Genomic DNA, 72,089 nt, shown 5'->3' on the forward strand with positions numbered 1-72,089 from the left:
ATAAGAATAAACAAACTTATTTCTTGTTGTCAGAAATGTACTGATTGTAATGGTTCCTATTTTGATTATGACAGATGTATTTGAGTCTAGTTATAATGATTTAAAATTCATGGTCCAAAGCTACAATTACGTTTTCTCTAACCCAATAGAATGTTTATATTGTCACAGAAAGTCCTCTGGCTCTTTCCAGAGGACTCTCAAGAAATGACTCTCTTATTCTCTCTCTCAAGAAATGACTTTATTATTTCTGATATCTATCTCTGTAGATAATTTTGCTCCTTCTTGGAGTTTATATCAATACAGTATGGGACTTTCAAATTTTTCTTTTGCATGTAAATAAAGGTATATCTTGGAGAAGGAGATGGCAACCCACTCCAGTATTCTTGCCTGGGAAATCCCATGGACAGAGGAGCCTGGAAGGCTACAGTCTATGGGGTCACAAGAGACAGACACAACTTGGTGACTAAATCACCACCACCAAAGATATATCTGGATACTTTTGCTTAACATAATGTGTTGGAGAATCATTTGTCTTATCATGTGAATCAGTAACTGATTATTTTCTAATCCCAGATATATCACATTCTCCAGTTGGTGGATATTTGCTTCTTTCTAGCTTTTAACTCGAATGGATAAGGTTGCTATGAACCTTATCCAAATCTATTATGTGGATATATGGTTCATTTCATTTCATATTATCTCTTGGATAAAACCTTTAGGAGTGACACTTGTAGACCCACACATATACAGTGAATTGATAATTCACCTTTATTGTGGTATAATTGAAGTATACCAAACTTCACTAGTTTGGGCATATATATACACTCCTGATCATGATAAATATTCCCATCATTTTCCTGTGTATCCTGTGTCAAGTATCTGTAATCCATTTATATTTAAACACCCCATCATAGGAACACATGATTTGCTTTCTGACATTATAGTTTGCATTTTGTAGACTTTCATATAAATGAAATAACACAATATGTGTTCTATTTTTCCTGGCATAGTTCTTTCACTCAGCATAAAGATTTTGAGGAATAGTCCACATTATTGTGCATTTCTGTAATTCTTTCTTTTCATTGCTGAGTAGTATTTCATTGATATACCACTATTTGCTTATCTATTCAACTGTTGATGAATATTTGGATTTTCCCAATAGTTTTTGGCTATTACAAATAAAGCTGCAATGAATATTTACATATATAAGTCTTTGTGTGGACATTTTCTTTCTTTTCTGTTAGGGAAATAGCTAGTTGTAAAATGATGGAAACTAGTTGCAAAATGATGGATGATAGGAATGTATTGGGTTTTTTTTAAGAAACTACCAAACATATCCCAAAGTAGTTATAGCATTTCCATTCAAAGAGTATGAGTTGCAGTTGTTTCACGTCCTCATTAGGACTTAAAATGGCTAGATTTTATTTCTTGTGGTGGTAGTGGTGGTTTTTAAGTTTTAACTTATCTAATGGGTATATAGAGTATATCTCCTTGCTCTTGATTTTTATTTCACCAATGCCTAATGATACTCAGCATCATTTCATATGCCACTGGCCATTCATATCTTTTCAAATCTTGTATCTATATTCTCGAGTTATTAGCCCTCTTATAATTAAGTTCAAAAAGTTCTATATATATTCCAGATTCAAGCTCTTAGTCTGATCAGTGTGAAAACATTCTACCAGTCTGTGGCTTGTCTTTTTGATTAGTTAATGGTGTCTTTCAAAGAAATTAAGAATTTTTTAATGTTGATGAAGTTCAATTTATCATTTTTTTTCTTTCCTGTATGACTTATCCTATCATATTGTAAGAAATCTTACTTATGCCACAATCACAAAGATTTTATCCTAGGAGTTTTACAGTTTTAGGTTTTACATTTAGGACTATAATCCAGTTTGAGTTAATTTCTATGTGTGTTATAAGGTAATGGAAGATGTTTACATGTTTTTTTCATACAAGAATTTATTTATTGAAAAAATCTTCCTTTCTCTTTGGATTTCCTCGGCATCTTTCTCAAAAACTCAATTCAGATATATATTTGTCTATTTCTCAAATCTCTTTTCTGTTCCATTGATCTATGTTTATCTTTTTGCAAATATCCAGACTATCTTGATTATTACAGTTTTAACAGTAAGTCTTGAAATCAGGTCAAATAAATCTTCTAACTTTGTTCTTCTTTCTTTTAATTGCTTTATCTATTCTAGAGCCTTTGCATTCCTGTAAATATTTTTAAGTCAACTTGTCAATTTCTATTAAAAAAAAAACCCTGCTACAAAATGGTCCCACAAGGACATTTACTACTTAGTGATAATGGGTAATCATGCATTAATTTAGTATTTCCTTCATTCTGCATTAATTGTGGGTGTGACATAAGCAGAGACTTACTGGAAATAGAAATATACATATAACTCTAAGTTGTAAATGTACCTTCTTTTAAAGATGGCCCTTCAAATGCAGGAGAATAGTAGAAAATATTACACTTTGTCATATGTGCTATGAAGAAAATATGAAAAGACTGTTGTAGGGCCTGAGACTTGGTTCTCTGGGAATGAGGGAAAGTATTTGACAGAGTGATTAATATATTGTGTTCTATGTGTTTATCTTAGGATTTTTGTAGCTTAGATCATTCAATTTCATTATTATATAGTTCACACATGTTGTTTTTATTATGTATTTATGTTTTGCTCCTATTCAGTGGTTTTATCTGTCATGTTAAAAAAATGCTTTTTAAATTTGATTATCTTTACTACAGACTTTATATCCAATAAGAAAATTCTTTAAGACAAATAAACTTAATTTAATTTTAAAAATAAAGCCTGCTAGAATTTTGATTGGAAGTACATTGAATCCTTAAATCAGTTGAGAATCAGTTTGGGAATAATTTCCATATTAATATTGAGCTTGCTCAATCGATTTTCGACAAGGGCACTGTGTTAATTAAATGAGAGAAGGCATTTTAACTAATGATTCTGGAATAACTGGATGCTCACAATAGGAAAAAAAATGACTCCTATATCTACTTTATCCCATGTTCCAAAATTAATTTAAATTGATCATACATTTAAAACTATAGCTATAAAGCTCTTGAAGAAAATATGAGAATATTTTTAACCTTATAGATGGCAAAGATTTCTTAGAATCCAAAATGTACAAGCCATAATAGAGAATAAAAATCCTATTAAGTTTGAGGTCATCAAAATTAAAAACATCTGCTCATCAAAAGGCATCATCATTAGGAAAATGAATAGGCAAGAAAAAAACCTAGAAGAAAATACTCAAAATGCATTTCTCACAAATAAATTGTATCAAGAAATAGAAAGCACTCCTAAAAATCAATAATAAAAAGACAAACAATCTAATTAAAAATGAGCAAAAGTATTGAACAGACAATTTACAAAGGAAGATATATGAATGACCAGTAAGAAAGTGAGTAGGTGCTTAACATCATTAGTCATCCTGGAAATGCAAATTGAAAACTCAATGAGGAATGCAAACTGAAACTTCAATGAGATACCATTTCACACTAGCTAGAATGGCTAAAATTAAAGAAAAATAAGACAATATAAAAAGATCTTGAGAATGTGGGAAGAAACTATAGTTTCATATGTGCTAGAAACATGTACAGCTTCCCCTGTGGTTCAGGGGTAAAGAATCTGCCTGCCAATGCAAAAGACATGGATGGGTTCAGTCCCTGGGTTGGGAAGATCCACTGGAGAAGGAAATGGCAACCCACTCTAGTATTCTTGCCTGAAATGGACAGAAAAGCTTGGCTGGCTACAGTCCATAGGGCCACAAAGAGTCAGACACAACTGCTCACAAAGCTAACTAACTAGAAATATGAATATGTAAAGTGTCACAAGCATGTTTTGAAACTATCTGGCTGTTTCTTAGAAAGTAAAATATATCTTGATCCTTGAGTGTAACTGTAATTCTTATTTCAGCCTCCTGTTGGTAAGAGAGGCAGCCCAATGTCTTGACATTGTTTAGAGCCACAGATAAACCTGGCTGTATTGTTTGTCACCAGGGGCTGATTAATGTGCCTCTCTTTTCACACAATTCCAGACCTTGCTTAAGACGGGGGAAGGGGGGGGGGGGGTGGGAAACATTAGTACCCACCTGGAAAACCATGCCACAGTATGCTCACTTTCTACCTCATTGAGCCTCTGGGAACATAGAAGATTCTTAACCTGTGAAACAGACTGACTCCCAGGTCATTTTAGTTGTAGTTCAGTATAACTCTTGTTCTTTCTTTCTCACTTTCACCATTAGTGTCAAGACTAACCAGCTGACTGATTAGGCAGAATAAAGCTTAAAGAAAGTTAAAAAAGACAAGGATGAAGAAAGTAAGGAATAAAAGGGTAAAAAGAGGGAAGACTAAGTTGGCCTGGTGGACAAGGATTAATGCATTCTAGTGCTATATTTAAGGAAGAAAGTAAAAGGGGGAAAATTAGACTTAATTAGTTCTTGTCCTACTTTATTCTAATAGTGTAATCAGTTGAGTTGAGTATAGGGCATTTTCCTGTAGAATTCCCATATCTGCAACATGTCACTTTCTCTCTCTTTCTTTTTATCATGATTTCCACTGGTCCCTGTTAAACTTCATTTTGTTGATTTCTAATTACTTCTCCAATTTAACAATGTAATTTTGAATTCAGATGCCGTCCTCCAGAGTGCTGCCCTCCCTGAACCTTCCTGGGTTTCATTTGTAAGTTTGGGAATAACTCTATTACCATTTCATGGTTGGAAATATTAAATATGCAGTTTGAAATGCATAATAAAATTCCCTAAACTATTTCAAGGTTTCACAAACATTAAGAATGATCAAACCCATAGTGTCCTCATGATTTAAGGTTTAGAATTTTCATTTTGTGCTAAAACATCAGACTCTGATATGGTACAAATTGTTATTTACACACAGCTAGGAGTTCTGATGACCAGACTGAAAGCAAAAACTTGGTATCACTCCAGTGTGAGGTTGGCAATAAGGAGCCAGAACCACTTGATAATTAGGGAATATGAGTAGAGCTGCACCTATAAGCCTAACTGATGCGGAGATATTTGTTAAATAACAAATCAAAGCTGCCAAGCTCAGATTTTGTTTTATTGCAACATGTAAACAGTTTTTTTTTAATGAATTACACTCTGTTTGAAATATATGAAACATTTGAATTTACATCTGATGTTTAAAGTATTTTCTCAATGAGGAACAGGTGTCCATTGTACTTAAGCAAGCAGCTTTGTTTGTTGAATCTGACAACAGTTTTCAATGAAAGGGGAGACTGTCTCATTCACCTCAGATTTTATAATAATATGTTGAGAGTCTTCTCCCAGTCTCTCTTGCTTCATCTGCTGTTAAGGTATGTGATACTTTCCTAGTCTCCCTTCCAGTGTAATTCGCAGCATTTCCCAGAGCTGCATGTTGTCAACACAAGGCTCCAGAGTCTCCCAGTGGAAGAAGTGAGTCATGAGATACAAGGATTCCTGGTTGCTATTTCTAGTTGGCCCCAAACTGAATGTATAACTTGTTCAGGTTGACACTCTCTGCTGTGCTGTGCTGTGCTGAGTCATTCAGTAGTGTCCAACTCTCTGGCCCCATGGATTGTAGCCCATTGGCTCCTATGTCCATGGAATTTTCCCAGCAAGAATACTGGAGCAGGTTGCCATGTCCTACTCCAGGGGATCTTCCCAATCTAGGGATCCAACCCGTGTCTCTTCTGTCTCCTGCAGGTGATGCAGGAGACACAGGTTTGATCCCTGTGAAGATCTTTACCACTAGCACCACATGGGAAGCCCTGAAATCTCTGAACATCTTTAAATAAGTTGTTTGTGCTAAACAATTTCTGAATTCTCTTCCACTCATGAAGTATGTTCCTATTTGTTCCTTCCACTCATGAAATATGTTCCAATTCATAATTGTTATCATCCTGCTTTTGAAAAATGCAATGATGTATTATCCCTCAATACACAAAATAGTATCCAAATGTTACTCAATGACAATAAAGAAGGTACATAGAGGTTCTGATGCTCTTTCTAACATAATGATAATAATATTAATAGCAGCTGACATTTATTGAATGTTATGTGCCAAGCAGTACTGTAAGCCATGAACATATTCATGTAATCTTCAGAGTGAACCTGATTGACACAAGAGTAAACTGAGCAGAGAGGACTTAAATCTCTTTCTGAGCAAGTAGGTAACTGAACTGATGTGACAGGTGGTGGAACCTCACCATCTGAATCTGAAGTTCATGAACTTGACCACTTCATACCCTGTCATTCAATGTTATGGGCTAGGTAGAAGAAGGTACTGTTTCTGGTATTTTAAAGTTGAGAGACCAAGGAGCCTAAGTTAACCAAAATATCTTCAACATCACTTCAGTCTAAAGGGTAGACACCAGTTCTACATTTATGAAGAAAGGTGAGTGGATTAGAAGACAGGCAGACTGGAAGTACCTAGGGAGGGCTATTTATACTCAATTTCTTATGAAGCATATAATTATCAGGTGGCAAATGGGATTTAATGTTTTAGGAATATTATTATTAAATTTATAAAAATACTTTGAAAGTTGAATTTCATGCTTCCAGTAAGTTCTCCCTGAATTTTATAAGCATCTATCTAATCTTTTAGCTATAGTTGAAAAGTGCATAAAATTAGAAAAAGTTAAAGAAAAGTACATGCTCCTTATGAAAGATAACATTTGCTCTTGTGTTATTTTTGCTAAATAGAATTTAAATTACCTTACTATATTCTACTGAATAAGTATACCATAATTAGCCATTCCTTTTCAAGAGGGCATTTAGGTCCTTCTGATTTTTCACCATTATTGGTCATGGGGATAATGGACATCTTTATATATGGATCTTAATCCATGGATACTTTGGCTGAATTTGTGGAAATGGATTTACTTGATCAAAGTTGACAATAAGTTCTCTTGTTTTTAATACATTTTGTAGAATGCACTTTTTGAGCACTTTTTTTCATTCTTTATTTTTTTTTCCTGCTGGAAATGGGATTGTGCCAATGAGTATAGTATAAGCAGCAGGTTAGGTTCAGGGGTCCTGTGATGACTTTCAGATGTTATTTGGCATAAGAAAGTTAATCTCCCACTGTCTCTCCAGAGTGAGATTCAATGACCAAGCTACTCTTGTTTTTACCAGGAAAGATGGGGAAATCCAATACAGAACTTGAAACAAACATCTGGGAAATCTATTATTCCTGACTAACCATTGACTTTGTAACTTCTCATAGATTGTCAGATACAGTAATTACTTACACTCTTTCTTTAGACATGCACTTGAAATTTGACCAAGAATTTCACACTTTCTGGGTAAATATAGAAAGTAATTTGTGTCAATACTGCTCAAACGTCTTTTTGACCCTTATAATAAGTTTCAGTTATAGAAAATATCATATATATGATGTCAGCATTTACAATGAGATAAAGTTATATGACTATTTTATAGGTTACAAATGAAATAAAGAGTTAAGTTAATGTTTACATGCTAAGTTGCTTCAGTCATGTCTGATTCTATGAAACCCTATGGACTGTAGCCCACCAGGCTCCTCTGTCCATGGGATTCTCCCAGCAAGAATACTGGAGTGGATTACCATGCCCTCCTCCAGGGGGATCTTCCTGACCCAGGGATCGAACCCATGTCTCTTATGTCTCCTGCATTGGCAGGCAGGTTCTTTACCACTAGCACCACCCTAGGTTAATGCTTATGTCATCTTAAAATATTTTATTATGAAGACAATAGATTTTCAAAGTGCTTTTCAAATTTAATAATGATATAATATCCCTAAAAAGTTTGATTGTTTTGTATCATTCCTTGTGCAAGTATATAGAACTGAGCTCTCTATAATGAAGCACTTGCCATAAGTGCACCAAGTTCTGCCAGACCTCAGTATTTGGTTTCTGTGGCTGATTTCCAAACCTACTTATTTGCCTCAGAATCTTCTCCATTTCATTACTACATGTGACTAGTTAAAATATATTTCATGTCTAAAGGGAAATGCAATGTTCTTTGAAACTAAGAAACCCTTTTAAATGGGGAGAGAGCCTGGTTTCTTTGAGCCGTCTTTGTGTTGTTGCAAAGCAGGACATTTACTGGGCCCCCAAAGTCAAAACAACTCTTCCAGATTTAAATGCAGCACTAATATAAAAATGAGTCCAGATATACTAGAGAGAAGGTCCATTATTAGCTATAGACATGAACTTTCAGATTTGCAAAATCACCTTAGTTTTATGGAACTTGAAAATAGAAATATATGGAAAATTTAGATTGAAGAATATTGGCAAAACTGGACCTATTGGCTGTCTTAAATAGGGAAGGATGTCCTGATTACTCACACCTTTGTGTATGTGCTAAGTCACTTCAGTTGTTTCCAACTCTTTGCAATCCTGTGGACTGAAGTCTCCCAGGCTCCTCTGTCCTTGGAATTTTCCAGGCACGAATACTGGAGTGGGTTGTCATGCCGTCCTCCAGGAGATCTTCCCAACCCAGGGATCGAACCCGAGTCTGTTGTGTCTCCTGCATTAGCAGATGGGTTCTTTGCCACTAGCACCACCTGGGAAGCCCTAAAAAGCCCTTACTCACACCTTAAAAGTGTTTATAGGAGGTGTTATGGACTGAATGTTTGTGTCACCCCAAAATTCATATGCTGAAGCTCTAACTCTGGTGTGGCTATATTTAGAGATTATGCCTTTAGGAAAGTTATTAAGGATAAATGAGGTCATAAATTTGGGACCCTGATTCAATAGAATCAGTGTCTTTATAAGAAGAGATACCAGAGAGCTTGTTGTCTCTTTCACCCTCTGTACACACACACCTAGAAAAAGCCATATAAAGATAAAGCAGGATGGCCATCTACAAGCAAGGAAGAGAGCTCTTATGAGAAACTGAATTGGCTGCACCTTGATCATTAACTCCCAGTCTCCAGAACTCTGAGGAAATATATTTCTTTGTTTCAGCCACCAAGTCTATAGCATTTTATTATGGCAACACAAACAGACAAATACAGGTGGTTCCAAAGCAGAGCGAAGAGTCTGTAGATTGGGTTAGAATTGTGGGATACTTAAAGTAGGCAATTATGTTCTATTAGCACTCCCTGGAATCATTGTATATGGTTTATGCTGCTACTGCTGCTGCTAAGTCGCTTCAGTCGTGTCCAACTCTGTGCGACCCCATAGACAGCAGCCCACCAGGCTTCGACGTCCCTGGGATTCTCCAGGCAAGAACCCTGGAGTGGGTTGCCATTTCCTTCTCCGATGCATGAATGTGAAAAGTGAAAGTGAAGTCGTTCAGTCATTTGTGTCTGACTCTTCGCAACCCCATGGACTGCAGCCCACCAGGCTCCTCTGTCCATAGGATTTTCCAGGCAAGAGTACTGGAATGGGTTGCCATTGCCTTCTCTGATATGGTTTATGGTTTGTTATTTTATAATTATACTTATATTTTTTTCTTCCTGTGTAGTCCATGGGAATAAAAGGAAAGAAATTAACATTTATTAGACACTTAACATGTGCCACATGTATTTTCTCATTGAATCATTAGAAACATCTTGTAACTTAAGTATTATTATTCAAATAATTATAGTTAAAGAGATGAAATAACTTTCCCCTATATCACTTGATTAGTTAGTAGGTAGATTTGGGGTAGAGACCCATCATATTTTTCTACAAAGCCATTATCTTTTTTCATATTCTTTTCCATTATATTATATTATAAGATATTGAATAGTTCCCTATGCTATGTGGTAGGACCTTGTATTTTATTTTATGTGTAGTAGTGTATATATGTTAATCCCAAACTCCTGATTTATCCCTCCCCCTTTCTCCTTTGGTAACTATAAATTTGTTTTCTATATCTGTGATTCTGTTCCTGTGTTGTGAATAAGTTAATTTGTAATTTATTTTAGATTCCACATATAAGTGATATCATACGGTATTTGTCCTCTGTCTGATTTAGTTCACTTAGTATGATAATCCCTAAGTCCATCCATGTATCTGCAAATGGCGTTACTTTGTTCTAGAGAGTAGTATTCCATTGTGTGTGTGTGTGTGTGTGTGTACACCACGTCTATAGCCTTTTCATTACATAATATTAAGGATCCAGTCAGAAAATGGATCTGGAAGGGAATTGATTGTACTGGGAGTTAAAAAAAAAAATGTAAATGCCAGAAAGAAGATGCAGAAGCAGCCCAGCGAGTACCACAGGCAAGACATAGGTTCTATTTATTACCCTTGAGCTTGAGAATCTAAGGGAGTAAATAGTATCACCAGAGCCCAGAAGCATCCTGGTAAACATTTCTTGCCTGTTCTGTGTCAGATGATACTGTGGAGGAGAGCCCAACACCGGGCTACAGACCTGCACCTTCTGTCAGATCAGCAGCTGCATAAAATTAGAAATAAAAAGTATGTTAGTCACTCAATCATGTCTGACTTTTTACAACCCCATGGACTGTGGCCCATCATGCTCCTCTGTCAATGAAATTCACCAGACAAGAATACTAGAGTGGGTAGCCATTCCCTTCTCCAGGGGATTTTCCCAACCCAGGGGTCAAACCCTGGTCTGCATTGCAGGCAGATTCTTTATCATCTGAGCCACCAAGGAAGGCCTCCCTCAGTCATAACCAACTTTATGTGATGCTACAGACTGTTGCCCACCAGGCTCCTCTGTCCATGGGATTCTCCAGGCAAGAAGACTGGAGTGGGTTGCCTTGCCCCCTCCAGGGGATCTTCCTGACCCAGGGATCAAACCCGTATCTCTTACGGCTACTGCATTGGTAGGAAGGTTCTTTACCAATAGTCACCTGGAAAATCCAAATTAGAAATAAAGTGCATAGTAAATGTAATGAGCTTAAATCATCCTGAAACCATCCCCCAAACCCCAGTCCATGGAAAAATTATCTTCCAAGAAACTGATCCCTGGTGCTAAAAAGATAGGGGATCACTGATCTAGCAAGAGCCAGAACTACTGCTCTAGACACTATCCAGGCAGAGAAAAAGAAGAAAAAAAATCATTCTGGCTTTTTTCTCTTCACATTTTCCAGTCTTATAGCAGTGTCTGTCATTAGTCAAACTTCAGGAAGAAGCAAAAGCCTCAGGAAATGTGGAACAAGACAGAGAAGGAGCAAGTAATATTCATATTAATAGATCTGAGAGCAAATTAGCAAACAACTGGGGCTGGCTGTTCGCATTGTCATCTAAGTGACAGAGAGTCTCAGATCATGTAACTTGTTTACGTTCCTCTTAAATCCCAGGAAAGTGTTATCTTCATACTCACATCTTGATACCCGAAAGGGCCCTCCTACTTGTGTCGACTTGCATTTTACACATTGCAAACACATGGTGTAAAAAGGTAAATTATTTAGTAAAAGTCAAATAGCAGGTAAATAGCAGAGCCAGAACCAAATCCAGGAAATCTGAAATCAAGTCCAGTTTCTTTCCATTTCACCTTAAAATGCTCAATAAATTCTTGTCAAATTGAATTGAACTGAGCTGATCAGCCGAGGTGATTATGGTGAATAGAAAATTGAAAGCTTCCCAAAGCACAGTAATATGTTGTCATACAGTACCACAATGATACTGTGCAGATAAAGAAAATTCCTGGTCAAACCATCATCATAAGCCTTTCTTATCATTAATTATTGCTCATCTTTTTGTTATTTTTTTCTATATATACTTTAGATTTTGTCTTGCAGTCAGTGGAAACAGAACAATTTTTAATTTATTTTGGATTACTGCCTGGTTTGTTTAAACAGTCTATTATAAAGCTGATGACTATCAAAACTATTAATATAAACTGGGAGTCAATCCATATACCAGTCACATGTAAGGAACATTTAGTTTTTATTCTGTTTTTTTCTTAAATAAATATGATTTGAGCATTTTCCTTGGCTGATCACATCTAAGATTAATCCCCCCTTGTCTTTAGTTCCTCATAACTTCAGGGTAGTAACTAAAAAAGATTCCTTCACCCCCCCCAAAAAAAAAATCTATGTTTATTTCATGTCATAAAAATTCATTGTAATTTCTTCTCAGAATTCTTTTTTATATTTCTCAGTAAAGTCAGAAGAGAGGTGAGGTTATATTTCTGTTTTCATAAAACTTGCCTTGGCAAAGGAAAAGAAAAGTGAAACTTTATTTCATATTCTTTCTTTGTGTTCTCCGAGGCCACCAGACTACAATATCCCAAATCATAGAAGTTAGTTACCTTAGCTATGGAATTAAAAATAGTTTTTTTGTGGACTAAAACTTATATATTAAAATAAGCTCCCATCTAAAACTGACTGTCCCCCCCCACCTCTTCCTCCTTCTAGTTGATCACCTCTCCTCATCCCTTCTTCTCTCTTGCCCTCCCCCGCTCTCTCTCCCCCTCTCCCCCCTCTGAGAGAGCACCCATATGTTACTATAAGTTCTGTCCTCAAATGACAGTTTGCAGTTTAGATAATCCTGAGAAACAGTCAAGCTAGGTTCATTACGTGACCCTACTGTACATTGCCAGTGTCCTCTCCCTTCCTCCAGATTCTTCTCTAACCCATAATGTGGGGTTTTCATTTATTTGTAGCAGCACAGCCTCATCCCAGTTGTCATTCACAGAGAGTTAGTCGCTCTGTCTGTTGTTCATGGATTTAGGAATATCACTGTCCCGACTCACTCCCCACCATCATATATATATATACACACCCCCAATTCTCTATAGCTTTCTCAAGTGAATAGTGGCCTCCGTCCATTTACATACAGAGGCAGAAATATTTGACTAGTAAGAGTGAGTCTGCTGGTCTCCATACTGCACATCCCAGGAGTCACCTGTCACAGAATGGTCTCTGTGAACTGCATCCCCACAGCGTTGTGCAGTACACAACCATTGATGTAGACTCCCAGGAGTTATGCAAAAGGACATCTTAGCAGTCGTATAAACAATGTGGTCTCAGGCAATTAAATGGGATACAGACAAAATCAGTGAAGCTTTGTTAAGATTATAAGATAGTTCTGAACACAATTCCTTAGTCTATATGCCAGTGTCTAACTTCCAAGTCCCTTTTGCCAAGCATCTTGAAAGTTTACATGTTCTCATGGCATCTAGGGAGAAGGCAATGGCAACCCACTCCAATACTCTTGCCTGGGAAATTCCATGGACGGAGGAGCATGGTAGGCTACAGTCCATGGGGTCGCGAAGAATCGGACACGACTGAGCAACTTCACTTTCACTTTTCACTTTCATGCACTAGAGAAGGAAATGGCAACCCACTCCAGTATTCTTGCCTGGAGAATCCCAAGGATGGGAGCCTGGTGGGCTGCCGTTTATGGGGTCGCACAGAGTCAGACATGACTGACGTGACTTGGCAGCAGCAGCAGCAAGCTTCTTCTAGACTCCTCCTCATTCTCTTAACAGTCCTCTACCTCCTACTAGACTATCTGTGTTCACTTTCCATTCATTATTTCCACCACGTAGAACTATTTATGTTATGTCCAGAAAGAGACAAAGGTCTCTCTCGTTTATCAGCTATCTATTAACCTTTGCTCATATAAATAATTACATGACAGTAAACTGATTACTTCCAATATATATGCATAAGAAAATCAGACACTATCATTCACCAAAGCTTATTTTTCATGAGAACCTGCAGGAGCAATTTTTATTAATCAGACTTACAAGGTATCTATCCTTTAAATTATTAATGGAACCTAAGAATGCATTAATAAGGTCCCAAAAGCACCTGCTTATGCTAAAAACATTTATAATTATTTTCTTTTCAGGAAAAAGGACAGCAGTAACTAGCATTCATCTTTGCAGAGATTCATTCAGAACTATTCACAGTGTTAGGCAATATCCTGTCCTATCACTGTGTTTTTTCCAAATGATCATTTATTCACCATAAGGGACTACCCTGGTCTACAAAAATTTAAAAACAGTTCTAGATCCAGAGTGGTTAACTATAACCCATAGTCACTTGACTAGTTAGTTAATCACAGAGTGAGGTCTTGAGCTCAGACATTCTGAATATCCATAGCATTGTATTATTTATCTTTTTAAAAGAGTGTAAACTAAGCAATGTCCCTTTTGTTTTCTCAACCTGAAAAAAAAAATCTAATTAAAGAACTGTGTTAAAATAGCACATTTTCTTTTCTGTTTTGGATTTTTCATCAACTGGTACCTTTTAGGTGGATCAACTTGTGAAATCAGAAACAAGTCTGCTTAGTAAGCCTTTTCACCATTACTGCAATCTCCCCAATAATAATAAAAGTCTATTAAAATGTCCCACCCGTGAGTGGGCAAAGGATTCACCTGCAGTGCAGGAGCACACGAGACATGGGTTCGATCCCTGGGTTGGGAAGATCTGCTGGAGAAGGGAAATAGCAATCCACGCCAGTATTCTTGCCTAAAAAATCCCACGGACAAGAGACTGGCAGGCTACAGTCCAAAGGTTGCAAAGAGTTGGACATGAGTGAGCGACTAAGCACACCAGTGATATGACTTCTCCAGTTCTTCAGAAACCATGATAACTCTGATACACCTTTGAAATTTATGGGCAACACCTAGAGTTCTGTATGGATCTCCATACATATTAGGATTTATCCTATAATTCTTTTATTTTCTGATTGGACACTATATGCTCCCCTTTCCTTTCATCATCTTCATGAGAAGTTTTTGTTGTTGTTACTGTCATTTTAAAGGGAATGGGGAGGGGTAGAGATTCCTAATGAAGCAGTTTATTTTTTAGTACTTCAATAGAGAACAACTAACGTGGACTACAGTCAAGATGCTGGGTGATCAGCTAGGCTCACTCACTGGTCAAGCAACTTGCTACCTTTAAGGAGTTTATGTCACATATATTTTTAAATAATTATGCTTGTTATTTATTTGTCATTTTGGGCTGTACTGGGTCTTGGCTGCATCACACAGGCTCTTCGTTGCTGCACACAGGCTTTCTCTAGTTGTGGCAAGCAGGGGCTACTCTCCAGTTGCAGTGTGCGGGCTTCTCCTTAGGGTGGCTTCTCTTATGGCACTCGGGTTTAGTAGTGGCAGCATGCGGGCGCTGGAGTGCGTGAGCTCAGTAGTTGAAGTGTGAGTTTAGTTGTCCTAGGGCACCTGGGATCTTAGTTTCTGGACCAGGGTTTGAACCCGTGTCCCCTGCATTGGCAAGTGGATTCCTGGGAGGTTCCTGTGTCACAAATTTGTACCTCAGTAATGTTAAAATATTTTATACATCTGAGAATTTTTATTTCTTATTAAAGTATAGTTGATTTAGAATGTTGTATTAGTTTCTGGTATACAGCAAAGTGATTCAGCTATATAGACATAATATATCTGTGTATATATGTATATATACACACATTCTTTTTCATATTCTTTCCTATTATGGTTAAGATATTGAATATAGTTCCTTGTGCTATATAGTAGGACCTTGTCATTTATGTATTTTATACATAGTAACTTGTATTTGCTAATTTCAAACTCCTAATTTATTCCTCCCCCACCTTCTTTCTCCTTTGGTAACCTTGAATTTATTTTCTATATACATCAGAGAATTTTATGTTGATTTGTGAATTGCCAAAACTGTAAATGTTGAATTCATAAACATTGAGTAGCAAATATATCTGGCACTCATTCACCTGAAATGACCACATCTAGCCTTTTTCCCGTTACCTTCTTTAGTGTCTCTGGGAAATAATTCTTAACTCCAGGCTCATGTTCTGGTTGTGCCATCTGTGACCTGAAGCAGCAGGAGGGAAATTCTCCCTTCCCAGCCTTCACTTTTTTGCCTGGTTCTGGGGTCCATATATATGTATATATATACGGGAAGGAAAAAAAAATTAAAAGAAACCTATCATGGGGAAGCCTGAAGCTGCAACACAAATAATGATTATTCCTGTCAAGGTTTAGCTGTGGTTGCTAAGTTACTGGCTTGTTCTGAAAAACCTTGAAGTATGGGACACATTAGGAGCTCATTAGGTCCTGGTGACTTGCGGTAAATGTACCATTTGTCTCTGTGCTAAACACACTTCAAACATAACAATAAAAAAATCCCATATGGCTTAAAATTGTGACCTTTCTCTTTCTTGTTTCATTTCTCCTCCCCCACCACAACATCTAGTCTGGTGTTATTACAAAAGCAGCATTATTGAAAAAATAAGTAGAAACATTTTGTGAGGGATGGAAACAAGATATATTAGCTTAGAGCCTTTGGCATTTGATGAAGGTATTTACAGAGAAAACCTCATGAAGGGTGGAGTAAAACAAAGAGAATATTCCATAATAATTGTTTACAATGCAAGTTGCAGGTCTATCAGCTCGCTTTCAGAGTGTACCTGTAGTGTGTGTACACCAGGCTGCAAAACCTTTGGGAACTTAAAGCACTTGATTGTTTTATCTTATATTTGTATCCATTTTCTGTTTATCCCACTAACATTGTTTGTCCAATTCATAGATCTTGAGTTAACCTAAAGACTTGTATCTGCAATTCAAAATTATGTTATGTGGGGAATACCACATTCTTTCAGCCCAAACTCAATTATAGTTTCAGTTTACTAAACTATTTCCATGGGTAATTGGGTTTCCTTTTTCTCCTTTCAGTTACTGCAGCCCTATTTCCACTCACACTGTTAATGTCCTTTGCTGCGGAGTTGCAGCTTTCTAAAGTTTTGACATGATAGTATTAGAACAAACTAATGGAGAGAAAGCAGTTGGGGGGAAAGAATAGGACAGACAGGGTGAGCAGAGATAGAGTGGGTGTCAGAAAAGGTGGGGAGGAAGAAAAGAGGAGGTGCTAGAAACTACTCTGGGGCAGCCTCTAACTGTGGCAGAGCTGGCAAATGGCAAAGACAGGAAGTAGCTACAGTGGATTCTTTATAAATATGCAAACAATTCAAATAAGGTTCTACGATCATTTGGGAAGTGGACTCCAGAGAATCACTTGCATTTCCTGTGTCAAGCTCATAAATCTACCTTAGTTTTTAGCTGTGTTGGCCTAAGATAAAGGATACTGTTTGTCTCTCAGAGAACTTCCAAAAATGCTTAGATCTGAACTGCTTCAGAAGCAAAATCTTTTCTGTTCTTGTGCCAGTGATCAATGGGAAATCAAATGACATTCAAAGGAAACTAAATAAAAAATAATGCTCTAGATGAAATTCTTTCCTCATTTCTTATGTACATATTTTCATGCATATCCAAAACTGTGTGTGTATATGCCTTTCTGTATATTTTCCTTTCTTAATAAATGTGCATAGTACATTTATTCAGGTACTGCCACACATGACTGTTCTCTTCTCTTCTTGGCCCCAATGCAACAGTCTGGATTCTCTCAAAGTCTTCATGCTATTCTCTTCAGATAGTTACATTCCAAAATATCTCTCCCTTTGCCCCATAGTTCTTTGAAAACCACTCCTTCATCTATGATATGTTCTTGTATGAAATATTTTCCAATTAAACAAAAATCTCCACATCAACTCCTATTCCCCTTAGTGAGGAAAATAGAACAAGAAAGAATATGTACTTTGGAAGGTGAAAGATATCTGCACCATCAACAGCAGACACTGATTCCTTTCTCAGTTTTCCCAGGTACATCTGTTATTACAATAAAATATTTTTGTAAGTAGTAGGGGTTTTATTTGTTTTAAAAATTATATTCAGTGATTGTAGTGGATTGGGTTAATTTATTATATTTTTCTGCTCAGCACACAATATATTCTGTTAATAGATACCATTGCCTAGCAACAGGTGTAGACATGCAACTTAAGTTTAGTCATCAATTACTACTATTCAAATAGAAACAGAGTTCTCTCTGGACTTGATATACAAAAATTGAGAGAAGAAAGTTATCTTTCTATTAGGAAAAAGACCTTCTATTAAATTCTATTAGGTTTGCTAAATTGGGGAGGATATGAATCTGTAGCTTCGAGTTATCATCTTGGAGAAAGCTTTTTGCTACAGAGGAAAGCAATAATGAAGGACAGGGAGGGTGACTCCTGACAGCACAGGATCAGGATTCTGGTGCCTGAAGCCCAGATTCCACAAGCTTTCTCCGCCTGCTTCCTCTGTTCCTCCCCTTGCCCCCCTTTGACATTCCCAGCAGTGTAGAGGCATAATTTAATACATTTTTTCTTAAAAACCAAGGCAAAAAGACTTTAATTTTATAACATCTTCAACCACTAGCCCATTTCCCTACAAACTTTTCAGAAGAATAGTCTGCGGCAACTGATTCCAATTCTACCCATACCTTTCTTCATGTTAAGTTTCAATAATGTTATTTTTGGTTCATTCAGAAGATTACATATGCTACCGAGTCCAAGCTCACTCTGCTCACTGCACAACAGGCCATGAATCAGAGATGAGGTATTGAGGCAAGGAATATAACTTTATTACGAAAGCTATAGAGTAAGAAGATGGCAGACTAATATCTCAAAATAACCATCTTATGGGGTCACGTTCTTTTATAGAGCAGAGGTAGGAGGAGGTGAGGAAATAAAGTAAAAAGGCAGAATGGAGAGGGAGCGGCATTGAGGAAGTAAAGTAAAAAGAGCCTTCAGTCTTGAAAGACGTCTCTGGGAATGGACACCATATGGAAGAGATGTGTAAATCTCTTCTTTCCTGCAGCCATTCACAGATGGGCAGGGTCAGATTATCTCCCTATGAACTGATCAAAGACACTTTAGTCAAACTGTCAGACAGAGGGGCATAGTTCTCTGTGGCAGAGTATATGTATGATTATAATAATACTTGTAATGAAAAGCAAATCAAAGAAAGTTCCAACATGGAGTGATAATTGGTTCTTCCCTGCAACGTATATAACACATTTTATATTATAAAGCAGAATAACCCAATTTAAGAATTATAACATTACCAATTTTGTTTTATGTGCCTCTGTGTTCCTTTATATCCCATTTCATTGTTTTCCCTAGGGAAAAGGTTACCACTGTCTTAAATGTTGTGTATATGTTTCCTTGCCTTTAACAGCTTTATCCATATAGTTTTCAAACAACATAATATCTTCCCTAGTTACCTCCACATTGTCAAGTCCAAGACAAAACCCTCTGTCACTACTTTGACCTGCCAAGAGCACTTGCCGTGCTCCATTATTGCCTCTCTTTTGAATATCTTTCTTGGTCTCTGGGGAACAACTCTGTGTTGGTTTCCTACTTATCTCATTGAGTGATCCTTCTCAAGCCCCTTCCTGAGGTTCCCCATTTTTTTAACCTTACTACTTAACTACTGGATAGTATAGGGCTCAGACTTTTTCTCTTATTTATTTATTCTCACTTCTTGGGTGATCTAGGCCACAGCTATGAAGTCAATGATTTTGAAATGCTGATCTTCAGTTGTAAACTCTTTTCTAAATTCCAGGTTTATTAATCCAACTGACAATTCAGTCTCATTTGGACATTCAGTACAGTTCAGTCACTCAGTTGTGTCTGACTCTTTGCAACGCCATGGACTGCAGCATGCCAGGCCTCTTATCCAATACCAACTCCTGGAGTTTACTCAAACTCATGTCCATTGAGTCAGTGATGCCATCCAACCATCTCAGCTTCTGTTGTCCCTTTCTCTCCCCACCTTCAATTTTTCCCAGCATCAGGGGCTTTTCAAATGAGTCAGCTCTTTGCATCAGGTGGCCAAAGTTTCAGCTTCAGCATCAGCATCAGCTTCAGCTTCAGCTTCCAATGATTTCCTTTAGGGTGGACTGGTTGGATCTCCTTGTATCCAAGGGACTTTCAAGAGCCTTCTCCAACACCACAGTTCAAAAGCATCAATTCTTCAGCACTCAGCTTTCTTTATAGTCCAGCTCTCACATCCATACATGACTACTGGAAAAACCATAGCTTTGATATATGGGCCTTTGTTGGCAAAATGATGTCTCTGCTTTTTAATATGCTGTCTAGGTTGGTCATAACTTTTCTTCCAAAGAGTAAGTGTCTTTTAATTTCATGGCTGCAGTCACCATCTGCAGTGATTTTAGAGCCCCCCAAAATAAAGTCTCTACTGGTTCCCCATCTATTTGCCATGAAGTAATGAGACCAGATGCCATGACCTTAATTTTCTGAATGTCGAGTTTTAAGCTAAGCATATCACTCTCATCTTTTACTTTCATCAAGAGGCTCTTTAGTTCCTCTTCGCTTTCTGCCATAAGGTTGGTGTCATCTGCATATTTGAGGTTATTGATATTTCTCCCGGCAATCTTGATCCCAGTGTGTGCTTCATCCAGCCCAGCATTTCTCATATGTACTCTGCATATAAGTTAAATTATCAGAGTGACAGTATACATCCTTGTCATACTCCTTTCCAGATTTGGAACCAGTCTGTTATTCGATATCCAGTTCTAACTGTTGCTTCTTGACCTGGACACAGATTTCTCAGGAGGCAAGTCAGGTGGCCTGGTATTCCCATCTCTTTAAGAATTTTCCACAGTTTGTTGTGATCCACACAGTCAAAGGATTTGGTTGCAAAGTAAAGTAGAAGTAGAAGTTTTTCTGGAACTCTTGTTTTTTTGATGATCCAATGGATGTTGACAATTTGGCCTCCTCAGACAACCATTTTGCTTTTTTGCATTTATTTTTCTTGGGGATGGTCTTGATCACTGCCTCCTGTACAATGTCATGAACCTCTGTCCACAGTTTTTCAGGCATTCTGTCTATCAGATCTAATCCCTTGATTCTATTAGTCACTTCCACTATGTATAGTCCTAAGAGATTTGATTTAGGTCATACCTGAATGGATAGTGGTTTTCCCTACTTTCTTCAATTTAAGTCTGAATTTGTCAATAAGGACTTCATGATCTGAGCCAGTCAGTTCCTGGTCTTGTTTGTGCTGACTGTATAGAGCTTCTCCATCTTTGGCTGCAAAGAATATAATTGATCTGATTTCAGTGTTGGCCATCTGGATGTCCATGTGTAGAGTCTTCTCTTCTGTTGTTGGAAGAGGGTGTTTGCTATGACCAGTGTGTTCTCTTGACAAAACTATTAGTCTTTGCTCTGCTTCATTCTGTACTCCAAGGCCAAATTTGCCCATTACTTCAGGTATTTCTTGACTTCCTATTTTTGCATTCCAGTCCCCTACAATGAAAAGGACGTCTTTTTTGGGGGGTGTTAGTTCTAGGAGGTCTTGTAGGTCTTCATAGAACTGTTCAACTTCAGCTTCTTCAGTGTTACTGGTTGGGGAATAGGCTTGGATTACCGTGATATTGAATGGTGCCCTGGAAACGAACAGAGATCATTCTGTCATTTTTGAGATTGCATCCAAGTCCTGCATTTTGGACTCTTTTGTTGACTATGATGGCTACTCCATTTCTTCTTAGGGATTCTTGCCTACAGTAGTAGATATAATGGTCATCTGAATTAAATTCACCCATTCCAGTCCATTTTAGTGCACTGATTCCTAAAATGTCGACGTTCACTCTTGCCACCTCTTGTTTGACCACTTCCAATTTACCTTGATACATGGACCTAACAATCCAGGTTCCTTTGCAATATTGCTCTTACAGCATTGCAGTTTACTTCCATCACTAGTCACACCCACAACTAGGTGTTGTTTTGCTTTGGCTCCATCTCTTCATCCTTTCTGGATTTTTCTCCACTGATCTCCAGTAGCATATTGGGCACCTACCGACCTGGGGAGTTCATCTTTCAGTGTCCTATCTTTTTGCCTTTTCATACTGTTCATGGGGTTCTCAAGGCAAGAATACTGAACTGGTTTGCCATTCCTTTCTCCAAGGGACCACATTTTGTCAGAACTCTTCACCATGACCCATCCATCTTGAGTCACACAGAATGACTCATAGTTTCATTGAGTTGGACAAGGCTGTGGTCCATGTGATCAGATTGGCTAGGTTTCTGTGACTGTGGTTTTCAGGCTGTCTGTCCTCTGATGGATAAGGATAAGAGGCTTATGGAAGCTTCCTGATGGGAGGGACTGACTGAGGGGGAAATTGGGTCTTGTTCTGATGGGTGGGGCTATGATCAATAAATCTTTAATCCAATTTTCTCTTGAAGGGCCAGGCTGTGTTCCCTCCCTGTTATTTGAGAGTGAAGTTGCTCAGTCCTGTCTGACTTTTTGTGATCCCATGGCCTGTAGCCCACCAGGCTCCTCTGTCCATGGAATTTTCTAGGCAAGAGTACTGGAGTGGGTTGCCATTTTCTTCTCCATGGGATCTTCCCAACCCAGGAATTGCACCCAGGTCTCCTGCATTGCAGACAAACGCTTTACCTCTGAGTCACCGGAGACCAAACTATGGTGGAGGTAATGAAGATATTGGTGATGTCCTTCAAAAGGTCCCATGCATGCACTGCTACACTCAGTGCCCCCAACCCTGCAGCAGGTCACCACTGACCCACGCCTCCACCAGAGACTCCTGGACATTCACAGGCAAGTCTGGGTCAGTCTCTTGTGGGGTCACTGCTCATTTCTCCTGGGTCCTGGTGTGCACAAGGTTCTGTCTGTGCCCTCCAAGAGTCTGTTTCCCCAGTCTTGTGTAAGTTCTAGTGGCTCTATGGTGGGTTAATAGTGACCTCCTCCAAGAGGGCTTCTGCCATACCCAGGTCTACTGCACCCAGAGCCCCTGCCCCCAGAGCAGTCCACTGCTGACCCGTACCTCCTCAGGAGACACCCAAACACAGTTCTGTCTCAGTCTCTGTGGGGACTCTGGGTCCTGGTACATACAAGGTATGTTTGAGCCCTCTGAGCATCTCTGGTGGGTATGATTCTAAACACGATTTTGCCCCTTCTACAATCTTGCTAGGGCTTCTCCTTTGCCATTGGATGTCGGATATCTCCTCAAAGTCACTCCAGCACTACACAGCTGCTGCACCAGTGCCAAGCAGCAGACAGTAGCATGTTAAGTTTAGTATGTGCAAAACCAAGCTCTTTATAGCCTCATTATTCCTCAATATTTCCACCTCAGTAAATGGCAACTTGGAAAAGACCTTGATGCTGGGAAAGAGTGAAGGCAAGAAGTGAAGGGGGTGCCAGAGGAGATAGTGGAGGACAGAGAAGCCTGGTGTCCTACAGTCCATGGGGTCACAAATAGTTGGACATGACTGAGTGACTGAACAGCAACAGAAAGGTAACTTTATTCTTTCAGTTGCTCCATACAAAATTTCTGAATCAAACTTGACTTATCTCTTTGATTCACATTCATACCCACATTCTGTTGGTGGTTTAGTTGATAAGTCGTATGCGACCGTTGTGACCCCATGAAATGTAGCCCACCAGGCTCCTCTGTCCATGGGATTTTCCAGGCAAGAATACTGGAGTGGGTTGCCATTTCCTTCTTCAGGGGATCTTCCCGACCCAGGAATCAAACCCTGGTCTCCTGCATTGTTGCGAGATTCTTTCTTTCTTTCTTTTAAGATTATTTTCTTATTCTTCTTATTATATTACTTATTTTTACTTTTTTGCTGTGCCATGAAGCCTGTAGGAACTTAGTTCCCTGACCAGGGATCAAACCCAGGCCCCCTGCATTGGAAGCACAGAATCTTAAACACTGGACCACCAGGGAAGTCCCAGATTCTTAACCGACTGAGCTATGAGGGAAGCCCTTACCTACATTCTAATCATTAACAATTTTTTTTTCTGCCTCAAGATATATCTAGAATCCAACCTCTTTCTACCACTCTTTTGTTACCATTTAGTGCACATAACCATCCTCTCCTGTATTAGTCAGGATTCTCCATAGAATCAGAACCAACAAAATGAAGATATAAATGCAGGTGTCAGTTCAGTTCAGTTCAGTTGCTCAGTTGTGTCTGACTCTATGATCCCATGGAGTGCAGCACACCAGGCCTCCCTGTCCATCACCAACTCCGAGTTTACTCAAACTCATGTCCATTGAGTTGGTGATGACATCCAACCATCTCATCCTTTGTCACCCCCTTCTCCTCCTGCCTTCAATCCTTCCCAGCATCAGGGTCTTTTCCAATGAGTCAGTTATTCGCATCAGGTGGCCAAAGTATTGGAGTTTCAGCTTCAGCATGTCATTCCAATGAATATTCAGGACTGATTTCCTTTAAGATGGACTGGTTGGATCTCCTTGCTCTCCAAGGGACTCCCAGATGTAAGAGGTATCAAAAATTACAGATGTAAGAAGTGTCCAAAATTCAAATGAATAAATTTGAAGATTGAATTTGCTTTATGAGACAATTCATGAATCAGGCAGCATCCCATCAAGTTACTCTGAGTGGTTATACAAAGCGAAAGGTTTTTATTGGAAGAAGGATGGAGTGGTTATACAAAGCGAAAGGTTTTTATTGGAAGAAGGATGGAGCAAGGGAGCTATTTACAATGAAAAGAAAGAATTATTTTGGGCCAGGGCTTCTTTTGAGCATTGAGGGAATGGCAATAGTTTTCTAATATCATTGCCTCTTCTTCCTCTGAGGGCTAGGGAGGACCCATGTAACAGATTACTTCATTGGTTCTGACCAGAGATATTATAAACTGGCTGATTAAGATTACATTTCTGAGGAAGGTTGAAACTGCAGTTAGGTTAGGTATTAAATCTAAGTTAGTTATAATGGGCATTAGCACAAGTGACACCATTTTGGGCCTGTGGTTTTCCTCTTTAACAATTTTCTCCTTTTGATCAGACTCTCAGTCTGTCTGAGGGATGTGGTAATATTTTAAGGCATTAGCAGCACTCAACTATTGCTCTGCAGCTTTGTTGATCTTTGGTGGGATCAAACTCGTGTAATATTACAGGACATGACTTCAGTGTCATAATTTTTAAGTTGGTCATTTTCTTCATTCTTTTTGTGACACTTCAGCCTGAGGGACTTCATTTGCTTGGAAGTTATTGGCTGCAAACTTGCATTTAAAGCTTTTGAGAGAATGTAGGAGAGTTATGATAATCTCTGGGATTATAAATCTAGGGAGATTATTACAATAGCTATAATCAGGTTAATTCCCAAAGTCTGGAGTGCAATTAGGAGTCATGGTTCCCAAGCTTCAAATCAAAGAAGTATCCCTTAGAGAAGTCACCTTTTTAAGCCAAATGACTTACTCAATGATCTTATATAACTGAGTTTCAGCTTCCCCAGAAGTGTCGATCTAAGTGTAGTAGGTGGTGGTGGCCATAGCACAGGCACCTCCTCGCTCAGTTAGAATATCATCAACAGCTATTCTGTTGTCAAAACTTTGGCCAGAAAGTCTAAGGATTTTTCTTGGGAAGCTGGTTTCTTAGCAATGGACTGTTTCCGAGAGTTAAGGAAAGGTTCCCAATCATAGCTTCATTTGCATTTACCCCTAATCATGGTAATAGGGCTCTGCCAAAGAAAGTGAACCCTGAATTATGAAAGGCTTCCTGGTAGGTTTTTTCTAGAATAGTTAGGGATACAGTTAAATAACTTAAGAGGCATGGTCCAGTTATATGCCAGTCATTAGGCATTTATAGTCCCAATGAGAATAATAATCACCACAGACAAGGACAAATTTCATCATAGCATAAACTACTCCTGCTAAGGTGGCACTATTAATAGATTCTTTCTCAAGAGTTACTGAATTTGCCCTTTCAAGCCAAGGGTCAGTGTGGTTTTCAGCACATGTGAGAAAAGAATCTCCTATCTTGAAATAGTCATCCTCAATGCCTTGGAAAAATGGGTGCTGCTGGTGAGAATCCAGTGGGCGCAAATCTGATCTAGATAATTATTCATAGATTGAAACCTTTGGTAGAAAAGTGCTTCCTAAAAGATTTAACCCCCTCCCCTTAGGAGTATCTTAGGAATTGCAGATGATGTTATTAGCTTTCTAGATCAATGTCAGAGTAAGAAAAGAATGAAAAAAGTACAGGGTTTCATGGATAGCTAAAGTAGGAAATCTTGATCCAGTGTCTTGGGGAGGTGTAGTTTTCATCAATGTCAATTATTTTTTTCCTCATCAATTTGACTCAGAACTTTCCAATGCTTGTGCAGTACCAGGTGTCAAGTGGGAATTTTTTTAGCTCTGAAATACACACCAAGTCCCTGAAGTTTGACTGCCATGTGGGTACTGAGAAGGACCTGGTACAGACCCTTTTAAGGAGATTTCATCACTTTCTGTTCTTACTGATTCAAAACCAGAAGGGTGGAAAAGAAACTGGAAATGTTAGTTTCGTGAATTACAGCCAGATATTTGAGGAAACTAGAAGAATTCAGGATCCAGTTCAATTTACAGTTATATCAAAATAATCCCAAAGACTAGAATCTAACATCTACAAAAGTGTAAACATAATTTTACTCTCTACAATTAGCTCTATTTTTTAACCAAATAGAATTATAGTAAAAATAACTTTTTGTATAAAAATTTACCCTTATTATTTATTTAAGTACAGCAAGAAAAGTCATTGACCATTTAAGTTCTTTTTAAGACTGCTTTGTGGGCCCAGTTTATAGAGAGTTTCAGATTTTATGTGGAATATCATTTCAGTCAAAGTTTTGGTCATATAGCCAATGTTTCCAATTGTGTCCTGTCATAAGCAGCATGAAAATAAGAATACTCACTGACAGTGTCTGAATTCTAAAAGTACCAGGTAGAGAGAAAAAGTAAATGTTTCATATTTGTTCACAAAAGTATATCTGATCAAGTTGTAGGTAACTTAAGTCAAAAGTTTGTTTTAAATCTGGAAAAAAAGGCCATTGAAGAACCAGGAATATTTTAAACACAAATTTATAAAATTATAATTATTCTCAACAGTACATTCATTCCTATGTTAATAAGTTCTGTTCTGCTTGAATCTAGAGTTCCCATTAGTTTTCTTGACTAATAAAGGGTGATAGAAACAGTTATAATTCCAAGAATTTTGTGAGGTTTTTTGTTTATTTGTTTTAAGGCTCATGTGATTTGCCCAGTGAAGTTGGTGCCTCAGTTACTAGAGCTTTTAGGTAAATTCTATAGGAATAATTATGTTTTAGAAATGCCTATTTGAGGGTGATCTCTCCTAATATTTGGTAACACAAAATTTTAGAGCTGTGTTAAGTTAAATTATGGAAGTTTATTGAATAGCTGGGTCATTCTCAAATAAAGTAAAATTCTAAGACATCAATCACTAAAGAGAAAAAAGGTAGACCTATAAATAAATATGTTTGGTGCCACCCTGAGGTGCTCTCAATAAGAAAGCAAATGTTTTAGAAATTATCTCTGGAATTTATGTTCACCAGTCTATCTACATAATGCTAACTAATGTAAAAATGGTTCATAATTACTTCTTCAGTTCAGTTCAGTTCAGTCGTTCAGTTGTGTCTGACTCTTTGTGACCCCATGGACTGCAGCATGCCAGGTTTCCCTGTCCATCACCAACTCCTGGAGCCTACTCAAACTCATCTCTTAGTTTTCACTAAAAATTAAGGTTTTTAAGAGTTGACGATTCTAATTTAAACAGGTAATTAAAGCTAATAAAATAATAAAAGAAACTTTTCAGTATACAGTAGTAAAATAGGATGCATGTTTGCAGTATAGGTGTGAGGAATGGAATTGCATTTTATTAAGGAAAAGAAAGTAAGTTTGTCTTAGAGTTCGTTATTTCTGGATGGAAAAAGAAATAAAGGATGAACTAATACTGATATAGAAAGTGACAGAGGATTTGTGGATGGCCAAGGTTGGCTAGATTTAGATTGAAATCAACTAAACAAGTGAATGTTATTGTTAAAAGCAAGCTTGTGCAAGACTAGATTAGATCTTCTCTCTCTATTAAGAGGACAAAATATCCTTGGAATGCTGCTTTTGATAATAGATTATGTGACTATCTGTGCTTTCAAATGATCTGTATTTGCTTTTGAGATCTCTTGTAACTTTGGTTAGGTTAGTATATGGTGCAGAATACACAAAAGGAAGAATGTCCAGCCAGAAGTCTACCACAATCTTATAAGGAAGGAATATTTATAAAAAATCTAAATAAACCAGGAGCAATGGGGATTGAGAGGTGAGCATAGACTTGAGTAATGTTTATTTGAGTGAATCCACTGGTCTAGGTGATTAATTAGAATGTGTGAGAGAGAAAGAGTAATTGGGACTGAAGATATTGTGGTAATGATCTCATGGAGGAAGAGAAAGACAATCTGCTTATGAAATCCCTTCATCAGTGTTTGATGTTCAGATATTTTCTGGTTGCTATAAATATTGATCACTATTATTCAGATGGGAAAATTCAGATTGAGATGGAAAAAATATTAAACATTTGGGGAAATCTCTCTACCAGTGTTATGTTTTTAAAAGACAGTATGGCTTTGAAATCTTGATGCTGAAATCACAAGGCAGACTCTTAAAATATCAACTGTCTCTGGCTGAGCCTTTTTAAAGAAATGACTCCCAGCTTTCCATGTTTATGAACTCCTCCATGGACCGTCACGGTAACTTATTTTCCTGGCTTCAGCCCATCTCTATGAGTTCTCCACTTTTATGTGTGTCTCACTCGAGCTAAATTATCTGTGTGACTTGGCAAGTCTTAGGTATGTGCCTGTTAGTGAGTTAACACTGCCACCTAGCATCAGAAGGGGATCTCTGTTGTCTTCTAACAGTAGACTCCCAGCGTCTCCTACACCAGACATCATTGCCAGGATTTCTACCTTGAAAAGAGCTTGTTTACAAATAATTAGCAATGCAATTGAAGAGCTTCTCATTTTTGCTTCATTATTTTGGCATGCTGTGCTAAATGTTTGGAGTGTCCGTCATTGGAGAGTGCTAGAGAGAAGTCGGGACAGCTGTGTATTTGGGTGTCTGGTGTGCTTACATCGACGTTCTACTTCAGGAGGCAGAGGTGGAGAGGGAGGGTGGGAGGGAGCCTGCAGAGCATGAAAAACAAACAAACAAACAAACAAACTCACAGGTGGACTAGTGTAGGAGGAAGCAACAGATTTGAAATCAAAGAATTGAATAGTTTGTCAGGAGCTGGGGTGGTGGGGGCAGGAAGGATGTAGGGAAATGAAGGAAAAGGACAGGGGAGGGAATGGCATAAGCAGGAACAAAGAAGGAAAATGTGAAGATTTGAATCATCCAAGGAGGAGGAACGGTTCAGGGTCTCTCTCTCCTCCTCTGCCCCGGCCCCCTCCTCTTTTTCTGCTCTCCGTCCCCCTCCTCATCCTCTTCCTCCTCACTCTTTGTCTTCCTCCCTCCACCCTGTCTCTCACATCTCATCATGCTTTTGGCTGAATGCAAAGGTCTCTTGCAAACTTCCCTGCCGTACTGCCTAGAACCAGCATTTCTTGGTCAGGCCTGATTTTTTTTTTCCCCAATGTGTATTTCTTGGGTTTGAGTACAGTGTTTTGTGTGCCTGGTTAGTTTTGATGTGTGTGATGCGTGAATGGAAGATCGACAGATGTTCAGGTTCAGTTATTATTGAACTGGTCTAAAGGGACCTGTAGGTTCTGAGCTCCTGGAAAATACTTGTTCTCAAGAATTTACAGAGATCACAGAAATATGCCCCTTGTGCATCTAGGTTTCTGGCAAAGACCTTTCAAAAAGCCGTTCTTACGTGCTGCTTTGAGCTGGGTTTGAGAACACTATTTCTCCCTGCTGCCCTCTGCTGTGACAGTTTGATGTTTCAAGTCTTCAAAGGTTTGCTTTAGGGAAATGTTTATACACCTGAAAGAAATTGTCCGGGTCCTGATACCTATAGTGTTTTCTTACCAATAGCAATCCCACACCAAAACCCCAATTTGTCACCATCTGACTTCCTTCCTGAGTGGCTGCCTTTTTTTCTTTTCTTACTTTTCTCCTTCCTACATTTTCTCCAGGATAAACCACCTCTCACTTTAATCACTAACATTCATATTTCCTGCTTCTCATAATATATGTTTGCGAGTGTATCTGTGTCTTGGGCCACCACGAAGGAAGAATTGGTTCTACTCCAAAGACATGGCAAAGTCCCATAGTAAGATTACAGTCAGGGACAGAATTCAGGTAAAATAGAGTCACGTGGCTATTGCTGTTTCCTACACTGACTTTTTTCTCTCCTTCTCCTTCCGTAACTGTCCTTGTATCTTTTAACCTATCCCCATGGGATAATATATTTGCCGTTTAGCATTTGACTCTCCTAATGCTTGAAAAAGCCATTAGTAAAATCAAGTCCAGAACAGTCCTTTCATCAAGCTATGCCACTAGTCTATATACTGGTTTGTTTTTAAATAGGCTCATGTATGTATGTTGCCGCTTACATATTGCATTTCATTAGGCCTAGGTAGATTGTAGGTGACACTAGCGGTAAAGAAGCTGTCTGCCAACACAGGAGACATAAGAGACACAGGTTAGATCTCTGGGTCAGGAAGATCCCCTGGAGAAGGAGATGGCAACCCACTCCAGTATTCTTGCCTGGAGAGTCCCACGAAGAGAGAAGCCTGGCAGGCTACAGAACAGCACACGTTAGGCCTCTCTCTTGGGCTGGCATCGCCCCTCTATCACTTGGGACTGTGGAAAACTCAGAAGTAGAACTGTATGCGCCACGCTTGCTGTCCTACTGTGCTACCTTAATCTTACTCCATGAGCAGCAAGACCTTCTCCACACTGGTCTTCCCTCCTTCACCCCTGTAATGTGTGTGTGAAAATTTCACATGAACCCAAGCTCCTATGAGCAGGGCTGCAGCAGGACCAGCTGGCAGCAGAGTTGCATTGGACAGCAGACAGCGCAGAAATAAGAATTAAAATCATTTCTCTTCTTTCTTTCCATTGGCAGCCAGCAGAAAGCTGGTGGGAAAGGTTATGAATCCTAGCATTTCCAAGGTGACCACAGAGAAAAGGAAGAAGGTCGGGGCTTTGGGGAAATAGTGACACAGGTTAAGATATGGGTTGGGGTCTCTACCTTTTTTGCATGGCTATTCTGTACATGTGTAGTTTATATTTCATTCAGATAAAGGTATTCCATGCTTTCAATGTGGAAATAGAGCAACACAGTCTGCTTTCTGAACAGTGCTACAGAAATTTAACCCTTTGAAAAACCACTTGGGTTTCTCTTTGTTTTAATTGAATCTGGTGATATATCGGCAAATTTAAGAAGCAGATTTTTTTTTTTTTTTTCTGGTGGCCACATCTTCACTGATTTGGTTTTTTTTTTTTTTTTTATTAGTTGGAGGCTAATTACTCCACAACATTTCAGTGGGTTTTGTCATACATTGATATGAATCAGCCATAGATTTACACGTATTCCCCATCCCAATCCCCCCTCCCACCTCCCTCTCCACCCGATTCCTCTGGGTCTTCCCAGTGCACCAGGCCCGAGCACTTGTCTCATGCATCCCACCTGGGCTGGTGCAGATCTTTTTTTTTATGATTTGGGAGAAAATCCATTGATTTAAATTACAGTTTTGTATTTTTGAATACTTTTTTTAGCATTGTGGATTTGGGGGTGGGGTGATGGGGTGGAAACCAATGACAGACATCAACTAGTCCTCTTTTTTATTTCCTTTTCCTCATCTTTAATACTCAGAATTCTAAACACTATGTGTTTCAGACAATAACATGTTTATAGTTGAGTTCCACTCAGTGAAGTGTGTATCTGTTACAGAAAAAAATTGCTTATTGGAGCTGGAAATTTACAATAGACACAAGCAGGCATCTTGGTGCAAATCACAGTAGAACATGGAGCCTTCAAACTGAATTACTCCAAGGAGCCATTTAGAATGACCAGGTCTTAAAGACAATACAGAATTCATAGAGAAAGCCTTCAAATATTATTTTGTACATGATATTAAAGCCAAGCATTAATTTTTCTCTTCAACCTCATCTAGATGTTAGGGTCTATCCTGAAGTAAAAAAATGGAGAGGCCTTGTAATGTTTATTTTATAATGTCTTTTTTTTTTCTTATATATTTGTTAGACACTCTTAAAAAGGAGAGCTGTAAGCACTGAACATAAAATTAAGTATAATTTGAATATCAGGGGTTAATATTGGTTCTGTCTTTATTTAAGCTTCTTAATGCTCCTGAATTTCCTTTTCCTAATCTACAAAATGGAATGAGGGTGCTTTCAGATTCTTCGTTATAAATCAAATTATAGATATGTATGCTCTCTTCTGCAGTTTACTTACATTTCTCACATCACCCTTCTTCTCTATAACATGCATATATAGCACTTTTTAAATGCAGATGGCACAGTTTTTAGAGCTATAGAATGAAGGTAGTATTTATCTCAGAATTTCTATAGCTCTGATTACCTAAATATGCTAATAGAAAAATTAGGCTAAGAAAAAGAGTAACTAAGCAAGATATTTTCATAGTTATGTTGGGTATTAAAACTTCAGAAAATCTATTAACCAACCTACAATTATTTGGGGCAAAGGTGAAAGGAAACTGGGTGTAGAAGATTCTTTTTTGTTTTTTTACATATTTTAGTCCTTTGCCATGATATTTGCAAACAGTAAATATATGAAAAGAGGACGATGTACTAGGCTCAGTTCATAAGCCACCCCAGATTCACATTTCCCTTGGTTTCTGGTTGAACAGTATTGTAAGATTATCATCTGTGCGTCTCTTACAATTTGGCAAGTCTTATGAGCAGAGACACTGACTGCCTTTGTTCCAGAGATGAAGACAGTATCTTCCTGCAGAAGAAAAGGCTGGTTTGCTTAGTAGTGTCTATTATAAGTAAGAATATATCTTTTCCAGGGCAAGGGTCAGACAAGCTTGTTGTTACCGTTCAGTCACCCAGTCATGTCCTACTGTTTGCAACCCCATGGACTGCAGCACGCCAGGCCTCCCTGTCCCTCACCATCTCCCGAAGTTTGTCCAAGTTCATGTTCATTACATCAGTGATGCTATCCAGCCATCTCATCCTCTGATGCCCTTTTCTCCTTCTGCCCTCAATCTTTCCCAGCATCAGGGACTTTTCCAATGAGTCCTCTTTTCGCATCATGTGACCAAAATACTGGAGCTTCAGCTTCAACATCAATCTTTCCAGTGTATATTTAGGGTTGATCTCCCTTAAGATTGACTGGTTTGATCCTCTTGCTGTCCAAGGGACTCTCGGGAGTCTTCTCCAGCACCACAGTTCGAAGGCATCGATTCTTTGGTGTTCTGCCTTCTTTACGGTCCAGATCTCTCAACCCTATGTGACCACTGGAAAGAACATAGCTTTGACTGTATGAACCTTTGTCGGCAGAGTAATGTCACTGCTTTTCAACACACTATCTATATTTGTCATAGCCTTCCTGCCAAAAAGCAGTCATCTTCTGATTTCATGGCTCCAGTCACCATCCACAGTGATTTTGGAGACCAAGAAGAGGAAATCTGCCACTACTTCCATATTTTCTCCTTTTATTTGCATAATGTAATGGGGGCAGACCAAAGCCTTCGACTGTGTGGATCACAATAAACTGTGGAAAATTCTGAAAGAGATGAGAATACCAGACCACCTGACCTGCCTCTTGAGAAACCTGTATGCAGGTCAGGAAGCAACAGTTAGAACTGGACATGAACAACAGACTGGTTCCAAATAGGAAAAGGAGTACATCAAGGCTGTATATTGTCACCCTGCTTATTTAACTTATATGCAGAGTACACCATGAGAAACGCTGGGCTGGAAGAAGCACAAGCTGGAATCAAGATTGCCAGGAGAAATATCAACAACCTCAGATATGCAGGTGACACCACCCTTATGGCAGAAAGTGAAGAGGAACTAAAAAGCCTCTTGATGAAAGTGAAAGAGGAGAGTGAAAAAGTTGGCTTAGAGCTTAACATTCACAAAACTAAGATCATGGCATCTGGTCCCATCACCTCATGGGAAATAGATGGGGAAACAGTGGAAACAGTGTCAGACTTTATTTTTGGGGGCTCCAAAATCACTGCAGATGGTGACTGCAGCCATGAAATTAAAAGACGCTTACTCCATGGAAGGAAAGTTATGACCAACCTAACAGCATATTAAAAAGCAGAGACATTACTTTGCCAACAAAGGTCCGTCTAGTCAAGGCTATGGTTTTTCCAGTGGTCATGTATGGATGTGAGAGTTGGACTGTGAAGAAAGCTGAGCGCCGAAAAATTGATGCTTTTGAACTGTGGTGTTGGAGAAGACTCTTGAGAGTCCCTTGGACTGCAAGGAGATCCAACCAGTCCATCCTAAAGGAGATAAGTCCTGGGTGTTCATTGGAAGGACTGATGCTGATGCTGAAACTCCAGTACTTTGGCCACCTCATGTGAAGAGTTGACTCATTGGAAAAGACCCTGATGCTGGGAGGGATTGGGGGCAGGAGGCGGAGGGGACGACAGAGGATGAGATGGCTGGATGACATCACTGACTCGATGGGCATGAGTTTGAGTTAACTCCGGGAGTTGGTGATGGACAGGGAGGCCTGGCGTTCTGCAATTCATGGGGTCGCAAAGAGTCAGACACGACTGAGTGACTGAACTGAACTGAATGGGGGCAGATGCCATGTTCTTAGTTTTTTTAATATTTACTTTTAAGCTGGCTCTTTTCACTCTTCTCCTTCACCCTTATCAAGAGGCTCTTTAGTTCCTCTTTGCTTTCTACCTTTGGAGTAGTATCATCCGCATATCTGAGACTGTTGATGTTTCTCCTAGCTATCTTGATTCCAGCTTGTAACTTACCCAGCCTAGCATTTCTCATGATGTGCTCAGCGTATAGATTAAACAAACAGGGTGACAGAAGACTGTCATACTCCTTTCTCAATCTTGAACCAATCAGTTCTTCCATACAGGGTCCTGTTTCTTCTTGACCTGCATACAGGTTTCTCAGGAGACAGACGATCTGGTACTTCCATCTCTTTAAGAGCTTTCCACAGTCTGTCGTGATCCACACAGTCAAAAGTTTTAGTGTAGTTGATTAACAGAGATAGATATTTTTCTGAAATTCCCTAGCTTTTCTATAATCCAGTAAGTGTTATCAGTTTGATCTCTAGATCCTCTTCCTTTTCTAAACCCATCTTGGACATCTGGAATTTCTTGATTTGTATAATGCTGAAGCCTAGCATGCAAGATTTTAAGCATGACCCTACTAGCATGGGAGATGAGTGCAATGGTTAGCACTCATCCAATGGTTAGCACATTCTTTGGTACTACACTTCTTAGGAACTGGGATGTGGATTGACCTTTCCAGCCCTGTAGCCACTGATGCATTTTCCAGATTTGCTGACATAATGAATGCAAAACCTTAATGGCATCACCCTTTAGGGATTTGAATAGTTCTGGTGGAATTTCTTCACATCCACTAGCTTTATTAATAGCAGTGCTTCTTAAGGCCCACTTGACTTTGCACTCCAGAATGTCTGGCTCTGGGTGACTAACCATACCATCATAGTAATGTGGTTCATTAAGATCTTTTTTATATACTTCTTCCATGTATCCTTTCCATCTCTTGTTGATCTGTTCACCATATATTAGGTCTCTACCATTTTTATCCTTTATTGTACCCATCTTTGGGTAGAATGCTCCCTTGATGTTTCCAGTTTTCCTGAAGAGATCTCTAGTTTTTCCCCTTTTGTTGTTTTCTTCTATTATTAAACACTGTTGATTGAAGAAGGCCTTCTTGTTTCTTCTAGTTATTCTTTGAAACTCTGCATTTAATTAGATGTATCTTTCCCTTTCTTCTTTGCTTTTCACTTCTCTTCATTCTTCCACTATCTTTAAGGCCAGATAACCACTCTGCGTTCTTGCTTTTTAATTTGAGATGGCTTTGTTTGCCACCTCCTATACAATATTACAGACCTCTGCCCATAGTTCTTCAGGCACACTGTTAACTAGATCTAGTCCCTTGAATTCATTTGTTACCTCTACTGCGAATTCTGGGATTTGATTTGGTTAGTAGTGTCTATCGTAAGTAAGAATGTATCTTCTCCAGGGCAAAGGTCAGGCAAGGTTACAGCCTGTGAGTTTCCTAACCTCTGAGTTATTCTTCTAAAGGACAACCTACCACATTATCAAGGGCAACCTGATCCTGTTCAAGTCACCTGGTGGGAACTGGGGCTCAGGAAATGCCCAGATGCTGGCACTCCGGTTAATGTTACCACTGCCCAGCAGTCTCATGTCTTTTGCCAACATCCAGGAGGCAGATAACTGGTGAACTGAGTAAAATCTCAGACCCTGCACAGTTCTTAATAAGCAGCAGCTTGTCCTTTTTCCTTGGTTCTAGGTCCAGATCTCTATGATTGTTAACCTCACCGTTATAAACTATTGAGCTCTAGGCAGTGCTGGCTAAGAGCTGAAACCATGTCAGCTCACTCACTAGACTGGTCCTCCAGAGGCAGCTACATGGAGAGACCAGGTGACACAAGGCGCATGTGTAGGAAAGCTGATGCTACATCGGATGAATTTGTCGGCAGGGAGAGAGGGCTCAGGGAGCGAGCCTACAAAAAATGTGTCTCACACTCTTCTCCTGGAGAGCCTCCTCTGAGATGCGTCTTCTCTTACTCCTCTAACTCTAGTCCAGGTGTCTCACTGGTGTCCCTCTCTTCATCCTTTCTCTTCCTTCCTTCCCTTGCTTCTTTTCCTCTCATTTTGGCTTCTCTGAGATCCAATTCTTCAACAAATAGTAGTGTAGAAGCTTTTGCCACAGGATTTGTTTTCTAGAAAACCTGGACTAAGAGAGGAGTTTAGAATACTTGCACCTCAATCCTAAATTTTTGGAATTAAAGCAAGTATATGGGAATATTGGTCAGCTGTCCATGTGAGCTCTTTAAACATGAACAATCTGGCAGAGGTCAATCTATGCAGTAGCCTTTTCTCAGGCACAGCAGCAAGCCAGCCATCTTAAAGCTGTTACATTCATCTTCCTATAATTGAAAACACTGTCAAATAATAATATTCATAGTTAATAACTCCTTGCAGCTTTAGAAATCAAAATTTTACATAGTACACTAGGACTGTTACTATCATTATCATTGTTTTTTACAATGGTTATAACAAATATAATATATAAAGCTTATGAACTAATGAATTATTTAGAGGAAACCTTTGATTCTGAGTTCCAGGCAGATCAAGGTATCATAGTTTTGGTACTGTATTCCAATTCTGTTTGATATGGATGAAGTCTGAGAATTCATGCCCAAGATGCAAAATCATCAGAAGAGGGAAAAGATGACCTGTACAGATCAGGGGTTAAAAGATGGTCTTGAAGTTTGATGAATAGACATGGTTTCAAATGCTACTTTCACCACTTCCTAGCTTTCAATATTTATCAAACACCTTCATGTGCTGTAACATGTTGAATTGTATCCCCCAACAGCAAAATTTATATGTTGATATTCTAACTCCAGGGGCTTCCCTGGTGGCTTAGACGGCTAAGAATCTGCCTGCAATGCAGGAACCCCAGGTTTGATCCTTGGTTTGAGAAGATCCCATGGCGAAGGGAATAGCAACCCACTCCAGTATTCTTGCCTGGAGAATTCCATGGACAGAGGAGCCTGGTGGGGGTTACAGTCCCTGGATTTACAAAGAGTCAGACATGATTAAACAACTTATACTTTCCCTTTTCATTCTAACTCCTTATATCTCAAAATGTGACCTTATTTGGATATAGGGTCATTGCAGATGTAATTAGTTAAATTAAGATGAAGTCATTAAGATGGACCCTGATCAATTATGACTGGTATCTTTATAAAAAGAGATCATTTGAACACAGACATATAGGCACAGAGAGAATGCCATGTGCAGATGAAGGCAAGATCAGGGTGATATTTCTACAAGCCAAAAAAATGCCAAATTTTTAGAAAACCAGTTAGGGCAAAGGCTTAGAATAGATTCTTCCTCATGACCCTCAGAAGAAACCAACCCTGCCAATACCTTGATCTTAGACTTTAAGCATCCAGATCTGTGAGACAATACGTTTCTGGTGTTTAAGTCACCCAGTTTGTGGTACTTCATTACTAAATTCCTAAACAACTCACACATGTGCTCTGCTTCATGCTGAAAACTCCACACAGAGAAGTGAACAAAATACAGACATAGCACCAGCTTTCATGGAACTTACAATCTAATATAAGATAATAAGCAAGTAAAATATAGCTATAAACTGTAATGTCTTAGGAAAGAAGCAAAGAAGATGGTATGAGAGTAAATTAGTGATAGAGACCAGTGGTTACCTTAGATAGTAACATTGGGAAAATTTTCTCAGTTAGGATGCAATATCTAAACTGAGAACTTCCATTCAGAGAGTTCTGGGGTTGGGAGGTTGAAGTGAGAGAATTAGCACCCGTGTTCACCCAGAGGCCAGGGAGTACTTAGAATACAACAGGAACTTTAAAAATGAAGCATCTCTATCCTGGTAAGTCAGGGAAGATGGGTAAAAGATAAATTGGACACTGAGGCTACGTCATATGGTTATCCAGATGGAAACCATTTGGAGACTTTAACCAAAGAAGTGACAATCCGTTTTACTTGAAAGGCCCTCATTCTGGCTTTTGTGTAGAGAAAAGATGGGGAAATATAAGAAAGAAAATGAGTAGATTAGTTGAAAGTTCATGCCAGCAGTTTAAATAAGAAATTAGGAAATGGCAACCCACTCCAGTATTCTTGCCTGGAGAATTCCATGGACAGAGGAGCCTGGCAGACTTACAGTTCATGGGGTCACACAAAGTCAGACACAACTGAGCAACTAACACTTTTGTTAACATGAAGGCATGAGAAATGGTGCAGAATGAACAGTTGAGGGATTTAGTGTGAAGAAAGAATTAATAGAACTGGATAATTATCGGAGTTAGAGGAGTGAAGGAAAAGAAAAAAATCAAGATGGTTTCTGCTGTTGGCTTGAGCAAACAAATGGGCAAATAGTGGTGTCATTTGCTTAGAAAGAAAATGGAGAAAGAAACAAGTTTGCATTCCTATGTGTGAAAAAAGAGAAGATGAGACAGAGGGGAAGAATAAAGGATTTAGTATTATAGAGCTGAGATCCTTTGAGGAATGAAACAGAAATGTCAACTGGGCAAATGGTATGTAAGCTCTGTCTTTAACACAGATCTGGTCTAGTGATAATAATTTGTTTAAGCAGTGTGTAAATTGTACTTAACACTGTGTGGGAATGACCAGGAAGAGAGTGGAGATCGAAGAGAGTGGAGATTGAAGAGAGAATATACACCAAGCCCCAAGGGAGATGTTAAGCAAATTATTTAACCCCTTTAAAACTTAATTCTATCACCTGTAAATGGAAATAATATTACACACTCTTAAAGTCATGTGTAGACTAAATGAACTCATATTTATGTGTAAAATGTAATTCAAATCATAAAAACTGAATACATGGTGGTTACTACTATAATCATATGAGTTTTTCTTTTTGGTACTGAAGCAACAGAAAAGATGGAACTGGAAGACTGAAAAACAGAAAAAAAAATGCCATTTTTTAAATTCCATGGAACACTTCACTAAGTACGGGTAGTTAGCTCTTTAAAATGCACACCCGAAGCAAGTGAAGAATGAGCACTGAGAGTGTCCTCTGTATTCATAAGGAGATTTCAGAGAACTGCCTTGCTAGGACAGCAGGAATCAAACTCATGTGTAAAAAGGAGGGTGTAAAAAGGATAAAATCTGAGTAGTTTTAAAGGGCAGGGGCAGTTCAAGTGAATACTTTTTCCAGGGAGAGGATTATGTGTGAATTACCAAAGATAAAAACATAATTATTGAAGATATTAAATGATGTACCTGAAGCCTGATTTAAGTGCTGGGCAAGATATCACTGACAACAGAGCCAGAGGTCCTCCACTTGGGGCTAAACATGGGCTTGATTTCTGGGAGGCAAGTGGTCTTCAGCTTTGATAGTGTGGGTGGCCACAGTGAGGAGAAGGCTATTTGAGATGGATAGCTGGGTTCCATATATGTGTGGGAAGAAAATCACTTCCAGGATGGTGGGCAGGAGAGAACAAATGTCAGAAACCATGAAGTAGATGGTAAGAAGGGAACACTTCGTGACCAGGAAGATCTTGAATATTGAGTACAGTGTATGAGACTGACAATTGAGAAAGGGTTAAGCTGTAGTGAGAGATGTGGCAGGTAAGGAAGGGAACAGACTGAGGGCCCCCAAATCTTAAATTGATGATGTGCAAACCTCTTGGTGAGTGAGGTCAGCACATATCAGTGAGAACAGGGGAAACCATGAGATAATATTGCTATACTGATCAACCACATGAGACAATATTGCTATACTGATCAACCACATTGGTGTTGACAGTTTCTGTAAGTATAGTTGAAGTAAGAATAGAAGACTTTGTAGTTATTCAGATAAAATTAGCATGTCTGATGAAACTTGTACTTACTATAATACATGCTAGAGCTTAAAGCATAGTTTAGGCAGATAGAAGGCTTTTGTTATTTAACTGTATGCTGAATTAGAAAGAAAGAATAAGATCACTCCTAATATTTGAATTGTATTGATGTGAATTTCAAATCACATGAAACTGAAGGAAGTGTTTGAGTCATTTTTCATTGTTTACATGGAAAGAGAAGCCAAGTGACCCTATTCAAAGAACATATTTTCTCCTTGTTTTGTATTCCTATAGTCTCACATTAATGTTAGATATGTGGCAAAGGATGAGTCTAGTATGAATGAATGTATACATGTATGTACCAGTGTCCTATCTCTGGATGAGTTTCAGTGTAAACTGGTCAATGTTGGGTCAGATACTGTGGAGGAAGTTTAAATTTCAGATGAAAGAAAGAATGGTGTAGCCTATAAATCCACTAAGCAGTACATCTTAAAATTCTGAGAGAGTCTGCATTTAAGAATTAGTAGATCAAGTCCAGCCCACAAGTATATTCTGAGACAAAGCATATATATATATATAAATGTCCAAGTCCTAAATGATTGTGTGCTTTCAGTTCAGTTCAGTTCAGTCGCTCAGTCGTGTCCGACTCTTTGCGACCCCATGAATCGCAGCACGCCAGGCCTCCCTGTCCATCACCAACTCCCGGAGTTTACTCAAACTCATGCCCATAGTTCTCCCTAAAACTTACCTAGGAAAGCAATAATTTCCTGTCTTAAAGTTTTTACTAGAAAAAGCTTTGCTTTCTTAGGAAATATCTTTTTTCAACTTAAAAAGATTATCTTGTTTCTATCAGAAAATGCTAGAATGGAGTATTGGAAAGAAACAAAGCTAAAATGCTATTTACATTTGAGGTGTTTTCTTGAAACAGTCTTTAAAGAATATATATTTCTTTAGAAAGGAGCTGGAAACCCAGGTATAAAAATGTAATTACATTCATTCTTCTCTAGTTATAGAGCATTTCATAAATAATATATATTTTTTAAAGAGACCGTAGCAGTACTGAACATTATGACACTGTATCAGACCCAGGAAGTTAGTGATATTTTCCTGGTGAAACGTGAAATTTGCCACCTCAATTTGTTTTATGGAAAAACAAATTAATTATATTATTTAAGTTGTTAATGAAATGAGTAGAATCTTATTTTCTTCTATAGCAATGCTTTCTTTGTTACCTCTCCTTTCTTCGGTCTCCATGACACTTTCATGCCTAGCCATAAGACAAATGTTATATTAACAAAATGGTGCTGAAATTAAAATAGCTGTATCTAATATTTGTATTAAACTTTACTATCAAATTATACTATCACAACTCACTTCTTAACCATCTTATGAGCAAATATTATTATTTTCATTTTCATTTTACAGCATAGAAATTTAAAACTGAAGTATGTAGATGTTCAGAAAATTTTCAGAGGTATATAGTAAGTAAAGAAATTGGGACTATCAACTTTTCTTGCTACCATTCCATGAGTTGTCCACCCCCCCATCTCCTCTATAGCTGTTCAAATTATACCTCTAAATTGGATATCTTTGGTACTTTCTTTAGACTGCCTGGGCCGAAAACAATTTCTCCTTATCTGAGCTATAAACTATCACCAGAAGAAAAAGTTAGAAGATAAGTCCTTGACTCTGGTAATGCAGTAACCTTTTGCTTTCAGGATATTTGCAGTATATAGAGGACTAGACAGTTGTTTCTTTTTTTTATCCCTTCAAAACCTTTAAGCATTGGAAAGAGATTACCACGAGGCATCAAACATATTCACTTGTCAATCTGACAATGCCCTCTGTTTCCGGGAAACAGAGCTGGTTGATTCCTTCCTTTCTGTGAATAGTGAAATGAGGACAAGCTTAGGAAACAAACAGAATCAAGTTCATATCCTGTTTCCTCCATTTATAAGCTTTGTGGTCTGAGAAGAATCGGTCATTGAATCTCAACTTTGCATTCATATAATGGATGACAGAATGTCCTTGAATTAGAGATTCCTTTCTTCTTAGATTGTAGGAAAGTTATGTATAAAGACTATCATAGATAATTGCTGGAATCCCCAGCAGTACCTAGTTACTACTGGTATTTCTGCACCAGGTCTTGTAAATCATCTTGTTGCTGCTACCAGCCTTTTAAGAGACTGCCCTAAAAATGGGTGGGAATTAGCATTAGAGACAGTATTACATAGTCTCCAAGAAGGTTATGTGCATTCCCCCAGTCGTCTACCCAATGCCTGTTCCTCCCACAACAATAACACAGCAGACTAAGGCCCACATAAAGAAACTATCCTATTTTATAATCCTTGCATGTATTGGTATAAGTGCTTTTATGTGATCTGGTAATTCCTTATTACCGTAAGAGCATCCCCCAGAAATTTTAGGACCATCAGCTGGCTCACGTGGTGCTATAAATGCTTTTCCCATGTCTTATGAGCCCAGTGATCAGAAGATTTTCCTGATGTACTGAAATCAAATGAATATAACATGGGACTACATGAACCAAAAAGTAAATAAATTTTTTGCATGCTTTGTTTGCAGCACCATGGTGTCATAAAGCAGAAAGAAAAGAAATGAGGCTTGTGATCATTTGCATTGTTGTTGGGTCTTTTCCATTCATGAGGTACCTGTGATCATCAGCTATGGCTGATAGACACGGGCAGTCTCGGAGCACAGCGCTTGGGCACTGCGCTGCATATTAAAAAAGGGGATCCTAGCAACGGCATCAAAGTGGATGTTTTTGATTTCCTTTTGAAAATGTTTTTACTATAGTTTTGTGTGTATTTTTTTATAAAGATGAAAGCTAACAGATTGGCTGTTTTCAAAAATATGTATATTAATGGGACTAATCAGGCACCTTGAATTTTAAAATAGTTTGTACATTGATTTTGTTATAATAATAGCTTTTAGATATCACAAAGGCAACAAGTCTAAAGTGGGCCCAGAGCTGCAGTTTATTCATTGTGGGAAGGGGGAGCTGAGTAGATCAGAGTCTGGGCTTGGGAGTCAGATTGCTTGGACTCCAATCCCAGATCTGCACTTTCCTGGCTGTGTAACCATGGCTCTCACACCCCACCCCCCTTGGTCTCAGTTTCTACATGTGCAGAATGGGGATAATTATGTAGTTGTTGTCTGAATTCAGAGATTAATGTATGTAAATAGCTTAACATAGAGAGCGGCATCATCACAGGAGCTCAATTAGCAAATGTCAGCTGCTGTTGTTTTAGTAATTTATTTCCTCAAAAGGTATTTATTGGATTCTGAACATGAACAAAATTCTGAACAAACATAAATAAGACAGTAAAACAGCCCCAGACCTCTAGGAGCTCACCCTCATGTATGAGACACAGAAATGGATATGCTTATGTTCTAAATGCTCAGATAGAGGCAGGCATATCCTGAGTATTGAGGCAAAATGAATAGTATTCTCTTAGTGGGAAGAGAGATGGGGTGCAAGGATTGGCAAACTGTCTCAGTGAAGGGCCAGAGAGTAAATATTTTCAGTTCTGTAGATCAGTGTCTCTGTTTCCGTTCTTCAACTACACCATCATAGTGAGAAAGTAGCTATATAGACCCTACATGGATAAATAGATACGGCTATCTTCCATTATCATTCTATTTGCAAAATCAGACCTTTATTATCCAAGACTCTCCAGAGAAAAAGAACCACTAGGATGTGTCCATATACAGAAAGCAATGTTAAAGAATTGGCAAATGCAATTATGGAGAGGTGCAAGTCCAAAATCTGCAGAGTAGATCAGCGGGCCGGAGCCCCAGGGACGAGTTGAAACTGCAGTTCAGGTCCTTGGGCTGTCAGGCTGGAGACCCTGGGGAAAGAGCCAGTGGGCAGCTCAAGCCTGAAGGCCATATGCTGCAAAACTTCCCTCCTGTCTTTTGTTCTGTTCAGAGCAATATATGTGACCCACCCACATGGTGGAGGGTGGTCTGCTTTACTCAGCATCCACTGATTTTAATGTAAATTTCCCTAGAACATCCTCCAAGTGGAGACATAAGACCAACCATTACAAGGCCTCAGCCAGATTTGGCCCACTATAGTTTGCCTACCTCTGAACTAGAAAGAGAATTCTTTCTGCTCAGCCTGAAGTGGTGGAGACCTGTTTTCCAAAAGCAGTGGTACTCTGATTCCAAGCTACTAAAAACTAGTCATAGAGTACTCTGCCAAATCCCAAGGCTTACAGACCAGAACAAGGTGCCTGAAAGGATGTGAGATCAGGTTTGGTTATCCCCAGACCTCTTTCTCCCTTCCCTGAGAATGGGAGGGCCACTTGGCCTGAGCTTCACATCCAAATAGGACACAGTGGGGAGAAAGGAGAAGCCAGAACTCATAGCGGGACACTGCTTTCTTCCCTAGAAAATGGGACTGTGGGCAGAAGAGGGAGTTTAGCAGAAGAAAAGGATTACGTAGGTACCTTCCCAAATGGAGTAAACAAAGTTATGTGGAAAAGGAGCCCCTCTCCTAATCCCACATTCATTCAGTGTTCTGTTCAGATTCATGCACAAAGATCCCCATCATGTTTGGGGGAAGGTCTGAGAATATGAGTCTGTTGGTAGAATAGGAAAATAAAAAGATAATGGAGGAAGCAGAGGAAGGAGGAACATGGGGAAAGAGAGGAGGGGTATAGAGAGCAAGGGGGGCATAACTCAGAAAAGCAAGGGAGAGGGAGGAAAGGTGATTTTTTTTTTTTTAAGTTTTCAATTTCAATAGTCACACTCTTTCCAAATATAAAAAGCAGGCACAATTAAACTCAACACTGAAGCTTGTGTGCAAAGTTAAGGAAAACTGAGACCTTGAACAAAAGGTTAAAGATGACTCTGTAGTTTTGTTTTGTGTGTTTTGTTTTGGTGGCATGGCTCTTCCTCAGTCATCTGAACCCAGCAAAGAAATGGTTGTCCTGATGAAACATCAACAGCCAACCCACAGTAAAACTGACAAATGCTAGATTTTTTTTAAAAGGCATAATTGTCAAAAAAAAAAAAAAAATCTGTCATCATCATGTCTGCCCTCTGCATTTTGCTTTTTAAAACTTGCATATGTATTTTTTTCTTTTTAAATTCTGAAAAGTAGACAGTAAAACAGCTTCTGGAAGAATTTACCACCAACTGCCCACGAGTCTGGGAAGCTGAGGGACTGGAGCAGGGCTGGGTCTAGAGAACAGGGAGGGGTCATCCCCTCACCTTTGTAGCTTTACTGTTCAACCAAGTGAGGGGATGGTCAGGGAAAGGTGATTTTTTTTTTAATTTTACTTTTAAACCGTAAAACTAATTCTGTATCTCTCTTCCTTAGATTTTCTATTTCAAAAACAAGTCTTCTCTAGCTCAAAGGATCTTAGAAGACCTAGTTCATTTAAATTGCAAAGTATTTCAAGACTCTTACGTGAAAAGTATTATTGAAGTACAGAGCTTAGGCTCATTATTAATAAAATCAATCCTTAACAGCAGTCTTTTTCAAATTCACTGGCTCCTTGAGAATGCCTAAGGTTAGTAGTAGATGGCTCTCATCTAATAAAAGCATCAGACAAACGGAGGAATACATGTATCACTACCCCTTTAAGAGAGATTTGTAAGAACAGTGTCCAACATTAACTTGAAGGAAATGTCTTGGTACCGGGGTAGCTGACCTGAAAACCTGCATGAGAGTGTAAAGTAAGGCAGATCTTAAATGCCTCAGAAAATTTTATATTGTTCAGTCCTAAGCCAATCAAAAAGCTACGGAAGCTCTGTTTTCTGATATTTTTCTAAGTAAATGTAGTAAGAAGGCATAGAAGGGAAACTCGCGGTCATTGTGTTTTCAAAAGCAAGGAAGGTTTATATCACTGCCCTTTCATTCATTTTTAACAAATTTACTGAAGTAAGTTCGAAGTTAAACTATATAACCTCTCTGTTGACTTACAAAGTATTTTTTTTTATTTTCCCATGTACTGATTTTCTTTATTTTCTACCCATTTACATGTTATAAATATCATTTATGCAGAATATTTGTATGAGTTATTTGTGTGGCAGACTTTGTGGAATAATATGAGATGTAAATAAACATAATATGAATCATATTTGTGTAAAAATAAGACAAAACCAGCAGTCGCCAATTCATAAGCATAAACTGTGATGAATATTTGTGGCTGTGTCAAAAACCCATGTTTTTCATCTTTCTGGAAAATGTTTAGAGTTTCTTTTTTTTTTTTTTTCCATAATATGTTTTTTCCTGTAGCACATTTTTCCCATTTCATAGATTCATGGCCTCACTTACGTCTGTGACGATATTAAGCGTCTTTTTTCCTTTTACTTCCTGCCTTGTCTGTGTATCCTTCATTTCTTTTTCTTGCTTTGGTTTATTTTGTTTTTGTTTCTTTCTTTCTTCCTCTGTTTTGGTCTATATCTTTCAGATCATAACTCTTCTCAGTATCTGCTGATGCTTTGCTGTCCATTTATATTTGAGCTCAAGGTGTCACAACTCTGACTGAAGATGGCAGGCTTTACCTTAAAGTGGTCAGCTGTTGAAATACACAGGTCTTTTCTCCTAGATAGTGTTTCCCCAAGGAAGGAAGCCTCTGATTTCCTGTCTGGAGGTCACAAAGCACATTGTCAGGCTTTTTAGAGCTGATCTAGGTGAGTAAAGGGGGTAAAAGAGACTCAAAATTCAGGACATAGTACTTATCATTTAGTGTATAGATACACATTTAATTCTTCTGATTTTCATATTTGATCCCAACCTCAACTTTTTCTGATATTCAGAGCAAGCTTTCTCAACCTCTGCATTATTGATGCTTAGGACTGAATAATTCTTTGTTGTTTGGATCATCCTATAATTGCAGCATCTTTGACCTCTACTTCACCGCCACCCCCAAATTTAGAACCAAAACATCTTCCATGGGAGACAAATTGAACCTGATTGACAACCACTGTTCTTATGGAAGCCCTCTTATTAAGTATAAGCCCTCTTATTAATAAGTGCCTTATTTTTTTTCCCACTGTGTATCTCTGTATGCATATGAAAGATTAGGAGGGGAGTGTATTTGTCATGGTATACAGATCTAGGAATTTAACTACATACAAGCTTTCAACCAATCTTTGCATTTTTATCCCTGTCAGAAAACATTTAACAAGAGGCTTCCTGTGTGCTGTTTTGGATCTGTCAGGAACCCTCTGGCCCTTATTAATTCCTGAATATTCAGGAATTAAGAGGAGAGGCACGCCTTTCCCAGGGCAAGAATCCAGGCATTTCTCATTACGGTGATAAGTACCCTCTTCTTTTTTATGAACCATACGGTAAAAGGTGATTGCAATTCTCTCTTTGATAGGGATCACGTTATGTTTTGTAAATCTGGAATTTTAATCTTTATCTTTGCTGAGAATAACTACCTGATATATGCCCATGCCTTGTTGATTAAAATACCTTTGCTCCATCAGAACTTGGGTCCCCGTGTCTTTCTTTCTTTCTTTCTTTCTTTCTCTCTCTCTCTCTCTATTTCTGGCTAATTCCTTGGAGCACGGAGGCCCACTGAGCTCACTTTCTTGCCCGGGCTTCTAAGACCCTCTCGAGAAGGTGCACTGTGCCTTCACCCACTCGAGAGGGCGCCCGATGCCTACGTGCAGCAGAGTAAGCTCTAAGAACAGGGCTTTTTTGGCTTTCCGCGTAAACCAGGGGATATCATCAGCCTCTTTCTCTCTCTTACTTTCTTTTCGTCGACTCCGGACCACCAGGTTCCAGTCCAATTAAAGGACCAACATATCTCTGTTGAATCTTTAGAGTTATCTGCTACCAATAATTCTAGGAACTTTCCTGGGCTCCATAACAGTAAGCCACTCGTTTCTTGGCTTCCATTATAAAGATTCTTATTCTTCTTTCATCTGTGAAGTCATAATTGTCCATCTGATTTCAGCTTCAAAAAATTTCTTGATTTGTCTTAACTATAGCTATTTCCACTCCTAGCCTCTATGATAGTTGAGAGGGTTGTTTTAACTCCTTTAATTCTTGTAAATTTGAAGAAGGACAATTTATACATGTGTGTTCTCAGTTGTATTTTTGCATGATTTTTCAATATTAAATGCAAACCTTCAGATAATGTCTGTATTTATGGCAGACCAACTTAAAATAATGTCTGTATTTGTGGTTGTGTATAGAACTTGGAGAGACGTTACTTTGCCAACAAAGGTCCATCTGGTCAAGGCTATGGTTTTTCCAGTGGTCATGTATCGATGTGAGAGTTGGACTGTGAAGAAAGCTGAACACCAAAAAATTGATGCTTTTGAACTGTGGTGTTGGAGAAGACTCTTGAGAGTCCCTTGGACTGCAAGGAGATCCAACCAGTCCATCCTAAAGGAGATCAGTCCTGGGTGTTCATTGGAAGGACTGATGCTGAAGCTGAAATTCCAACACTTTGGCCACCTGATGCGAAGAGTTGACTCTTTGGAAAGGACCCTGATGCTTGGAGGGATTGGGGGCAGGAGGAGAAGGGGACGACAGAGGATGAGATGGCTGGATGGCATCACCGACTCGATGGGCATGAGTTTGAGTAAACTCCAGGAGCTGGTGATGGACAAGGAGGCCAGGCATGCTGTGATTCATGGGGTCGCAAAGAGTCGGACACAACTGAGCAACTGAACTGAACTGAATAGAACTTGGAAGGTTAATTTTATTTTTTCTAGGGCATTATTAATATAGTAATAGGTGCTATAGATTGAACACTGATGTCTTTCTAAGATTCATAGATTAAAACCTAACTCCCCTCTGTGATAGTATTTGGAGGGGGAAGATTTTGGGGGGTGATTAGGTCATGAAGACTGAGCCCTCTGTGAGTGGGGTTGGTACCTTTATAAAAACAACCCCTGAGAGATCCTTCACCCCATCTACCATGTGAGGACACAGCAAAAATATAGATATCTATAAACTAGGAAGTGAGCCCCTACCAGACACTGAATCTGACTGCACCTTGATCTTGGACTTCATAGCCTCAAGAACTGTGAGAAATAAATTTGTGTTGTTTCTAAACCACCCAGTCCATTGTATGCTGTTAGGGCAGCTCTAGTGGACTAAGACAAAGAGTACAGTGTATAAATGATGGCCAAAGCCATCATTACTGCTCAGTTTGTCTGTTCGATTGATTAACTGTTTCAACTGATCCTTACGATTGCTCTAATCTTTACAATTGCTCAAATAAATATTAGAACCTAGGGAAAGTGAGGCACAGAGAGGTTAAGTGTCTTGTTTAAAATTACAAAGCCAGTTTACAGTAGATCTGAGACTAGAAGCTTGGTTCGCTTCTTTGTCAACTCTTCTAGTCTTTGTAGAAATAATGTTTCACAGAGAAAGCTTTCACAGCAAAGATGAAATAAGAAGACTGTCTGTTGGTTATAGAAAGTAAAGTCATTCCTAAGGTTTACTCAGTAGAAGTAACCTATGGTTTCCTGGGTGATGGTGAGCCCTTAATGGTGTGCAATCCCTGTGAAGAGATGGTAATAAAAATAGACAACACTCACTGGGTATTTTACCAAATATTTGACTTTATTTTGGGTTTTTATGTACTGTACCTCACCGTGTCTTCACAGCAACTTCTCAAGGGAAGGCTTATTGTTGGAAGACAGAAGCTGAAACTAAAATCTCTACTGAGAACTGCTTTCTTCTAAAAGTATTAGACTTATCTTCTTAAAAAAGAGAAATTATAGTAAAGTATTTTGGGAAAGGAGAGTCTCAAAGTCCCAAACTCTTCCCATTGAGTGGTGACCATGGTGCTACTATTAATAATATGAGCTCATAGTATGGGAATTAAGTTTGTGCATTTTGCTTGTTGGTTTAAATTCAGATAGTTGACCTTAAATTTCCAGCTCAAGTCAAGATCCATAATTTTACTGGGCAGTTTGGCCACCTGGATGAACCTATAGGTTCCTCATACAAAAATTTTGCAAAGTGATTTTTTTTTTTTTTTTTTTCACCCATTGAACATAGCAAACCACTTCAAAATGTAGAAGCCTAAAATAGTTGTCTGGGACTAATTGGTCTAGAATGGCCCTTGCTGTTTTCATAGACTGTATAATGACCCCAAGACCAAGATGCTAACTTCTTGGTCCCTGGAACTTGTGAATATATTATTTTATATAGCAAAAAGGATTTTTCAGATGTGATTAAGTTAAAGATCTAGAGATGGGGGAGGGTACTAGATTATTCAGGTGGGCCCATGATACCACTGCAAGTATCATTATAAGAAGGAGGTAAAGGGAGATTCTTCTACAGATGAGAAGAAGGTGATGTGATGACAGAAGCATAGACTGCAGTGATGAACTTTGGAGAGAGGAAGAATCCATAAGCCAAGCGACATATAGCCAGACACTAGGCGCTGAAAAAGTCTCCCCTTGGAGCCTCAAGAAGGAACCAGAACCTTGATTTTTAACTTAGCAAATCTGATTTTAAACATAACCTTCAGAATTATAAGAGAATTTTTTTGTTGTTTTAAGGCACTAAAATTGTGGTAATTTGTTATAGCAGCAAAAGGAAACCATACAGCAGAGTTTATAGCTGGAATGACTGGGACTCTCTTAAAATGCATATTCTTTCCTGCCTTCCCTCCTCAGTGTACATCTGCTAGCCATACTGAACTACAGTAGATCCTATAGCATTACCATAAAGTCTGGAAACATAGATAAGAGTAGTTTTGTTTTTTTTCTTTTTGGATTTACTTCTGAATACCCAGGCTTACTTTTTTTAACATTTAATTTTTTATTGGGGTAAAGCCAATTAACAAAGTTGTGATAGTTTCAGGTGAACAGCAAAGGGATTCAGTCATGTATACATGTATCCATTTTCCCCCAAACTCCCCTCTGATCCAGGCAGCCACATAACATTGAACGAGTTCCCTGTGCTATACAATAGGACCTTGTCAGTTATTCATTTTAAATGTAGCAGAGTGTACATGTCCATCCCAAACTCCCTAACTATCCCTTCCCCCCAGCAACCATAATTTTGTTCTCTAAGTCTGTGAGTCTTTTTCTGTTTTGTAAGTTCATTTGTACCTAGGCTTACTTTTTAATGGGCTATGTTAAATGTAAAGATTTATTCAGTGAAAATTAGAGGTGTAATTCTTTTAAAGCAATGAATCATAGATTCATCAAAGATTGATGGAAAGACGTCATTACTGCACTGTATTCATTGCAGTTTCTACAGCCCATTTAATGGCACCATTAATAAGGGGTATCATATCAAACATGCCATGTGATATTTTTGAGTATGCCATGTATTTTAATATCAATAATTACTTCGTGTATGTGTGTGTATGTGTGTGTGTGTGTGTCTGTGTGTCTCAGTGTTTGTAGACATTATGGACACCATGTATAATGACCGTGATGTTCCATCTGTGAGATGCCCTATCTTCCTTTCATGTCTAAGTCGGTGTGTGTGTGCTCAGTCGCTTAGTCATATCTGACTCTTTAGGACTCCATGGAATATAGTCTGCCAGGCTCCTCTGTCCATAGAACTTTCCAGACAAAAATACTGGAGCAGTTTGCCATTTCCTATTCCAGGAGATCTTCCTAATCCAGGGATCAAACCTATGTCTCCTGCATTGGCAGGCAGATTCTTTACCACTGCGCCCTTGATGACTTTGCTATATCCTAATTTTCCTTCAGTACTTGGATCAAACAGTTTCTTTATGAAACCCTTCCCTATCACTCAATATCAGTGGCTATGTTGCCATCAAAACTCCTCCTTATTCCCTTGATCTTTTGAATTTCATAAAGTGGAACCCAAAGTGTATTCTATAAAGAATTAATGGCACATGATACATTCCTTAAGCAAAAGTTAACTTCAGCCTGGTAAGTGCTAATATCTCAGAGAAGGTAGAAACAAGTCTAATTGGTAATAAATAAACAGAAAAGCTAGTCCTCTGAGAATCAAATTGTCCACAAAAAGCAGATAAGCTCCTCTCAGATAATAGAACATTGCAGAAGTTAAATTATGTGCTTGAGACAAGCACTCAATCAAGTCCATCAGCTGGTTGAAAATAAACCTAGAGATGTCATCACTATTAATTTAATTTTTATCTAGGATCTTTCCTTTCTCATTAAAAATTGTTCTCAAATCTTACATTTTCTATGAAGTCTTCATCTACTAATATGCATCTCTGTTCAATGTTCATAATTATCTGTACTTTACCCAGTTTTTCATAAGCATTGGGGGCAGAGTCCTACTTTATCTCTATGATATATTCATAAAGTGCAGGGTGCATTCACAAAGCTTCATATATAATTATAATAACAATAATCTGTATTGCAAATGACAGATACAGAATTGCTATTCCAGACCTCAAACTCTCAAATCAGAATAAATAAAGCTCTATGCATTTCATTAAAGCATTTCTCTCAAATCTGGTTTGTGGAACATAGATAACAATCTGCCTATTTCTGCAGTGATTTTCTTTTTCATTGAAAATGTGTCTAGCAATTTCTAACACATGCTTACACAAACTTATTTTGCATTTAGTAAATAAAGTCAGATGTTTTATAAAGCCAGTGCATTGGATCTCTGGTGTGTCAGCTTGATGGAATATTACAAAGCCATTAAAATGATGAATGTGCAGGCTATCCAGATACAAGTAAAACAATATACTGTAAGAAAAGTAATACACAGTGCGATAATATTATTATATCCATTGTGTGCCTTGTTCGTTATATGTGAAGTTTGGAAGAATCCACAGAGCAATATAACTAGCTGTTTTCTTAAAAAGATATAATATTTTTTTGTATTTCAAATTTTTTAAAGCAAGAGTATTTAGGTTGGGATTAACATATACATAGTGTGTGTGTGTGTGTGTGTGTGTGTATGTGTGTGTGTGTATGTACCTATTTCCCTAGCAAGAATACTGGAGTGGGTAGCCATTTCCTACTCCAGGGGATCTTCCCAACCTAGGGATTGAACCCACGTTTCTTGCATCTCCTGCACTGGCAGGTGGGATTCTTTACCACCTACTGTATAGCACAGAGAACTATACTCAACATTTTGTAATAACTGGTAAGGCGAAGAACCTGAAAAGAATATATATGACTGAATCACCACACTGTACACCTGAAACTAACACAACATTGTAAATCAAATATACTTCAATGTAAAATAAACAGTACTTACTGAAATAAACTTCCCAAACATATTGATCTTATAATTTGTATTATGTCAATGCAAATAAAAAGGGAAGTTAAAAGAAAGCGTCTCCTTTATAAAATGAGGGTATTCATTAAAACCATGTCTGGGTTCCCTTTGATCTTCCAGATCAGTCATTCATGATGATATTGCTAGGAAGGAAAAGGTTTTCCTCTTCATTTTTATGACTGCAAGAGGAAATTTGCAAATACTCTCTCTGAAATCAGATGGTTTGTTTTAAATCATCTCTTTACCTCTGAAGATCCACTGAATATTTGAACTGGGACAAATTGATTATCCTTCCTAAATCTTGATTTCTTCACCTGTAAAGAATGGACTGAATGAGAAAAAGCATATAAAGTGAATTTTTTTCCTCAGAACTTGGTACATAATAAGCTTTCAATAAAAGTACTTAACCACACATATCTTGAGTCCATACCTGATTTATTGATAATTTCTTTTTTCAAAGGAAAGTCAGTGAAAGAATATGCCTAAGAATAATACTCTGCAACATTTATGCCGTTCTAGATGAAATCTCAACCAACAGGAAGTTTCTTTTATTTTCTTTAAAAGAAATGATTTCATATATTCAGCTTAATTCATAACAAAAGCAGGTTTTTGCATGATGCCTGTAGTAGGTGACCTTTCTGCTGATGGGGCTTTGTGATAGAGTTGCAGGTATCCTGAGAACACATTGAACATTTTGTGAATTGATTCCTTTTTGTAAAAGGCACCGGAATCTGGCACTAAATGTCTTTAGACTAGATCGAATGTCAATCATGGCTCATTCAACATTTCAGTATTTGAATAGATGACTTGTGACGCAGGTGTGTTGTTCTCTTGATAGAGTACATCCAAAGGGCTGGGCCTTCTTCTGAGTGTGTCTTGTGTCCCCATCCTGACTGTAGGGTTCAGTATGATGGTGCAGTGAAGGGGAACAAACAGGTGATCAAAACAATGGTTAAAGTATGGTCAGATTTCTGCATATTTATATGTTACACATCTTCTTAGCCTCATCGTCAATATGTTTAGAAAAATCCTCCAACTTACTCAGTTCAGTTCAGTTCAGTCGCTCAGTCGTGTCCAACTCTTTGCAACCCCATGAATCACAGCACGCCAGGCCTCCCGGTCCATCACCAACTCCCGGAGTTTACTCAAACCCATGTCCATCGAGTCAGTGATGCCATCCAACCATCTCATCCTCTGTTGTCCCCTTCTCCTCCCACCCCCAATCCCTCCCAGCATCAGGGTCTTTTCCAAAGAGTCAACTCTTCGCATCAGGTGGCCAAAGTGTTGAAGTTTCAGCTTCAGCATCAGTCCTTCCAATGAACACCCAGGACTGATCTCCTTTAGGATGGACTGGTTGGATCTCCTTGCAGTCCAAGTGACTCTCAAGAGTCTTCTCCAAAACCGCACTTCAAAAGCATCAACTCTTCAGTGCTCAGCTTTCTTTATAGCCCAACTCTCACATCCTTGCCTGACTACTGAAAAAATGATAGCCTTGACCAGATGGACCTTTGTTGGCAAAGTAATGTCTCTGCTTTTTAATATGCTATCTAGGTTGGTCATAACTTTCCTTCCAAGGAGTAAACGTCTTTTAATTTCATGGCTGCAATCACCATCTGCAGTGATTTTGGAGCCCAGAAATATAAAGTCTGACACTGTTTCCACTGTTTCCCCATCTATTTGCCATGAAGTGATGGGACCAGATGCCATGATCTTAGTTTTCAGAATGTTGGGCTTTAAGCCAACTTTTTCACTCTCCTCTTTCACTTTCATCAAGAGGTTCTTTAGTTTTTCTTCACTTTCTGCCATAAGGGTGGCACATTTGCATACCTGAGGTTATTGATATTTCTCCCGGCAATCTTGATTCCAACTTGTGCTTCATCCAGCTCAGCGTTTCTCATGATGTACTCTGCATATAAACTGAATAAGCAGGGTGACAATATACAGCCTTGATGTACTCCTTTTCCTATTTGGAACCAGTCTTTTGTTCCATGTCCAGTTCTAACTGTTGCTTCCTGACCTGCATTCAGATTTCTCAAGAGGCAGGTCAGGTGGCCTGGTATTCCCATCTCTTTAAGAATTTTCCGCAGTTTGATGTGATCCAAACAGTCAAAGTCTTTAGCATAGTCATTAAAGCAGAAGTAGATGTTTTTCTGGAATTCTCTTGCTTTGTCGATAATCCAGTGGATGTTGACAATTTGATCTCTGGTTTCTCTGCCTTTTCTAAAGCCAGCTTGAACATCTGGAAGTTCACAATTCACGTATTGCTGAAGCCTGGCTTGGAGAATTTTGAGCATTCCTTTATTAGAGTGTGAGATGAGTGCAATTGTGCGGTACTTTGAGCATTCTTTGTGATTGCGTTTCTTAGGGATTGGAATGAAAACTGACCTTTTCCGGTCCTGTGGCCACTGCTGAATTCATGGGATTGCAGAGTCAGACATGACTGAGCGACTTCACTTTCACTTTCACTTTAATTCTTATTGACCTCAACTCCATCACTACAAAGTGTAGCCCTAGGAATAGATTGTCTTCAATATAGGACTCCACTCTCTGCTTTTGCCTGAATTAGATTAGATTTTAGGATCATGTGTCCTTTTTTATAACAGTAGGTTCAATGATTAGATTTTAGGATCACATGTTCTTTTTTATAACAGTAGGTATTCCTCTCCTGTATATCCTAACATCTTGAGTTTAGTATCTCACTCAAAACAAAAGTAGCGTGTAAAGAAACAAGCTGTTTTCTTATTCAGTTCTAAAATAATAGGGGCAAGGCTGAAAATGAATAGCTAAGAAAATTGCTTTTTGTGTTTGTATAATTTTTTTTCCATGTTTGCCTATTGTAACTTTTTATTTTCAAGAAAATCTGTAATTTGGAAGGTTTTCTATTTCCTTTAGGTGGTTTTTTTGTTTTTTTTTTTACCCTTCATCTCATACCAGGAACTGTGTATTGAAAGAGATTTTTAACAGATGTAGCAACGAAGGTTTGCACATATACACGTGATGCACCATTATTTTATGACCAGGAAGTCTTCTAGATCTCTTCTAGATATTTCTCCTAGATTGCTGAAGAGCTTAATCACTCCATATTGTACTGGTTTTTCCATATGTGAAGTGGCCAGGATCTATCATACACATCTCTGGGTGCTGCTGTGATGTATAACATAAGTGACTGATACGTGTCTATCTTATCAGCGTCCCTTGGCAAAAGCACAGCAAGGCACAGTCATTGTTGCATTGTCTATATGTGTCCCTGTGGCTGCTTTATCCTTCACAGCTGGGGAAGTAGACTTAATTCTGGACTACTTGGCTGTAGACAGATGGACTTCATCTTTCTTACTTTACTTGAACTAGACTACCCTCTTGGGAACTGTTTCTTTTTCTGTGATAATCTCCAAACCTCACAACACATCACTGATAACCAAATAAGCAAGCAAACAAAAGGGTTTTAATTACAAACATGAAACCAGTAATATCTTATCAGAGTGAGAAGATTATATTACTTGGCATTGTTACATATCAAAACAAAATGTAACAAATAGACTGTACACATTGGCTACATGTCATTAACACTGTCTGCTTGCCTTATTTAAGATGTGGGGAATATCTCACTGAATGTTAGTGATACAATGTCCCAACAGGTTGGACATTAGAGTGCAACTCAGTTTTCCCAGTCATCTAATCCAGAATGATTTGTGACTACTTATTGTTCACAGTATCTCATAGTTGTCGTGAAACATATAAAAATAAATGGCATGCATTTCCCATTTTTAAACTTTTATTAAGTACGAATTGATGTATAGTATATGAGAAACAGTCTCATATAGAATATTGAGATATTTAAGAAACATTGGAAAAAAGAAAAGCACAACTCTTCCTGTCTTTATACATGTGGAAAATCTTGGTAGAACAGCTTTTAAACATGAGAGCTTAAAATAACAGAGTAATCTAAGGCTGTGGATTTTTGAGTCAGATATACCAAGGTCCGAATTCTGCCAATTTTATTTTCCTAGGTGACTTTGGATAAGTTATTTAATCTCTTGAAGTTTCACTGTTTTATCTGTGTATGAAATTCCACTTAGTGGTTCAAAATTGGTTGAATATTGACAAGTTAATGTATGACTCAACTTAATGAAAAGGGTGTTATAGGATGGTGGGAAGGACATGATTGAATACCCAGTATTGAGTACGTGCTACTGCTTGGACTGATGTTGCTTCTTTTAACACTGCTATCATAATTATCATATCAACCATCACTGTTCTTGTCATTATGATCATCATCACCATTTTCATTAAGAAAAATGAAGTAGTGAGCTCCCCAGATATAAGAAAAATTGTCTCTTAAATTCCTCTGAACGTTTTGAAAGTTCCCATTCTTGTTCTTGGCAACTTCTTCTTTATAGAGCAGCTTCTTTCTTTGCAGGTCAGGAGAGAAGTTCAAGGCAAACTTGAACTTCTGTTAGACATCTAGTGATCTAAAAATTATTTTGTTTTAAAAATTAGTACCAACAGTGAAAATTTCAACAGTGAATATTTCCAAGGGATGGAAACTGAAAGATAATTAAAGGTAATTCAAGGAATACAGTAATTTCAGTGAAGTAAAAATAAAGGGAAGAGAGACCACCCAAGAAATAAAATGTGTTTAGGAAGAAAAAAAAATGGTGAATTAGGCTGAGCCTTCCCTTAAAAAAAGTAGAGAAAATGAAAGACAATTCTTTTTATGAAGCAATGGGTGACATAGACTCTATTTGCTCTTCTCCTTGGCACATATTGCCTATGTTGAATTCAGGCTAAAAATTCTATCCTGAGAGACAGCCAATAAAGTGGTAATAACCCCAACCTAGGTCAGAGGCTTGAGTTTACTGCCAAGTATCTGAGTGACCATGACCAAGTGCTGAGATCCTGCCATAGATCCTATGATGATACTCAAGATGCAACTTTACTCAGCTACTTTCCAACTTAAACATGTGACTATTTTTATTAAAAATCAGAAAATAGAAAAAAATGTCAGAGACACTGCTTAATTTCTATTTAGAAACTGTCTCTCTCAAGTGAATGTTCGAGATTCTAAGGCAATAATTTCAGAAAGGATATTCCCATTGGAGGAAGAGATGAAAATGCATTTTAAAGGTCAAGAATGTATAACATTATTGTATTGATTCTAGCTGCCCTCTAAGGCCCAATACGGTCATAGTTGACTATATTAAATACAAATACTTTCTCAAGCACTGGGGAGTTTTGATTGCAAAACGATGACTTGATATTGTTCTGGGCAGTAAAGTAATTTCACATCAGTTGTGAGGTCCCAGTGTTCAGTGGGTCACCAACCTAAGAGGTGTGGGATTTTATTTTATCATGTTTGTGCCCCTCCCACCATCTTGTTGCAGCTTCTTCTATGTCATTGGACATGGGATATCTCTTTTGGATGGGCTCCAGCATCCTCCTGTCATTGGTTGTTCAACAGTTAGCTACAATTATGGTGCTCTTGCAGGAGATAAGTGCATGTCCATCTACTCTGCCATCTTGAACCAGAGGAGCTCTCATACATATAGTTTGAAAATTCAAATAGTACTAGTAGCCTAATGATAAAAATAGCACTGTCTTTTCCCCCAAAGTCTTTCCACTTACATCCCCCAGAGGTAGACTATGAAGCCAACACTATCAAGTCATAGAGTCTACTTGAATTTTGCTTCCTATTTTGATGTAATAGAAAGGTCCTTTCTAAAATTTTGTGGTACAAATAAACTCCCTTTTCTTTTTCCATTGACAGCATCAGTTTCAACATTCTCCCTCCTGCCAAATAGCTTATCAGTCTTTTGTCTGCTTTTTAACTTTGAAATACCATTTCTCTCACTGATAATAATCATTATTGTATAGTTGCTAAATCTTGTTTGATTCTTTTGTGACACCCATGGACTGTAGCCTGCCAGGCTCCTCTGTCCATGGAATTCTCCAGGCAAGAATACTGGAGTGGGTTGCCATTCCCTTCTCCAGAGGATCTTCCTGACTCAGGGATTGAACCCAGGTCTCCCACACTGCAGGCAGATCTTTACCATCTGAGCCACCAGGGAAGATTTCCACAATAAGTCTGCCCAAATCAGTGCTGCTGTCATGCCATGTAAATACAACTTGGTGAGCTTCAGGACTCTAGCAGAGAAAGGAATCCTCTAACTAGCTCCACAAAGCTATCATGGGACCAATTCAAAGTGCTCCATGTCCCATCAGCTAAGATTTAAAGCTACCATGATTGAATATCTGACCATGTGTGTTTCCAAAGGTTGGGGCTTCTTTGACAGATGAAGTACAAGAGCAGACACATCCAGTTGGGAAGTGGCTTGTCCAGCATCCTGATATTTCTTATCTGTGCTTTGATTACCTGTACACTGACATCTGTTGCCTTCAATCAGACAAATTTTTCTGAAGTATCAGACCTCCTTTCTCACAATCCATAAATGGGGTTTCTTATAAAATCTGAAACTCAAGATTGCCAAAAATCTATAAGCATCAAATAGATTTTTCACATACTTACTATCCTACAATAGAACATACAACACCAGAGGTAGTGTGCTATTACTTTGACTATGACTATTAATAACTATAATATTGATCCTAACACAATTGATCCTGTTGTGCTTCATAGTCTTTGAAATATTTTGATTCTATGTTAGAGTCCTAACTCTATAGAAAATTTTTCCTGCATATGAGACTTACTCATTTTTAGATCATCCTGATCAAGACTGCATTTACAACTGAAAATGCAAACAATATAAATTGTTTGGTTCTTACATGTCTCACTGGTGACACAACCAAGCTGTTAGTTGTACACATTTAACTACCTAACTTCAAGACCAGTGATAATGATCTTTCTTCTTATATGAGCTACTTTCCCTTACATGTAGTTAAAGAGAAATCCAGTGGAGCAGAACCATGTATATAATTTTTCTTATGTTGTCTAGATTTTAGTGTCTAACTTCTTATAAAGTAGAATCTCATGTTTCATTTGTTCTTCATAGCAACAAACATATCTATTAAAATGTATTACAGTTAGGAGGCATAATATTTAAAGAGTAAGCAGTAAGCCCTTTAGGAAGCTCTCTACTACTCCCATCCTAGGGATGTGATGCTCCTGGCACAAACAGTTTAAGTGCTTAGATATCTGTTCAGACTTCCATTCTTTCCTTTCATCCAAATGAACGTAATGGATGATATTCCCTCAACCATGAATGTACTTTATGGATGAGTTGATTTCAACATCACAAGAATCCAGCTGCCTACGTTAGAACATAGCTACTACCAAAGAAATTATCCTATCATATACAAAGAATGTGGAATTCTGAAAGGTTCAGGCATGTTTATCAAAGACCATAAACCAGGATGACCTCCCCATCATTCAGTTCAGTTCAATTCAGTCGCTCAGTCATGTCCAACTCTTTGCGACCCCATGGACCGCAGCACGCCAGGCTTCCCTGTCCATCACCAACTCCTGGAGTTTACCCAAACTCATGTCCATTGAGACAGTGATGCCATCCAACCATCTCATCCTCTGTTGTCCCCTTCTCCTCCTGCCCTCAATCTTTCCCAGCATCAGGGTCTTTTCAAACGAGTCAGCTCTTCGCATGAGGTGGCCAAAGTATTGGAGTTTCAGCTTCAACATCAGTCCTTCCAATGAACAGCCAGGACTGATTCTCCTTTAGGATGGACTGGTTGGATCTCCTTGCAGTCCAAGGGACTCTCAAGAGTATTCTCCAGCACCACAGTTCAAAAGCATCAATTCTTCGGTGCTCAGCCTTCTTCACAGTCCAACGTTCACATCCATACATGACTACTGGAATCATTACAGGACATCCATGTCCCAACACAGCCGTTTGTTGCTAGCATCATAATCCAACAACTTTGTGTCATCTGGCATTTTAAAGCTTGTATAAGCAAGTAAAAGAAACACAAAGTTTCTATTCTGTATTTTGTAGACCTATATGTTCTTATAGACCTGCTGAAAATTATTACATAGGCATTGACTCAGAAAATAAACTACATATTAAAATAATCTAATTTTCTGTCACAAGTATTACATGACATCTTTCTTATGCCTGAGACATGAAATTCCTTAGTGTGTGAACTTTGATACAACTACACTTGTATCACAGTCTGTGCCTATGGGATTCCACACTGAAGAACAAAGAAAGGAAAGTTAAATAGTACATACATATTTTCTTATACTTAATTTTAAAACATATAAATCATTAGTTTAGTTGTTTTATTGTGCCTACATTTTGTCAAGTCATCTGTAGTTATGAGTCCTAGTTGACTGGTTTTCACAGAGATTTTCTTGTTCAAGGATAGATGCTACATGGTTTTACCTACTTGTTTGAAAGTGCAGCTGGCAATGCAGTCTGAATTTCCCCTGGAAAGAAAATGTCCACTGTTAGAGAATGATTATTGTTTAGTCAGCTGTTCAGACTCTCCAGGAAGCAGTTGTTATGGGAAGAGGAGTAGGTGGAAGATGAATAGACTCAAAGGAATACTTTAAGGAAAAGGTTGAAGCAATTTTTTTGTGGGAAAGGGGGGAAATAATTACAAGGAAATTCTGGAAAAGATCAATGACTAGAAAATCACCCTTTGAACTCATCATAGAAAATCTATTTAATAATATTTTCCCTCCAAAAGACTAATTTTTAAATTGACTCATATTGTCTAAGGCACCTTTTTCACACAAATGCAAAAAAAAAAAAAGCCCACAAACATTCCAAAAAGCAGGGGGTGAGGAACAACGATTTTCTTGCTTTTAGAAAAGAAATATGTATACTACTTCCATTTATCACATTCAGAAATGGTTATGGGTTAGTCTTATGTTGTATACTTATATTTATATGATCAAAAGATGAATTAAGGAGATCAGAAAAACAGGGAACTGTAAGTGTAGCAAAAAAATCAAGTGTAGTGCAAAGTCACCATACACTACTTACATTTAATATTGAGTTAAGAAATGTAGCTGTACTGTAGTTATCAGGGAATATATTTTGGATCACTTTAAGCATCTAAAAAGATCTATACAAGTTTTTTTTTTTTTCCATTAGTGTCTTAAACTCAACCTCATTGAGGTATACTCTGTGTACAATAAGATATACTCGTTTTAACTGCCCATTTTGACGAGTAGTAAGAAAGTTATACAGTTGTGTATTCTCAACCACAATCGAGATACATAACATTTCCATTAACCTGAATGTGGCCTTATGCCCTTTTGTCAACAAAAGCCTGCCTTCACTCCCAGTTCCTAACAACCACTAATGTTTTAGTCACTATGTTTTTTGTCTTTTCTAGAAATTCATATAAATGAAGTAATAGAATATATTGCGAGATTTGGCTACCTTCTTTCACCTAACTTCATGCTTTACAGATTCAAATATGTTGTTGCATGTATCAGTAGTTATTATATTTAATTGCTAAAAAGTATTTCACTATATGTATCTACCACAAATTGTTTATCAATTCATCAGTCAGTGGATGTTTGGGTTGTTTCCAGTACTTTCGCTGATACGAATAAAGCATCTCTGAATATTCAAGTACAAATCTTTTTGCCATCATAAGGTTTCATTTTTCTTATGTAAATACTTAGAAGCGAAATTATTGAGTCATTTGGTAAGTATATGTTTAACTTTATAAGAAACTATGATTTCTTCTAAAGAGGAGAAACTTTTCTGTTTCCACCAGTGGTGAATGAGCATTCCATTTGTTCCCCATTCTCACCAATACTCACACCAGTATTCATGGCCTTCCTTTGTGGTTCAGAAGGTAAAGAATCCACCTGCAATGCAGGAGACCTGTGTTTGATCCCTCAGTTGGGAAGATCCCCTGGAGAGGGAAAGGCTACCCACTCCAGTATTCTGGGCTGGAGAGTTCCATGTACTACAGTCCATGGGGTCACAGAATCAGACACAGTTGAATGACTTTCACTTTCACTTTTGGCTTCCATGATAGCCTAGTTGGTAAAGAATCTGCTAGCAAGGCAGGAGACCCTGGTTCAATTCCTGGGTTGGGAAGATCTGCTGGAGAAGGAATAACCTACCCACTACAGTGTTCTTGAGTTTCCCTTGTGGTTCAACTGGCACAGAATCCGCCCATGGTGCAGGAGACCTGGGTTCGATCCCTGGGTTGGGAAGATCCCCTGGAGAAGGGAAAGGCTACCCACTCCAGCATTCTGGCCTGGAGAATTCCACGGACTGTATAATCCATGAGGTTGCAGAGTTGGACACGACTGAGTGACTTTCACTTTCTTGCTTTCTCATCAATATCCTGTATAGTTTTAGATTAGTGAATTATTTTGATTATGAACCACTATGAGAATTTCATTTTACATTATAGTTCATGATGCACACACATATTAGGAAATGATACATTGATTTACTGTAAATAAGACAGTCTGACCTTATCTTTCTGTTTTCATATATTTTGCTAAAAATAAAAATGTATGTTTTAATTACTAAACTATTTACACAACCTACTAATAGTTTGACCTATAATTTTAAAAACATAGCTCATTCTTTTATACACATTTACATGTTCACACAAATACCTTATTTAGGCTGTTGGTCTATTTTTATGAAAGTGAAAGTGAAAATGTCAGTCGCTCGGTCACGTCTGACTCTTTGAGACCCCATGGACATGAGACCACAGATATATGCTATAGTGTATGTGGTTTTATATATAGTGTATATGGTTTTTTCTAGTAGGAACATGTAGTGTATATGGTTTTCTCTATCAGGAATCACGTATTGAAATTAGAAGGGAAAGCTGGCTAAAGAATGAATCCGGGTTTGGGGTTTTGCCAACTAGATGAGAATGACATAAACAAAGCAAGAGATGGACAGAAGGCAGTTGAACTTTGAACTGAATCAGGGACTGGATGTGCTGGAAAGTTTTAGTGGCAACAAGCCTGTTCCAAAAGATGAGCCACACTGGCCAAAGTTTGCATCCATTACAACCATCACCCTCAGCCACCAAAGTGACTACCTTTTCTCTGCATCTTTTCAAACTATTTTGTATTAGAACCTATGTCAAAAGGATGGGTTTGGGGGGAAAAAAAAAACTATTGGTAAATGATTAAATGCTTAGAAAGAAGACAAATTATGATCTAAAACTATTAGGTTTAACCATTTTATGTATTTAGCCATTGCCCTTAATCTGTTTTTCTTTATGTTTGTTCAGAAATGAGTTATACTCAAATGATTGATGGTTAAATTTGACAGACTAAAGAGATAGTAAATGATGTTGTGCTAGAATGATATTCAGTTTGAAGATAATGGAGTCCTAAAAGGTAAAAAAAAAAAATAAACACTTAATTTTTTCTGGGTAACTCATGGATTTTGTTCCATTTTTTAAAATTTTGCACTGGCCATTGCTGTTCCTCTTCAAGTTCACCAACATTGTTCCTTCTATCAGTGAGCATTCAGCTAAACTAAGCTTTTTAAGGTCCTATATTAGAGGAAATTCTGTGAAGTTGCAGAAATTGTTAACACACTGATTCAACCTTACAGGTTAGCAAAGGAACATAGTCCAAGGTCACTGAATAAATTACACTGTAGCAAAAAAAATGAAAATTACACCCTGACATAGTATGATTTTAATAAAAAATGAAAATGGGATTTATGACCCCCTTTCTTCAGGCTACTAATGTTCATTGCCGAAAGATGAATCCCTTCTGTGACATTAAATGTGAGATCGGCTACAGAAAATGTTGTGGACTAATTCATTGCCAGGAAGAGAAGCAAAGTGCATACATGCATGTATTTCTATTCCCATCTGCTATCATGGTGAAGCCAAATATGTTTGATGTGAATAAATTAGTCAAAGTAAGATGATATTTTTCCCAGTGCAAAAACTGGAAGTCTAATGAATAAATGAGATGCAGGTCTAACAGAATTAACAGACAAAAAGTAACAATGTTGATTAGAAAGAAGTGATAGCCATTTGAATTGTACTACTGAAAAATAATTTAACATACCCCTTTTAGAAGGAACCATTGATAAACCACTGTCAATCTGAAGGGACATGTTGTATTGAGTCTTTAATAATAAGATACCTCTAAATATAATATTAATGAATACTTCATTAACAACTCATAGAATCAAGTAAAGGAAAATAAAAAGCATAATTTACAGATGAAATAAGTATAAGAGTCTTGCAACATGATGTGAGTTTGAATTGGCACACATTATACCCAGATTAAATTTGAGAAATTGGTTAAAACCAAGAAAATAAAACCCATATAGTACCAATATAAAATGTCTCGGTGATGACAGAAATGAACAGATGCCCTCATTTAGAATGACAAAAATTGAGACAGATTCTGTAGAATGGCTGGATGCATAGATTAGTGAGTCTGTTAATAAGATAACATTTTACTAAATGCATCGTGAAGGAATATCTTTTCCAAAAGATATTTTTATTTTGTCTTAAAGAGAAAGCATTCATTTATGAACTCTAAAATCTCAAGATTCAGTTCATCAGTTGTTTCATGAAAACTCTTATTGATAAACTAGGACCCTGCATCACATAATTAATAAAGAACTTCTTTCTGCAGAAGCGCCCTTTGTGTTTGGAGGAAACCTTTCCTAACACAGTGCTTGCTTGCTACTGCTCCGTCTTTATCACTCCTGCTTAGACTGTCAAAGCCTTGAAACTTCCAGCTCTGCCTGTCTCAATCTCCTACCTACTTATTTTCTGAAGCCTATATATTCAATCTCCTGTTACTATAGTTGGCTCAAATATTTCACTTGCAAGATATTAAAAATGTCCTTTCTGCCTATGTTGTGTCTTTTCTTCAGACTATTTTCCTTGAACTCTAACATTTGGCATCTGTAGTCATCCATCTCTCTCTCTTTTGAAATGCTTTTCTCTTTGGCCTTCTGCACATATATCCTTTCTCCTTTTTACCCCCCAAAACCTGACCCTTCTTTCTTAATCTTTTTTCCAAGAGTCTCTCCTTTTCTTCTTCCTACTAAGAATAAAGTTCACCAAATCTGTATGCTCCAATCTCTTCTTTCCTCTGTATATTCAATCTATTAACATATTTACTCTTCAGATATTCAGTTAACATCTCTATCATTATCTAATTCTCTGATCTATATCGCCAGCCGTAAACTCTCACTGCTCTCGTCCAGTAACTTATTCCACTAGTCACTCTGCCTTTGAGTCTTCCCAACCATAGCTTCAGACTGTGAGGATCAGAGACTAGCCATTCCCATTGCTACTTCTAAATTTTTAACAGCCAAATTCATTAGTATTAAAATGGCTGTTTTGTACCAATTAATTATGGGATAATTTGTTACACAGAGGTAGCAACTGTAGCAATGTCCTTTGTCAGTTACATGAACTTTCTTACTTTTGTAGCTTGTCTTTTCTTTGTTTTCTTTTTTTTTTCTTTTTTTTTTTTTTGCTTTTCCTATGTCCAGTTATACTTGACATAAAACACTGTGTAAGTTTAAGATATACAACATATTGATTTGATATGTTTATATTGCAATTTGATTATAATGCCATAGAAGCATTAACTAATCTCTAACACCTTTTTATTCCCTTAATGATGGCTATTGAGGAGAAGTCTAGTTTTCCATCTTGTTTTTCATGATTGGTGCTTATAGTGGTTCTGTTTACAAACAGTTTTCCTGCCCAATATATTTTCTTATGTTAACATTTGGAAGCTTTACTATTTTGCTTTTATTTATTTTCTGCTATCCGAATGAAATTGATTTATATGAAGTAAGAGTTAAGATTAATTTATCTTGTCTTATGGCTATCCAGTGGACCCAATATCAATTATTGAAAAACTGATTTTCTCTTCATTTATGTTCAGGTCTATTTCTGGATTATCTATTTTCTTTCAGTGGCCTACTTATCTTTCCTTGCACACTACCATTTCTTAATTATTATATCTGCATAAGTTTTTATATATGATTGCATAGGTTCTTTGACTTTCTTTTTGAGAAATTCAAATTCTTGAATATTTTGAAGCCTTTGCATTTCATATGAAATTTCAAATCAGCTTTTCAGTTTACATACACACATACATTTTGTTAGGATTTTTACTGCAATTGTTTTGCATTATTTGCAGATATTTTCTCCCATTCTGGAAGTTGTCTTTTTGTTTTGTGGATGGTCTACTTCCCTTTTTCCTTTGTGAAAGCTTATAAGTTTGATTATATCCCATTTGTTTGTTTTTGCTTGTATTTATTTTGCCTTGGGAGACTGATCTAAGAAAATATTACTACAGTTTATGTCTGAGAAACTGTATTTTGCCTATGTTCTCTTCTAGGAGGTTTATGATATCGGATCTTATATTTAGGTCTTTAGATCATTCTGAGTTAATTTTTCTATATGGTGCGAGAGAATGTTCTAAGTGCATTTATTTACATGTAGCTCTACAGCTTTCCCAACACCACTTGTTGAAAAGCATTTCATGGCATCCGGTCCCATCACTTCATGGCAATTCTTTTCTTAATTGTATATTCTTGCCTCCTTTGCTGTAGATTAATTGGTCATAGGTGCGTGGTTTATTTCTGAGCTCTCTACTCTGTTCTCCTGATCTGTATGCCTGTTTTTGCACTACTACCATGCTGTTTTGACTACTGTAGCTTTTGTAGTATAGTCTAAGGTCTGAAAGGGTTTTGCTTCCAGCTTTGTTCTGTTTTCCTCAGGATTGCTTGGGCATTTCTGAGTCATATAGAATTTAGGATTATTTTTACTAGCTCTATGAAAAATATCCGATTTGGGTCACATTAAGTCTGTAGATGGCTTTGTATAGTATAGCCTTTTTAACAATATAATTCTTCTAATTCAAGAGCATGAGATATATTTTCATTTCTTTAAGTCATCTTCATCTCCCTTTGTCAATGTTGTATAGTTTTCAGTTTGTAAAACGTTAACTCCTTTGTTAGGTTTATTCCTAGTTTTTGTTTTTTGTTTTGTTTATTTTTTTTACCTTTTCTGTTATTTCATTGTTAGTATAAAGAAATGCAACAGATTCCTGTATATTAATCTTATTCCCTGCCACCTTGCTGAATTTGTTTATCAATCCTAGTAGGTTTTCTGTTTTTTATTTTTTTATTTTCTGTGGCATCTTTAGGGTTCTCTGTATAGAGTATCATTGCTGTTGTTCACTCACTCAGTCATGTCTGATTCTTTGCAACCCCATGAACTACAGCACACCAGGCTTCCCTCTGCTTCACTGTCTCTCATAATTTGCTGAAACTCATGTCCATTGAGTCAATGATGCCATCTAGCTTTCTCATCCTCTGTCGCCCCCTTCTCCTCCTGCCCTCAATCTCTGCCAACATCAGGGTCTTTCCCAATGAGTCAGCTGTTCACATTAGGTGGCCAAAGTTTTGAAGCTTCAGCCTCAGCATCAGTCCTTCCAATGAATATTCAGGGTTGATTTCCTTCGGAATTGACTGTCATCTGTATATAGTGACAGTTTTACCTCTTACCTTCCAATTTGGACATCTTTTTAATTCTTTTTCTTGTCTGATTGCTGTGGCTAGGGCTTCCAATAGTATGTTGAATATAAGTGATGAGAGTGGGCAGCCTTCTCTTGTTCCTGAATTTAGTAGGAAGCATTTCAGTTTTTCACAATTGAGTATTATCTTGGCTGTGGGCTTGTCATAAATAGCTTTTATTATGTTGAAATATGTTTTCTTTGTACAGACTTTGCTGAGAGTTTTTATCATGAATGAATGTTGAATTTTGTTAATTCTTTCTGTATGTCTACTGGAATGATTATATGGGTTTTATCTCTCCTCTTTTTAATATGGTTTATCACATAGATTGATTTATGTGTATTGTAGCATCCTTATAACCCCAGAATGAATCTAACTTGTTCATGGTGTATGATGCTTTTTATGTATTGTTGAATTCAGTTTGCTAATATTTGTTGAGTGTTTTTGCATTATGCAACCTCATATGCAGATGACACCACCCTTATAGTAGAAAGTGAAGAAGAACTAAAGAGCCTCTTGAAGAAAGTGAAAGAGGAGAGTGAAAAACTTGGCTTAAAACTCAACATTCAGAAAACTAAGACCATGGCATCTGTTCCCATCACTTCATGGCAAATAGATGGGGAAACAGTGGAAACGGTGCACACTTCATTTTTCTGGGCTCCAAAATCACTGCAGATGGTGATTGCAGCCATGAAATTAAAGGACGCTTACTCCTTGGAAGGAAAGTTATGACCAACCTAGATAGCATATTAAAAAGCAGAGACATTACTTTGCCAACAAAGGTCTGTCTAGTCAAGGCTATGGTTTTTCCAGTGGTCATGTATGGATGTGAGAGTTGGACTATAAAGAAAACTGAGTGCCAAAGGATTGATACTTTTGAACTGTGGTGTTGGAGAAAACTCTTGAGAATCCCTTGGACTGCAAGAAGATCCAACCAGTCCATCCTAAAGGAGATCAGTCCTGGGTGTTCATTGGGATGACTGATGTTGAAGCTGAAACTCCAATACTTTGGTCACCTGATGCAAAGAGCTGACTCATTTGAAAAGACCCTGATGCTGGGAAAGATTGAGGGCAGGAGGAGAAGGGGACAACAGAGGATGAGATGGCTGGATGGCATCACCGACTCAATGGACATGAGTTTGAGTAAACTCCAGGAGTTGGTGATGGATGGGGAGGCCTGGCGTGCTGCGGTTCATGGGGTCGCAAAGAGTCAGACACGACTGAGTGACTGAACTAAACTGAACTTTGCATTTATATTCATCAAAGATTTTAGCCCATAATTATCGATTTGTTTTATTTAGTGCCTTCATCAGGTTTTGTATTATATATTTGGTAAAATTCTCCAGTGAACTCATCTGACCTTGGACTTTTGTTTACAGGGAGTTTTTTAATTGCAGATTCTATCTGACTTCCAGTAATTAGCCTGTTCAAATTATTTTTATTTGTTTCTTATTGAATCAGTTTTGGCAAGATGTATATTTCTAGAAGGTTGTCCATTTCTTTCTGTTGTTCAATTTGTGGCATATAACTGTTCATAGTAGTCTGTTGTGATTTTTTTTTTTTTTTTTTGCATTTATGTGCTATTGGTTGCTATTTCTCCTCTTTTACTTCTTACTGTGTTTATTTGGATCTTCTCTCTTTTCTTCTTGGTTAGCCTGGCTATAGGTTTGTCAATTTTGTTTATCTTTTCAAAAACCCAGCTCTAAGTTTTACTGTTCTTTTTCTATTTGTTTTAACCTCTAGTTTACAAATTTCCTTTCCTATATTTATTATTTCCTTCTTTCTGCTAACTTTGGGTTCTCTTTGTTCCTTTTTTCTAATACTTTTATGTAGTACGTTTGGCAGTTTATTTGAGATTTTTCCTGTTTCTTGATGAAGGACTACATCACTCTGAACTTCCCTCTTAGAACTACTTTGCTGAATCCCATAGACATGTATGATTATGTTTTCATTTTTGTTTATCTCAAGGTATTTTCTGATTCTTTTATTTCATTGTTGACTCACTGGTCTTTTAGTAGTGTGTTATTTAGTCTTCATGGTTTTTTTTTTTTTTCTTCCTGTTTTCTTTTCCCATTTTTCTTTCTGTGGTTGATTTCTAGTTTCACACCATTGTGGTCAGAACAGATGTTTGAAATAATTTCTATCCTCTAAAATTTGTTGAAACTGGTCTTATGACAGAGTATATTATCTATCCTAATTTGTATGTAGTTTTTTTTTTTAAAGAAATTCTACCTAATCTTTACAACAGGTATAAAAATGAAAGGAAGGAATGCCCATAAAGCATATGGAATAAAAGACAAAAATCTACTTTTTGTATTATAGAGCAATTATTTTCCCCTTTAGGTGATATTTACTGTTTATTGAAAGCAACCAAATGTGTTTAACTTTTATAAGATTTTCAATCATGTGTTTACTTTGCAAGGCTACTCACAACTATTTTCTCCCTATTGTGATAGAGATATGGGGATAAAAGATACATTATATTCTTCCACAAAACAAGCATATTTGATTTCTTTTTCAACAGTTTAATCTATCATTTACAAAATTGTTTTCTATGGTTTTATCAGTTTTTCTGAGCTTTTCCCTAATGTTCCATTTTCTGTTTCAGCATTTTATCCAGGATATCACATGACATTTAGTGATCAAGGCTCCTTGGTTTTGACTGTTTTTTGGACTTCCCTTGTTTCTGATAGTTTTGAACATTATAGGTTATGTATTTTGGAGAATATCTCTTCAGTTCAGTTCAGTTCCATTGCTCAGTTGTATCCAACTCTTTATGACCCGATAAACTGCAGCACACCAGTCTTCCCTGTCCATCACCAACTCCTGGAGGTTACTCAAACTTATGTCCATCGAGTCAGTAATGCCATCCAACCATCTCACCCTCTGCTACCCCCTCTTCCTTCTGCCCTCAATCTTTCCCAGCATCAGGGTCTTTTCAAATGAGTCAGTTCTTTGCATCAGGTAGCCAAAGTATTGGAGTTTCAGCTTCAGTATCAGTCCTTCCAATAAATATTTAGGACCGATTTCCTTTAGGATGGACCAGTTGGATCTCCCTCCTGTCCAAGGGGCTTTCAAGTCTTCTCCAACACCACAGTTCAAAAGCATCAATTCTTCAGCATCCAGCTTTCTTTATAGCCCAACTCTCACGTCATACATGACCACTGGAAAAACCATAGCATTGACAAGACGGACCTTTGTTGGCAAAGTAATGTCTCTGCTTTTTAATATGCTGTCTAGGTTGATCATAGCTTTTCTTCCAAGGAGCAAGCATCTTTTGATTTCATGACTGCAGTCACCATCTGCAGTGATTTTGGAG

Source organism: Cervus elaphus, chromosome 19, assembly GCF_910594005.1.
Source record: "Cervus elaphus chromosome 19, mCerEla1.1, whole genome shotgun sequence".
NCBI lineage: Eukaryota > Metazoa > Chordata > Mammalia > Artiodactyla > Cervidae > Cervus > Cervus elaphus.